The sequence below is a fragment of the Metopolophium dirhodum genome, chromosome 9 (genome assembly GCF_019925205.1).
Source record: "Metopolophium dirhodum isolate CAU chromosome 9, ASM1992520v1, whole genome shotgun sequence".
In the NCBI taxonomy this organism is placed as follows: domain Eukaryota; kingdom Metazoa; phylum Arthropoda; class Insecta; order Hemiptera; family Aphididae; genus Metopolophium; species Metopolophium dirhodum.
The window spans coordinates 30,114,735-30,173,613 of record NC_083568.1 but is presented as its reverse complement, the minus strand read 5'-3'; the positions used below and the strand labels follow the sequence as shown (position 1 = coordinate 30,173,613).

Here is a 58,879-nt window from a genome sequence, read left to right as displayed (position 1 = left end):
CCACTCACTATCAAAGTAACAGATGCCAAAGGATTGCAATCTCCTAAGACTCCAACAATATCGTCGATAAAATCTCAAACATTGACCAAGTCCCCATTGGCGACTAAGCCTGTATCAGTTTCTAAATCAACTTCGGTTCCAACTGGAATAGTTAGATCACCATCAATTACTAAATCTGTTACTTCGCCAATGACTAAATCTCCTCAAATAAAATCAACTTTAACAGTAAAATCAACTTCTCCAGTTGCTAAATCTCCAACTTCGGTAATGTCTAAAACGTCAGCAACAAATTCTGCCGTCCCAAAATCGCCAATGGGACTCACCAATCATTCAGCTCTCGCAGCAAAGTCTGCAGCGTCTACAACAGTTAAAGTGAGCGCTACATCATTAAAATCAAAAGAACAAGCAACTGTTGCAAAAACTATCACTCCAGTTAAAAAAGCAGCTATATTATCTGTTAAGAGTGTTGCAGGTGTTAAAAGCCCGACTATACCAACAAACAAACCACCAATGATAGCAAAAAGTCTATCCACAGCGTCTAGCATAAAATCAATTTCTTTGAAGGCACCTACTTCTCCTTCAAAATTATTGACCAAAGAACCACCTAGCACTGCAAAAATATCTTCTTTAAAATCCAGCGTGGTTTCCAAACCAAATCCAACTTCTTCAAAAGCTATTGTTAAAAAAGAATCCAGTTCTTTATCATTGCTATCCGTAAAGTCTTCTTCAACAATAAAGTCTACTGCTACAGCTGTGTCAAAAACTACAACATTGAAAGCCAATGTTACTTCATTGTCATCATCAGTTGCTAAAAATTTGGTTCCAAAGTCGCCAGTAGCCAAAACCAAGCCATTAGCAGTGGTAAAAGCTCCATCATCGCCAATTGTAAAAGCGTCAATGTCTCTAGCCGCAAAAACTAAAACTCCACAATCACCAACAGTGAAAACTAGAACTCCTTCACTATCGTTAGTAAAACCACCTTTGTCACCAGCAGTAAGAAAAATGGTACCAACCAAATTGATTTTAAGCCCTGGACCATCTAAAAGCAGGTCACTTTCATCTTCTAGACTAAATTCAGTTTCAACTGAAAGTTTGGCTTCGAGGACATCCCTGAAATCTCCAATGACTCCTAGACCCACCAAAGTGGTTACAAAAAGTCCATCAAAAATGATTAAGAAAACTGAAGAACCAAAAGCTAAAGGTATTCGTGGCGGACAACCTATTAGGAAGACCATTGAAATTCCAGGAATAACTGAATTACCTACTAGTTTGGTTTCAAACCAACAAGAAACTCTTCAGTTCGATTTTGTATTAGAAAATGCAGTTGAAAATGTTTTGAATGAAGAAATTGAATCCATAATTGCTCAAATACCAGAACAAGATTCGTCAGAACTTGAGAAATTAGAATTTCCCAAAATGGTTGAAAACATTGATGATGGCCCATGTTTGGCTAATGATTTTGTAAATGAAGAAAGTGCACCTTCAAATATCGTAGATGCTCAAAATGTCAGTCTGTCACCAGAGGTCCATGAACATAATTTAGAAACTATCGAAGAGGACTCAATAGAACCTTCAACAATGCCTTCACTCAATGAACAGAACCAAGAAGACGTTTGTATTCTAACAGACTTTGAAATTGTGAAGAAGGATGAATGTGTACCGCATTTAAATAGCATTTCTCTCTCCACTAATAATTGTGGTATTGCTTTTGATGATAACCATTTTAATACGACAAACGAAAATGTTACTATCGAACAATTGGACGAAACGCAATCATGCATCATAGATATAGATGATCATTTTGAACCTATGAATGACAAATTAGTTCTAGGAGACGTGCCATTTGAAACCGATTCAAGTCAAGATGAAATTTCTGATAGTGAACAGACTGTTCCAAGTGTAGTAATCAAAAATAAAAACTGTGATGCAGAACAAAACGAATGTGTTGATGATGTGTTTATATTCACAGACAATTCATCAATTAATAATTTTGACAGTGCTGAAAGTACAGAAAATTTCATTCATCAATTCATGCCAAAATCAATCGAACGATCAGTTGGTTCATTATCTATTAGTACAGATGACGAAAGTCTTCTTAGTCGTAAATCTTATTCGGAAGCTGTTTCGGGATCACCTAAAGATGGTGAATATTATATCGACTATGATTTTGAAATGGTTGATGATTGTTTGGAGTATGATGATGAGGAACGATCAGTATTTGTTGAAGTGACAGAAAAAGAATTTCCAGAACTAAAACCAAAAGATTTATCTGGCAAAAGAAGGAGGAACAAAAAACAAAAAAAAAGGAATTATAGTAACAGATCAGAATCTCTATCAGGTAAATATTATTTTTTTATCACTTATAATATAATTATTTTAATAATAATTTTTGATTTTTAATTTATGTCGTTTTATTATTTATTTTTTAGATTCAAATACCGAAATTAATTACAACCCAGAAGATTTTGATGGAAATGAATTTTGTCGTTACATCAAGATGATGAAGGATTGTTCATTTTATCCAAATGGATTATTTTCATCGGATTCAGTCAAATTATCTACTTCATCGTCCCTATCGTGGTTAGATATATCTGTCCGTACAACTGACGATGACTTAACGCCATCTACAGAATACCTAAGTACCTATGAAGTTTTCCAAGCAAGTAATTTGAATAAAGAATTCTTAACGTCAATAATTGGTTCCAATGAAACCACTACGACAACTGAAACTTCCTGGTTTTGGAAATCTATTGAGGGTAAACATCAATCACACAATAAGGCCAATATAACGCTCAGTCTTCAACCAAGGCCTAAGCATTTAACTACACCTCGTTTCATGGTTCTTTTGGCACTCATTAGCGAGGCCAAAGGTTATGAAATCATACCATCATTGTCAATGAATTTTGTCACTAAAGACTGCATGTCCAGATTTGATGATAAAATTAGGCGGCTCATGGTTCAAGGATTTTGGCTTATTGGTCCTTTAATAAAAGAAAGTTTGTCTGAGGACGAAGAAGTGAATTGTGAAAATCCATTTGATTTTGTTGATGGTGACATTGGCTTATGGTGGGCAGGAATCAATATGTTGGATTGGCAAGAACATTTGAAAGAATGCGGTAGTAAAAACCAAGAACTACCCAACTGTTATCAGTTTGTTGTTGAAAACATAAGTATGACTAGACGCAACACAGCTGAAGCGAAATCAATCATGAATGCTGTACCCGATGATTTTATGAGTGAACTGGATATGGAAAATTTCATTCACACTGTGCGTAATGTCAAATACTACTGTGGCAACTGTTTTGTGGACAGTGAAGAAAATTTAGTAGAAGCACAAAATGAAGTCTTTGAAGATGATGAGGATGATCTTATAGAATGGGAAAAAAACCCTGTTGAAAAAATTCCTGTTGACCAAATTTAAATACTATGGTATTGTTGTTAAGACTTAAAATATATATATATAAATTTACTATTAAGTTTAAAATATTTAGTAAGGTAAATAACAATAACAATTTAATGACAAGAATTCAAACAATTATGTTTTAACGTAAATTAAATAATTTAACATATATTATGTATTTTCTTCATTTAAATTTCTAAGATGGAACTATAGACTAAGTATAATGATAAATTATTGTGATGTATTAATATAGATAATTAATAATATTGTTAATAGTATAATATTTTGCATGTTAAACATATTTTACCAAACAGGTAAATTGTCATACTCTGACTTAATGAGTTAATTTTTAAACACCAAAATATTAAATAGCAATAATTCAAATTGTGTATAAAATAAACTATTTATTATGTTTAATTATATCGTGTTGAAATTTGTTTAACAATCAAAAGCTTAATAGTATATTTACAAGAGAAAAAACAATGAATAGCCAACAAAAACTTGAGTGTTACTATGAGAATCAATAAAAGATATATACACGTATTAAAAATATTTTATAGGCATTAAATAAAATTAATACATAAGTTGTAATAATAACATAACATTGTGTAAGGTATAAAATATCATTAGTGATTAAGTTGGTTTTCAAGTAGTTTTTCCTGCAAAAAAATAGGAAACATTGGTTTTTGTATAACCTAACAAATAAGTAATAACTTATAATTGTATTATAATAAACAAATAGATTATTGATAACAAAATTAAGTATCACAAAACAATTATTGTTACAGTCTGATTTTTAGAAATAATCTTTAACAAGTTTTAGTTTGATATGAATAATTTTAACAAATTTTCTCCATTCGTTAATTTTTACTTCCGCCACAACACTAGTAGTTAGATGGTAAAATAGAATAAAAATGTTTGAGATTAATGTTAACAAAATGCATAATTGTGTTATTTAAGTACCAATACAAATTAAGTACAAATAAATAAAAAAAATCTATACAATTTCTTGGTAAAAAATAAAAATATATACAAAAAGAAGAATTTTTCACTTCATATTAAAATTAATGTATTTCCATGATATCATTATTAACCTAAAAACACCATATTTTCTTATCCGACACCATATTATTTTTAAGTTTTAAACTGAAACTATAATTTTAACAAATATTCTTTAGTATGAACCTGTTTGTTAGACATTTTGTTAGATATTATACTTGAAATATATGCTTCAAAACTCAAGATACAAAAATATAATATTGATTTATCAATTAATATAAACAAAATAATATTAATATTTCAAGTTTAGTTGCAAGATTTTGTAATTTTATAATATGTTAAGTATTGTAAGATATTTGTTTGAATTGAAGTATAGTGGTATAAGAATAAATAAGTTTCTTAGTTATTTCATTATTATAAAATACAAATTATATTTTTGTTGACTGAAGAGTAGATATGAAGCAAATTGAAGATAAAAAAACAATATATTTCTTCTATTATAATATAATATAAAATATTATGATTATAAATGTAAGTGAGTGGGAATTTATTTTGAATAACATACTCATTAGATACTTAATACTGAAGTTTTTAAGTTTGGATAATAATATAATAGTTAAATATTTACTATTAGTTTTTTCCTTGTCGGTTAATTTTAAATGAATTTTTTTAAAAGCAAAATTTAAAAAACCTAAAATAATAAAAAAAAAGAATTAACAAAGTACATAAGTTACTAATATTATGTTTTATGAGGTATTTCAATTAACTCTAATTGTATTATCTAAAATATATTAGGTTTAGTAAATACAACTATACAACATATACATATGTGATGATTAAAATAATTATAGAAAATAAATCAATACAGTTAATAAGCTTTACATTAAACAAGTGCGGTATACAATTTACAAATATTTAAAGTACATACAGCAAATGTAACATACGTATAACATACTATACTCATTTGAGTAATAATAAAATATTTTAACCATTATTTTCTATTTAAAATTCTAAAAGGTTTAATATGTATCAATTTGTTTAGGTATAATTGATAGTTTATAAAATTTAAAGCTACTTTTTACAGTAAACATGTGCAGCGTAAAAAATCAAATATTTTGATTATTATTCTAAAATTGTCAACATATATTGGGTAGAAGTTTATGATAAAATCTAATCAGTTAAAAATAACTAAGAATTATCAGCATCAATAACATTTTGAAGATCTTGAAAGTGGTTTGTATCTTGTGTTTGGACATTTGACGTTTCTGCCTTGTATAAAATATCATGACACAATGGACATCGATCCTAAGCCAAAAAATTAATTAAAATTACATAAAAATAAAATAAATGTTTATACAACTTATTAATCTAGCAATTGCTATAAGAATCAATTTTGTGATGGAGGCTAGACTATTATATTAGCTTCTTGTGAAGTAAAAAATATTAATTTACTTCTTAAATACTCAAATACATTTGAATACTTCCACAAAGTTTCTGTACTTAAAATCAAATACTTCCTATTGTCTGTAAGGATCTAATTTTATTTATTAAACCACAAAGGTTTTTCTAGTGTTCCAATATTTTTCACTTTTAGAGAACCGATGCCTGTTTTTCTAATTTTTAGCAATTCTAGAAAATTTGAATGATACATTATATTTTATTTGCCACCTTAATCTACTGCCCGATATCAATTTTTTTTTTGGAGGGGGGGGGGGGGGTTAATACTGTGTATTATATTAACAAAAAAAAAAATGACTTCAAAGAAATAATCATCAGGCCTTGTAGAATAGTCTTATTTTGATAACTATTTTCTTATCTAAAACAAGAAGACTTCCTACAGGCATTGAACTATGACTTTTTTGTTTTATTTCAAATAATGGTATAATATAATTTGTAAAAAAGGTTAAAATTCTAATATTTTTGAAGACTTTTTAGATTATAATCAGATTAAAATATTGAAAAACTGAGTTCAATGCAATCTGTAGAATATTACCCTCTACTCTATTAGTTACAATTTATCAAATTTGGATTATTCTACAGAACATGATCATTATTCCCGTAGAGTAGGGAGTGGCCAACATTTTTCCATATTGTGCAAAATAAAAAAAAATTGAAAATGTGCAATAAAAAATCAACATGGCGATCATAACATTATTTATGTTATTTTGACACAATAATTATTATATTATTGTGTATATTTACGACTTTTTATGATTTATTTAATATTCAAAAACATAATTTTAGAAAAACTTAAAACTTATATTTTATTTTATTTGACGTGAGTGACTTAGTGTACCATTCAATAACATCAAGTGTGCCGCATTTTACGCAGGCCACAGATTGACCACCCCTGCCGTAGAGCATATTTTTGAGGACAAAATTACATTGGCACAGGGTGCTATAACGTGCCTACCTAATAATCCAAGATAAACTAATTTTATTTTTAGTATAAAAGTATTAAATAATTATTTACCTGTACATAGAGCCATTTACGAAGACATACACCGTGGAAATAATGATTGCATTTAGTAATTTTTGCTGATCCCATATTTTGATAACATATGGCACAGACATCATCTAATTCAGACAATTGAACGCTAGTTGCTTCTGGTAAGGATTCAATTTTTTTCACAGCTGTACGGCGTTTAATAAATACTCTCCATCCATCCCTAGCGTCACACCATATGTTGAAATATGCATGTATACACATCATAGATGCACGGACTGCACCACCAGATACAAAAGCCATAATATAAACACCATTCAGAAAAAGAAATATTCCAAAACAGAATTCCACCTAAAATAAAAAATAGAACTATAATATTATTAAAACAAATGTTAAGGATTTCTAAAATTACCGTATTGCCAAATGATTTGATATAGTATACATAATCATCTAGTTTTTCCCAAAAGGTTGTGCGATAAGCATCAATTAAGAACAATGAATAGACAGCTAATGATACCAACACTTTTATAATGATTTCAATATTGAATGATGAAACTGCCAAAAGCCATGTACTAACTGAATGATGAGACCACAAGTAAGTCAACATAGTGATAGGAAACACTATGAGAAATCCACACACTAAAAGAGCTCTTAAATGTCTAAAAAATAAAATGAAATTAATTTAAAAATATTCTTGATAATGATTAATATATTACCTATTAAGTGAAGGGTTATGAGAAGCACTCAAAGACATTAATAATGGATTAACTACATTATGGATGTAATGCAGTAAGGCAGCACAAAGTAAACAAACATTACGATACAGCCTTATAAAGCGCTTTTCTGGATCTAAACCTGTTAGTCCAGTCTGCAGAGCTAGTATATAAAATAATACTGCAGAAATGGTTCCGATGCTTTTGTCGTCCACATCATCAGTTAACAGCACCTAAATAAAAAATTATGTTAAAAACATCTGGAAATTGAAATAAATATCCAGCATCTTACCCATTGGAAGAATGCTCCTATATAATGACAAAAGTATGATACAAAACTTGTCATTCCTAAAACTGCCGTAAATGTGTCGCATCCTTTAACTAGCAAATATTTCACAGCTCCAAACAAAGTTTCATTTTGTATTTCTATATCAGTTAATAGATATAGAATTTGTTCCAGTACTCGTATAGCCCAAAATATTCGTAGAACACTTGGAATTTTGAGACGAGTCCATTCTACTTCAACCAGAGCAGATATTCCATAATTACTAGAACAAAATATATAGTACCCCCCTTGTAATTGCCGTTTGGTGTATAAATTGTAAAAATAAATAAATTTATAAAAATATCAAATGATAGGTGTACAATATACAATTATAGTTAATATGAATAATATGAATAACTAGTAATAGTAATAATAATGAACAAAATGGGCTTACTTTATAGTTTCTCGTGTACGACTGTATCCATTACGAATTAAATTTGTGATTGTAAATAGATTTAACCACAATGTTTTCAGCATAATAAACAATGGCAACAACGTTGATAGCACCGTTATTGTGTTCAAAAATCCATGTCTCCATGTACCGGGTAAAAATGCAACTAACATAGGAATAGTAAAGCTAAAGCTGAAAATCTGAAATATTTAATACATTATTTTTTATCCATATGAAAGTTAATTAAATGTTATAGGTATTTACTTTATGGATTGATTGATTTGTAGTAAACACTTGTAAAAAGTCAAATACTAGTGATAGAATACACTGTAGGATTAAATTGCGGAATAAAAGGTATAGGAAATGTGCGGCTTGTAATTCTGTAAAAAGATATAAAAATCCGTCTACATTCCATGGTATATCTTTATCAAACGGGTTAGTTTCAAAGTTTTCATATTTTCCGTATACAACTTTCAGTGTTTGTATGTTAGCCCAATAAGAAAGAAGTACAATACAGACAGAAACTAGATGAAAGTACACCATATATAAGTATCTGGCAGGTAGAACAAATAAACATGACGATGAACAAAATACTAGAAAAATAAAAAATAAAATTCAATTACCTAACTGATAATGTTGTATATTATTTTTCTTTGAAAATGTATTTAACTTACTCAAACAGGATACTATTATTTTTATGAAGGATAGAAATATGGCCTTGTAATATTGTGCGGACTCGCCGATCTCAATTTGACTGAGTGTGCTATTTACAAAGTCATTATTTGCTGGGAATATTATATCTGCCAAATCTGGAAACCCAAAACTAGTTTTGAAGAGTTCGTCCATAATGAATATGGGTGGAACCCTCAACAAATTACAGAGACTCATGATAGCTATTGTTTTGAATATTTGATGTCAAACTATTACAAGACCTGAAAACAATCACAACAATTATGAATATATTGGTATTATCAAATCAGACATAATAATATGTAAATGATTACTTGGACTTTGGAGGATACTGAGGACAGATCAACAGCCACAGGTACAGCCAACAATGAGGAGAAATTATTTGTTGTCGAAAACATGTGAATAATTTATAACATCATGTTGATGATACATATCGATCAATCAAGGTGATTTTTTTTTTCTCGCTGACAAATACGTAATACTATTTAATCCTGAAAACATAATGTACAGCAGAAAAAAAGAGGGCAATTACAACGGTGAATATTAACGGTAGAAGACGGGTAGACACTTGTAAGTACGGAACGCGATTTTCTAGGTATTACACGCTACCCAAGTCAAACATAATATTACAAATTGTACACATAAGTTACGCATCGATTCGAAATCGTATGTTATTATTATAGGTATAGTCACTGTCACTGTATACGAATTAGCGATTGTGTAATTTAGCATTTATCATTAGCGATTTGCGATGATATCTGACTCCTTCGCCGCAGCATAATATTCAGACGTGATCGCGGCAGCGGGCAGGATAGACGTCTGCTGCAAGCGAACAGCTGACTGTAATCATAATAATAATATTATCATAAAACCACGGTATAGTGTATAAGGTCCTTATACTAAGTAGAACGATATGGCTAAATATATGGGTATGATCGCACTGAGACGCATTTTCGTCGTGGACTGCGCACGTACAATTATTGCATGTCTTAGCACGGAAAGGCATCTCGGCTGGCAGTGATTTTTGGATTTATTTAGCCAAGAAATTGAAAAAGTGTATGGTTTCGTTGGCAAATAAATCTAAGTGATAAAATCATAGAGTAATAATTACTCTATGGATAAAATTCACTGCCGGTGGCGGCCATGACACCTGCGTATCACAGAGTTGCGATCGTACCTATAATATGTTTAGCCATGCTATGCCGTATAGTCACGAATTAAAATATTTTAACTCGTGGGTATTATAGTACATGAACCATGAACTAAGACAATAGCTCGGATATCTTAGTCCGCGGGTAATAGTAAAGTTGTTCCTTGATAAATTCTGTCTTGAAAAATACGGGTCCCGGCCACGAATTAGGTCAATACTTCTTAAGTCTTAATTCGTGGTCCCGGCAGCATTATATTATGATATACTGCATATTGTTCTATACTAACCATTCTACACACGAAATAAAACACATGATTGAATCTTGCCATCCGACATGACACCCCGACATTAATAATTATGTATCGTGATATTTATTTTTGCATATTATTATAGATTTATCAACTGAGGGTTTAAAATAAAATATAAACATTTCTACTACACAGTGTCGGCATGGCCATGGCCGCTAGGCCACAAACGCGTCCAGGGCCCCCGGCCATATTTTGATTTTTTGTTGAGGGGCCCCGATACTACTATGAATATTGGATATAGAATATTATTATAATATATTATATCAATAAACGTTATAATACTATTATAGTATTATCATTTTAACAACAATTACTGTTAGGTACTTTAAACTCACTGTTAAAATTACTACTAATTACTATAAATAAAATCAATTACACAACTTGAATCGCATTAAAAAATATTAAGTCTTATAACATTATAAGGTATTATTTATATGATTTTTTAGAATTATAAATAATTACTATAGATATGTAGTTAACTTAAATGTGTATTTTAAATAAGGTACCTTTGAAAAAAAATAATATTTTTCACTATATGTTTATTGGCATTTTTTTTTTATCATTTTTTAAATACAATTGTCGGGGGCCCTTCTGTATAAACGCATACGGGGCCCTTTAAGTACCAGACTGACGCTGCAGTACTAAATGATTATGAAATAAGTGTATAAAAATAAAGTTGAAGACTTACTTTTTTTTAGTTTCAAAATATGTGCAATAACAAAGACACCGTTGTCTGTTAAGTTTCCAGAATGTTGCTATAGGTACCAAACTTAATATGTGATAATATAATATTTTACTATTTTTTTTTTTTAAAGACGACGTTATGATAGAACTTGTATGTATTGTATAGATAGGTAGGTACTTAATTTATTTAACTTTTATTTATTTCGTATGTGTCCCGGTGTTTAATATAAAATCGTTTTATATATCTGCAGTGAGTCCCGCCGTCCCGGTAATATTATTATCCCGAGTTTTACGCTGGCCCTCGTAGATCTTATACTCTCTTTGAGCTACTACGACTAGTTTTTGGGTTTCCAGATTTGGCAGATAAAGTAATTCCAGCAAATAATGACTTTGTAAATAGCGCACTCAATCAAATTGAGATCGGCGAGAACTAGCTGGCTAGTAATACACGTCATCGTCTGGAGATTTTCTAATTGATCGGTCTCTGTGTCCGAAGGATTGTATTTAGCTCATAAGCATTTCTCAATTAAATCCGACTATACACGTACCTATATTTTCGCTTAAATAAAAAACAGCAGTCAACTATTATAACATCAACGTTGTATATTACTAGAAATAGTATTCCGCATAATGGATGGCACAACAACGAAGACGACGAAAGCCTCGTACGTTTAGTTACACATCTACACTGTCTGCCATTAATAATATGGATACAACTTCAAGTGGCGACGCGGGGTCGGAACAATCCAATCCGATTCCGGGGGACGCACCTCTATAAAGAGTCGGAGTAAGGAAAGACGACGAAAATGTTGTTCTTATGTCCAGTGATGAATTGTTGAGCTGCGATATGCTGCCTCCTGCAGAGCCGGAGCCTGCTCCGATCCCCGAGGAAGCTCCGTTCGACAATAACGCACGGTCCAGGAAGATGACAATTCTAAAGTTTCAGCAGTTGTAGTCGAAGACGAATCCATTTTGCTGGCGTGCAGTTGTAGGTATTCGACGGCATAGTTGGAGCCTGTCGATACCACTCAGACTCCCAAGGGTGGACCTCTCGGTGACGTGCAGATGCCTGTACCCGGAAAATGCGATCCACCTACGGGGCCAGTAGGAGCAGATTTTTCACCGGGTGGAAACCCGCCAAGCGCACTTTCCGCTGCTGCCGATGAGAAACCGCCCGAAGCTCACACTTGTACAGCCCCTTGGGTCGATTGGGTCGAAGCCTCAGGATGACGGCGACGCAATGGAGGGGAGGATACGAGAAAGAGCACGAAAGTGCGCGGCGGTAAGTGACCCGCGGCGGCGTAGCCCGCTCGGTCGTCGTTGAGTCGCGAGACACTATATATAATATGGCAGTTCAGCGAGCGCCCGGCTGCAGTTAAGGCCTTCCCACACTAAATACGTCGACGTCCGTTGCGATGACGTACGTCTAAAGTATACGTTCAACGCAACGTACACAGGTCCCACACTAAATGCGTTTATTGGTTATCCGTCAGCTAAAAGCTAACTATAAATTATAATTATTTCTATCTAACCAAATCAACTTTTGATTACAAAATGTACAATGTATTACTGGCTTATTACTGCAGTTACCTACTATATTCCTTTATCTGATTGTTTGCTCCATCACCATTGCATGCAAGTCACTACTTTTAGTATTAACACTAAACAGATATTTTTGAATAGGTAAGACGTGTACAGGTGTGTGTCTTAACTTCTTAAGATTTAGTTTATTCAATTACATTTTTAAAGTAAATATAAATAATAAATAATATAAATATGACGTTATGTACGCGATCTAAACGGCTATTGGCATTGTTATTATTAATAAGAAGAAAGAAAAAATATACATTAAAGAAAACTAGACTTTGGGTACATTCTATGAATCGAACACGATCAGAAAACGGAGAATTCAAAAAATTATGTGTTGAACTTGAATTATATCCAGATCGATATTTCAATACCTTCAGAATGAACAAAGATCAATTCGATATATTATACACACTTTTAAAAAACTCGCTTTCTAAAAATGATACAAATTTTAGAAAAAGTATACCCGCTAAAGAACGACTTGTAGTCACATTAAAGTAAGATACGTATTTATTATTTTATTTTTAATTTATTATACATTAGTTGTAGGTATATAGGTACATTATTTTCTTATTCGGCATAAATCGTCCATGGTCATTAGTTATTATTATTATTATTAAATATATTTATATATCAATGAATTAAATATAAGTAGTTAGGTAATAACATTATTATTTTATACATTTGTTTAACTTGTACAATTAAAAATATTATTGACAAACATTCATGTATTCATTATACTTATTGATATGCGGATATGCCATACCAAAAAAAAAAAAAAATGTAAATAGTATAAGTGATTTTTATTATTTTTATTTTTATTTTCATTAAAAATATTAAAAACTTACCGTCATTTTTCAGCTTATTGGCTACTTCCTTCCATACTTCTTCTCTATATGTGGCATTCTTATAAGTTCCCAAACTTTTGTCATACAGTACTGGCCTCTTCTCGACTTCAACTATTAGCTGTTCTTCCATATTTAAAAAAATATTTGTAATAATATCTATTTTTTAAGGAACTACTGGTCCACACTTCTTAAAACTTAAAATGTATATTATGTTCGTATGACACAATATTTTAACTACGTTCAAAGTAACGGACTTAAATAGTTTTGTCCGTAGTCAAAGTATGGGTATCTACTATCTACTGATTATATCATTGGGAATACTGTGTTGATTACAAATTGTGAAGATAAAACTATTTTAAAATATTAATAAAATATGGTTCTATTCGAATGTCGACGCATTCAACTGATAGCAATTTTATATCGTACGTTGACGCGCCGGACGGACGTACCCGACTTTTGACGCGTCGTACCTGGTGTGCGGATTCGTATTTGAATACGTTAAATTCAAAAAGAGTACGTTGACGTACGTCATCGCAACGGACATCGACGTATTTAGTGTGGGAACGCGCGAAGCGACGGAGACCGAAGACGACGACGCGGCGGCTAGTGGAGGTACCGGCGCGGGCAACGATTCCGCCCCGACGGTACCTATGATGGCGACTCGTTACGCCGGAGACTTGGGCACGGAGTGAGTGGTAGAGGTATATTGCGCTAGGAACACGGAGGTCAGCGGCGCCAGGGAGACAATTACCGAGAGTTGAGGATCGCGATGCGTCGTGGTCCGCTGACTCTCACCTTTTCTTCCCGCGGTAATCCCACATCGCGGCCGGGTCGTTTGTCCGGTCGCCGCCGATTCCGCAGCACAAAATCTCCGCCCGTCGTCAGTGTCATCAACGTCAGGCCGTCGCGACATCGCGCAGCAAATCATATCATTTCTTTTATTTTTCGCACTGTCGAGTGTAAAAATCCATTTTTACAGATTTAACGACCTAGTCTGTCGAAGCGGGAGTCCGCGGGACAGCTAGTACAAAATAATATTTAAAATTTTAAAACAAATTGGGAATTGTATATATATTACATAAGGGAATTGAGTATATAGCTGCATGTAGAAAAATAATATTGTTTGAAAATATTTTGGTTGATGTTTGAACCCTTAACCCTCCATGTATACGTGCCTGTACCGATACCATATTAATTTCTGGGCGGTTTGCATTTGGGTGAATTTTTAAAAAAAACATTGTAATGTGTTTGGGCGATCTTTTTTTCATATCCCGGGATGCTGTATTTTGTCAATCCATTTTCTCTCTCATTTTGACGGACTTGGGTTGTCCATGAATTCCACGGATATGATTAAAAGTGGATTGTTTTTTTATGTGTGTAATTAATAATTGAAATGATGTGTCATATTTAGATTAATATATTAGATTCCCTATAGATTTTATATATTATTTTTATCATAATCTTTACAATTTTATCTTTTATATTGTAATATTGTATCAATGTATGATACTCGCTCAAACACATTACAAGAAACTCGCCCAAAGTTCCAAACCCATTACTTTTATTGAGTGGGTAAAAAGTTAATTCGCCCAAACGCACGACACCCTAATTTCTAATTTCTATATAATTATTGACTTGAGCTGTAATATCCTAATCTGAACACACCTTATAACAGGTATCTTATAAGTTATAATATACTCGGAAGTCAGAAATCACTTTTTGACGGTAGGTCTGTGAGTTTTGACCGTAGTACAATAATATAATTATAGGCATAACCACACAAAGTGGTACGACCTTTCACCTTCACCGAGTGGAAAATGTAGGTAATAAATTTGCGTAGCACGTATATAACATAATATGATATGGAAATCGTTCGTCTTACACGTTTAGTAAATAGTTCAAATGACTTAAAATCAATCGTATTAATATTATATATTTTTATTCTACGTAGAAATATTTTTAGATTCTGAGCGAAGCGATGAATGTATTGATTTTACAATGATGTGTGTTTTTTTTTATTTTTTAATTTTTTAATTTTTAATTTTTGTGTCTATCACACCTTTTAGGACAGTAAAAGTGCTTGGATTTTCTTCAACAGTAACTTTTCTGATAGGAAAGTGAATCTAGTTGGTACTTTGGGGGGTCAAAAGTAAAAATTTCCCAGTAGTTTTCAAAAGCGACGTGAAAAACAAAAGAAAAATTAAGGAAAAACGGGAATTTTTACGCAAAATCTGTTTTCGAGAAAATCGATTTTGGTTTTTGGTGTAACTCTAAAACAAATGACCGTAGGGACATGAAATTTTGACTGAATGTTTATATTAGCATTTTCTATACACCATAAAATTTACAAAATATTTTGACTCTTTTTGAGCTGTTTACGGCCATTGTCAGTTTTCAATTTTTTTAGTTTTTTTTTTCTATAAATATCAATAAAATTTTATTTGTTGAGTAAAAAAGCTTGAAAATTTAATAGAAGGCTCCTAGGTTATTGTTTCAAAGGCAGATGAAAAAAATTAAAAATCCTTAGTCACAGTTTTTATTTATAAGCATTTAAAGTTCAAATTTTGACAAAATACGGAAAAATCACGAAAAATAGAAAATTATTTTGAGTTGAGAATTCATAAAAATTTTTCTTTTTAAATCTAAGATTTGAAAATGTAATATAAGATTACTCATAAGTTTGTCTACCTTTATCAAAAAAAAAAATGTCTAGAAGAAACTTAAATTAAATTTTTATGAGCGTCTGAAATTTATATTTTTACAACATTTGATATTTACTCGATTTCTCATGTAACAATTTTCTTATTTTATTGTAATTAAAAAACGAATGACTGTAGATACTTGAAAATTTCACTGAAGGTTTATATTAGCATTTTCTATACACCATAAAATGTTGAAAATATTTTGACTCTTTTTGAGCTGTTTACGGACATTGTCAGTTTTCAATTTTTTGAATTGAATATCAATAAATTTTTATTTGTTGGGTAAAAAAGCGTGAAAATTTAATATAAGGCTCCTGATATATCATTCTAATAGCAGTTGAAAAATATTAAAAATACATAGGCACAATTTTTTTTTATAAGCATTTAAAGTTCAAATTTTGACAACATTTATCAAATTTATAATTTATTAATTATTTTGTGGTTAAAAATTTATAATTTTTTAACTTTTATGGCTAAGGATTGAAAATTTAAAACAAGGCTCCACGTAAATAGGTTATATATAAATTACTTTATTCACAATAATATCATCAAATATACTTGGTAAAATCATAGGCTGACTGACCGTTTTCGCTCAGAATCGTTTTTCTTATACAATGATATTATATCATTGAATTCAAATTTAACACCATCCATTACAGTGACCCACTTGTAACCTACTGTACAGCAGAGCGACATCCACTTATCCACCTTTTTTTTTAATTTCCTTTTACCTTTTCTTATGTTTTTCTGCAGCAAATTTATTTCGTCTTGCAACCTTTTTATAATAATTATTCAATATAAAAACTATAGTTGAGTTTGCTTCAATAATATGTGTGGTCAAAATTATTGGGACCAAATAAAATATTATCGGTAAAATCGCACATAGCTTAATCCGGATTTCACTTTATTTCGCTTAATCCGAACAAAAACGTATCTGCCAGATTTATGTCCGGAATAGTTGCGGCGCCTAATAAACTACGATATTAATAATATTATTATTACCTATGTATTATAATATTTATGTACAAGTCTAAATCATGGTGACTACAATACTAAACATACCTGCAGCTATATGTACACTGTGATAATCAATAATTATTGTGTAAATCAAACTACTTTTACGTGGGCGGCTGCTCTATGACGTCACGCGCCTATTCATCAACTCTCATTATCTCGTTTAATAATTGTTTTCATTTTTTTAACTTCGGATTTTTACCAAAAAGATTTTCATAATTTGAACTACAATAATACACGAATAAACTTAAAACTAAAAAAAAAATGTAGTGTTGTATGTCTTTTAAGATAGATCCTAAATCATGGACTGATGACAGAAATTATTAGAGTAGGCAGATACCAAGGTATTTAAATTTATTAAATCTGGTTCTTAGATATCCGATTCCGAACCGCGTTTATGAAAGTTTGTATTTCTTTTAAAGAAAAATTTATCACAATTTCTCATTTGAAAAGAAATTTAGGTAGGTATTTTAACAAATAACAAACAATTAAATGCTTCAAATTACAAAACTATTAGTTTTATTTTTCAATTTTCAATATGTATACATATAAATTTATATTATTGTACAAAATAAATGATAAATATTGATTGTTATTGCAACATAAAATGGACTTTACAAATTACAAATTACAGTAACATATTAATAATAATCAATAATAGTATTAACAACTAGTAAAATATAAATAATCCAAATATTTATTCAGAATAGGTGTACTAACAAAATACAAAATTATAGACTTCTATGTAATTCTTGTAACAAAAATTGAATTAATTACATATATTATTATAAACTTATAGTTTGCTACTATTTTAGTTTTTTTTAGTATATATTTATTGCATTTAATTTGTGCCCTGTATAAGAATAAGCTCAAACCGTTTTTTGATTTAACATCTATCAAATAATATCATACATTTTAGACAAAATACAATGTTTATTTTTAAGTTATAATAATCATATAAATAGGTTAATAATTTCGGTTCATTGATTAGATAGGTAGGTTGATAATACAATATATTACAAATCAATTATTATAATTGATTTAGATTAATAGTATTTACTAAGTTAAGTTAAAGAAATTAAAAATAACTAAAAATCATAGAACACACATAACTATATAATAATATAATATGTGGTACTAAATGTGTGTAGTGTAATTTTATTTTGTATTAACAATATATATATTTTTTAAATAATTATAATATTATATTATATAACACATTGGAACCTTATAATAATACTACTTACACGTTATTCCAGTATAGAAGATACTTTACAAATTAACTCAATTTAGACTAAGACATTATTAAAATAATAAAAAGTTGAATAATTAAAATAATATATAAAAATAATTTTGTATAACAATATCAATGATAACAGAAATTTAATAGTTGGTATAGGTACATAATTTGATTTGTAGTACCTAGTACTCACTTGCATGTCTTACCACAGACTATTTATTTTTTCATAATATCCACAAATTGTGTTAAAAAATAATTCAAATTTTGTCAACAAAGTTCTTAAATAATATTTGATTTTTTAAAACTAAGGCTGTAAATAGCACCGGGCAAAAGGAATACACAAAGAAACATTCAATATGCAATTATAAAATAATTATTATCTTTGGTTGGGAGGAATGTTGCTGATGAAACTAAGTAGTAAAATAATTGTATCTATTTTATTTTTATAAATATCTAATAATACACAAGAACTTGTTTTCCATCTATAAAGATGTAATTAAAGTTTTGAATTCAATCTTGAACTAAATATATGTAAAAACAGTCTTAGCTATATTAGGTAGATATGAATGACATTTCAATCAAATCAAATTATTCAAGTTTCATTGTTACTTTATACTATAAAATACATTATATTAAGTTGAGCAGTCCAGACAGTAAACAGAATAATTTAAGAACAATAAAAAAATAATACAATTTGTAAATTTATAAATGACTAAATATTAAAATACACTAAATTAATATTTCCAATATATTAAATTTACTTAGAATATACAATCAGTTAGTTTACTTAGATACTTAATTTTATATAATTTAACTATTAATAAAACACATTTAAATATTTATTATGGAAGGAATGTATATATATAGAATTTTATTGCAATCAAAACGTAAAAGGTAAATGGAATATTTTTATGGAATATAACACAATTCTTTATAAAAAATATATGTTTAATTGATAAAAATTGTTGAAAAGAATCTTTAAATGTATTCTATTGGTAATATTATTAAATCTATGTACCTATTAATAAATACTATCTCAGAAAAAGTAAAAGGCATATAAAATAAATGTAAATATATTATGCTACAAAATAGTCATTACTCTTTAGTAACTTAAAAACACCATTAACTAATATATCATTCACATTATTTATAATTAAATATCTGTATATCTAAGTATTGCTCATGACATTTTAATTAACATAATATTGAGACAAATTATTTATGGCATTATTCGTTATTATGTTTGATTTTTAATTGTGTGCTTTTTTACCTATTTATAAATTCACAAAGCTGTGACAGCAGAGCTTTTTTTTGATGAGTTATTATTTTTAGCAAATCTTTTCTCCAAGTCCACTCTAAAATCAAAAAAAAAAAAAATACATTTTAAATAAAATATAAGTAGACAATGTACAACGAATCAACAAATTAGATTGATTTAAATATTGTTTAAGTTGAAAATATTATTAAAAAATGTATTATGCATGATTTAATTCGTAGAATATACTACTAACAGATATTTAATTTTTAAAATATTAGATTTTGGAACGGTTTTGCTTTTTTTTTTTTTATTATTAAGAAAGACAATTTACAATCTTTACACAATAACTACAACAAGCTAATTAGATACAGAAAAAAAAAACAGAATAAAAAGGTTTTGATATAAATAAGTATTTTTTTAAGTTTATAAACTTTGTACATGCATTTTAACTTTTAAGTTAATGAAAATAAAATTAAAAGTAATAAAACAATTTAGAATCTATAATTTGTGTACAATGGCACAAACACTCTATTTAATACAATTTTCCTCGCTATTTTCTATGACTACATACTACATAGTACATATTTAATAGTAAAACAACAAATAGTATGAAGTGAGTAATATTTATCGGTTATATTATTTTACCTTTTTGATTTGTCACTGGATTTTTCCAATTTTTCTAGACGCTCATTTATTAATGACAATTGAGAACTATCATTCTGTAAAAAAATTGTAGTTAGTTAAAATTGTTCACAGCAAAATAGATTTTTGTAGAAATTGCTTACAGTAATTTCGTTTTTATTAGTATTAAATGAATTTAACTTTGACTCTAATGTTTGTTCCATTAATTTATGAGCTGCTCTTATTTCTTGAACAATATCTAAACAAAAATAACACATTATTATTTATGTACCTCACTGAAAATTACATAAAGTAGTGTTGACTGCATACGTCTAGTCTATAAAGGTAGGTGAAGTTATATAATTTAGTAGGGGTAAAAGGAGTTTTTAGATGTTTAAAACATTTATGAATTCATGATAGAAATTATTAGAAGTAGGATGGATGGTATTATTGCTGGAACAATTATTAACTACTTTAAGTACATTTAAATAACTGTGATAAAGTGGTATGTAACATACAGCTGGTGTTATGAATCAGTGTGGGTACAGAAATTAATTTTGTGTATTAAGGTTTAAAACTAATGTTATTCATACCACTGGGACTAAGAAACCTATAACTGCGAATCAAACCAGTTTTGATGGAGCTGCATTTACAAACATCCATTATTATCACAAATTGTAGTCAATAATTATATCAAACAAGTGAAAGCTGAGAAAATTACCTATATGAAACTATAAAAGACTAAATTCAGTGCCTCTGCATATATATACATATTTAATACTTTGAAAATTACTTGTAATAGATCCTGGATCTGTACAACCACATTTGTCATTATTTTTACTTGATATATCCAATTTCAAATTTCTTAATTCAATTTTCACTAATTCTAATTCATTAGCTAGTCTCTGATTATCTTTTTTCAATTCGGCCACTTCATTAGCATAATAAGTATCATATGATCCTTGGTCTGATTCACTGCTAAGTAGTTCAAATTTATCATCTTGGTTATTTAAACCTGGATCACTATGTGTACGTTTAATTTCAGATTCGTTATCCGCAATATTAATAGGAGGTAAACTAGTAAATTGATCTCTGGATGACATATGTTGACTGGGTTCTAGATATTCTCTGCCAATACCGACTGGCACATACGGTTGATATATGGGATACAAAGTATGAAAGCGTGGGTCGACAGGTATATTAACTGGAACAGGATAACCACATACAGCAGAGTCTGACATTGTAGGATACAATCGTTGATTGGAGACATTGGAGTGATTCCACTGGTGTGGAGAGAATTCAGATATTTGTTCATTACAACTTGGTGGCCGATTATCAACCTTTGAATATCTTGATCTTGAAGGTTTGGGTTTTTTTGTAACGTTATAATGGTTTCTATTATTAACAGAAGCTCTTTCAAGATTATGGTCAGAAAAAGTGGTTCTGAAATTAAAAGAAAACAAACATAGTGAATAGTGATGTATAATAAATACATACATAAATTTAATTTAAGTTAGTTTTATTGCATTATAATTGTTACCTGTTAGAGTTGTACATTTTATAGGTATTTATGTTGAAATAATAAAATCCAAATTTGTTAACTAAGACCTAAAAATAAAAAAATTATAAATTCTAATGAATCATTTTATTTTTATAATATTATATAAAATGAACTGATAGTGTATGATGATAAATGATAATAATTATGATAACACAGTTGATGGCCATGATGAAGAAAATAATAATAATAATAATAATTGTGGTCAAAATACAAGATACAAATAAAATATACATACCATAGAAAAAATTATACAGCCATAATGTCAATAGTCAGTTAAAAAACCTTCACGGTAGTTAGTACTTAGTAAGCATAGGAAATACATTAATTTAAAGAACAATGAAAAAGTTAATAGAAAATGTGATTAATGTACTATAATTCATCCTAATTTATGAGTGATAATGTGTGAAGTAAAGATATATTATTTTATTTTTACTTTTTGCAGAAAAAACGTTAATGCTTATTGAATTATTAAATTTAATTAAAACAACGTTCTAGTAAAAGAAATAATTATTGATTTGACATGAATAAAAAAATAGTAATATAATATGATAAGTGATAGGTAACTAGATATTATTTATTAAAAATATACAATTTATTATATTCTCAATTTTTATTTAAACAAGGTAGATAAATAATAAATCAAAGGATTTCATAAATTATGATTGATTATAAAATGTATTCTGTAAGAACTAGGGGAAAAACTTAAAGAACAATATACCTATATATTGAAAATAGAAACAAGTATCTATAGCAACATATCTTACACAAGCCCCAATTATTTTATGTGCAGCATAAATTGGTTACTTATCTTTCATGGAAAATCTAAAACTTTAATAATGGATTCTTTCATTTTTTTTTTTTTGATAAGTTGATTTATAGATGATAAAGCAAACAAAATATTTCTATGTTGAGTTATATATAAAATAAATATACTTTGTAATCTCATTCAATTTATAATAGGTTTTATTTATTTATAGGTATACGTACATTAAATTAATATGTAACATAAAATCATTTTAATTTGAGCAACTATTATAATATGGAATATAATGTTATATTGAAAAAAAAAAAAAAAAATGCTGAAAAAATTAAACAAATTTAAAATAATGACAATTATATCTATTATTTTTTTGGTAGGTAACAAAAACATTATGGCTAAATATGTTTGATGAGATCAAAAATCAATAAGAATTATAAAATTAAAAATAATTATACAATAAATGACATTATAAATTTAGTTTCCTATGGTGTTTAAATTGTTTTGATTGATAATGTTACACTGTTACTGTATTGTATATTATAATTATACAGTGAGTACTGAGTACCGCTTAATGTGATCACATTGGTTCACGCCATTTTGATTTTATTAACCAGTTGATTCCATAAAGCAGTGATCACATTAAGCGATTATTATCATAGTTCAGAGATTATCATAATTCAAAACATGACTCAAACACCTTAGGATACTCTGTATTAAAACATAATAATACAATAAGACTAAATTTTTCTATGCCTGAATATTAAGTCAACTTTTAAAGCTAATAACACAACACAATATTTATGTATTTACAATTAATTATTATATATTTATAATCTAGTATAACAATTTGTAAAACAATAATAGAAGAGCAAATTCAATCAACAATAACATAATAAATAAATTTAAAATTAATATTTTGTAGCTGACTCTTATGAACACAATTTATTATAAGGCTTATTTTCTAGGGGCTAAATCTTACTAGTTTAAGGTCTTAAGGACGGATTTACATAATTGCTGAACATTGTTAACTTTTTTTTCTATTTATCCATTAGTAATTTTTTTTAAGTACCTACCAATATATATAAAAAAAAACATTCGGTTTGACCGATAATAAATTGTTTAGATTCATATTTCAATACTTCATGAATTGTTCTAATTGTGAAATCAAATATCAATACAATAGGTATTTAGTGAATATTCAACAATGATATTCTCAAAAAAATCTGCCAATATATGCATTAGCCAATATGCTAAGTATAACCTATATAGTCATCTAAAAATAAATTTGAATAAATAAAGGCAAATAGTTTAGTTGAAGCCTATAAAACCGAATTAGAATCTGCATTTGTAATGAGTTTTTAATCTTTAAGAGCTTTCGTGAAACTAGAATGGTTGTTAATGAAATGCTAATGGTAACAAGTTTTCCAAATGTAAACGTTGCTTTCAGAATACATTTATCAATTTTTGGTACTTCGCGAGAAGGGGAAAGATCTTTTTAAATTTTATAGAGGGTTAAGAATTGGCAGTGATCAACTATTGGGCAAGATAAATTATCTTCTTTATCATTAGGTATATGCAATTGAACAATATTGTTATTTTTTTGTTACAATTATCTTTTGTATTATACTTAATAAAGAAATATGCAAAATAAGTTGTTTTTTTTTATGGTTTTTGACAATTTAATTTTATATATATTTGGAGTAAAATTAATTGTTTTTAAGATCTGTTAAAATTGTTATTGAAGTACTGGAGTATCTATTTCAATGTATTTCCTTATCACCAAATAGTGGTCATGTTCAGTGCATATTAAATGTGTTAAGTTAAAGGGAGCTAAAAATATTTAATTTTATCAAACCGATAATAATTAATATAGTAAGCCATTTCATAATGAGTTTCTTTATTTACATTTGTTTTTATATAATATGGTAGTTTTTATGTATACTATACAGTGTGATCACGATAAGTGGAAACACTCAATAACTATGTGCAGGCTTCTTATATTCCAGTTCTGTTTTTTTGGCTACCTAATAAACATTATTATACACAATTTTTGGGACAGTTAATTCGCGTGCGCATAGTAATTTTTTTTTTTAAATGGCATGACTTTTTTTTTTGTATTTTTTAATGAATTTTAGTGGTTGAATTCTTTTCTAGGGTTAAAAAATGGCTGGGTTATAGTAATTTGATTTTATGTTATTTGCATGAGTATAACAGATTATAAAATAAGTAGTTAATAAAAATAAATACCTAAAATAAAAAAAAAAACATTGATTTTTTTTATTCCTAAAAGTTTCATTTTTCTAACAAATTGTTCAAACTGTGCACCGTGGTGCTGTAAACAACATTAAATACAAATTAAAAATTCTCGGTTAATAGCAGAAATAATTTGATTACATGCTGCAATTATTTTGTTTTTCAAATCAAGAAGATACATAGGTAGATTGGCATACACTACCGTTTTCAAGTGACCTCATAAGAAGTAATCTAGTGGTGTAAGATCTGGTGACCTTGGTGGCCACTAAACTGCTCCATAAGTCCCTATTCACCGATTTGAAAAATATGTATTTTATTTAAGCTATGTATTTTATAATCTGTTATTTATACCCATGCAAATAACATAAAATCAGATTACTATAACTCGGCCATTTTTAACTTAGAAAAGAAATTCATTAAAAATACAAAAAAAATTATTGTGTGCATGTGCAAAGTTAACTATCACAGTAATAGTCTAATTATTTGAAAATGTGTATTATTATGTTTATTAGTTAGTCAAAAAAGTAGAATTGAAATATATGAAGCCTGCACATAGTGATGGAGTGTTTCCACTTATCGTGATCACTCTGTATAATATGCAAGTTTAACTAACTCAGATTCAATATTGTTTACCAAAGTAATAAATGTAAGTTTTAATGAGTTTTTGTGAAATTTTGTATTTAAAGTTATAAAATATAAATTTGTACTATCTGAGCAATATCAACATTATGATAAAATTCACTGCTATAAAATTTAATATTAAACTCAACCTAATTTGTTGTATCTTAAATATAATATTTTACTTGCCTTTTTTTAAATTTTTTGTATTTTTTACACCATACTCTGAACATAAGCACCACGGGGTTAAAGTCTTATTACATTTTAATTCTATATCCAACACTAGTGTAGGAACACCATCTATGAGCAATTCATGTTTCTTTTTTACAAAATAGTTTACATTATGTAATCCAGTGTGTCTATCACGTTTTCTTGTTACTTCACGTTGGTTATAGCATTTTGTCATATCACGTTTTCTAACAGTTCGATCATGGTTGTGCCTGAAAAATACAAATTAAACATACATGTTACCAACAATTTCTTGTTAAAAATATGTATGATCATACAAATTGATTCTCCCACCTGAATGTATTTGATGTGCTTGTTGTTAAATTTCCTGGTCTATGAATACCTATCTTTGCTTCCTTAAGACGTAAATAGAACTCATCATCTTCAAGTCCCCAACCCCAATAATTATTGCTTAAGCCATCAATTTGTATAAAGTCTTCTCTATTCATATTATAAAGATGCCAAATTAACCAACATATTATTTAAAATTAAAATGTAAAAACATACTTGGTAATAAGTAGAATGCCACCTACAAATGAAGCATAATGGTAACGTGGATGTAAATGAGGTGCAGCTATGTGGTTAACATGGCCAGTTGGAGGATAATGATAATCAAGTGCAGGGTTAAGAGGAAATAAATCAACATCATGCATAGCTATATAATCAATCATGCTGTATGACGACATTATTTCTTTAAACCCAGCATTGATCAATGAACCCCTGTTAAAACGGTACTGATCAACCTGAATGGTGAATAAAAAAGAATATTTTTAAACTCACTTTAATCATATTTGAATATGACAGTATAATTACTTGGTTGATAACAAATATCTCGTGGAGTACATCTTGGTTTTTCAGGAATGAATGAATATGTGGCACAAATTCTAGGAGCTCATCAAACCTTTCTCTAAATGGTATTATGATGCCCAGTTTATTACCCTTAAACATGGTAGAAGCCTGTTCTCGTAACCGTATATTTCCGCCATTCTCAAGTTCTCCTAAGAAAAAATTCAAGTAAGTAACTATTAAAACTAAAAATAATAACCAAATATTTAACATTTCATACACGCTTTTCAAATAATAATAGTTAATATGTAATACAGGTACTTACGCACATACAACAGCGACAATAATAGAGTAATTACCAAAGTGAGTATGATTCCAATTAATAAAATTTTTGCTTTAAACATCATGATTATGAAATGTGTATTGATTATTGAGTTTCTAAAGATTTTGTTACAACATTTATAATTCAGTTAGAAGACCAGGAACATTGGAATTGATACACGACAAATGAGAAAGTATTTACGAGTTTTGAAGATTTTTTACTTATTTGATTGCAATTACCAGTTTAATTTAAACTATTCCAATTTCAATTTTACTGAAAGTACATTTAACCCGATCGAAACATTCAGAAATTAATTGTAAATTAATCATTGTATATTAAAAATGTTTTCTTTTCCTAATAAAATTAAGGAAATTAAATCATTTAGAGCGAGTTTCTGTGTGATTCGTGATGTAAAACTCCACAACTCCAAGACATTCAAATATTTCAAACATTCATAAATAAATTAAATATTAATAATAAGAAAATTGAAAATAGATGATAAAAGATAATTTGTTATCTACCTGTTTAACTCTAGTCGTGGTTTAAGATGGTTACTAAACTCTGGTAACCCTTCGTAAAATAAGAAATTATCTTCCATGAAATAAAATAAATCCATCCAATAAGACGTTGTACCTAAGTCTAACCTTTAAAATAATTTGGTTATTTATTATTTAATATTTAGTTGTTAACGTTTTTGGCGGCAAAAGAATTATTGCATTGTTGTTGGTTGTTCCTTAGCAGTAATCCACAAATTCAGTATTACAGTTTGCTGTTTACGTCTATCGTTTCCGTTTGTTCTGATTTTCGTTTAGTTGTAAATGGTTCAGGTTAGTATTTTCATTTGTACTTTCTACGCGGTGTGAGTTTTGCGATCTTACAGTTTTTCCGCGTTGTCCAGAAAATAAATAGTTCTACAAACGTAAGTACAGATTTGTTGATTTAATTTACGACTCAAACAGTATGATATACCTAATATAAAAGTTCTCAATTATGTATATTAAAATTTTTAATTTTATAACGATGCATGTTAAAATGTGAAACTATGTGTCGTGTGAAAGAGTATTAGCATTGCTATATGGTCCGCTAAAAGCTTTACCAAAATGCCTGCCATCTTTATTTGGTAGGTAATATTTAATCTATTCTGTGGTAATAGTTACAAACTATAGGTTGATTGGGTTGAATCATTCGAATATCTTATAATATAGACGGCACTCGGTGTATCCTTATGGAAGTGAACTCCATCATTACAATGATTAGGTAATAACAAATGAATAATACTTTTTTATTAGTAGGTATGTTCAATCAGTTGTAACTGTGGTGAGGGTCGGTTACTAAATTAATTTAGATATATTTTTGATTTATCATCAATCAATTATCCTTTTTTTCATAAATGCCTTAACTATAACCTATAGTATTTACTTAATGAAATTTATTCTGCTTACTTACGATTACGTATTTCAAACATCTATATTTCATAGATCTTCCTATATATTCTATCGATTCATTAAACTGTATAATATGTACACATTTTAAATAGATAGATTTATTTATATTTGAATGTCAATACTAAATTCATAGTACCTACCACTTCATATTAAAAAAATAAAAGTTTGAAATTGAAATGTGAGAGAAAAACTATTTGAGACTTAAAATTAATGAGGCCATATTATAAAAGTCATTTTTTTCTTAAGTAAACAACTGTTCTATCTAATACTTACTATTGCTTTGTGTTATTGGCTTGGAATAATGGAATACCTTAAATGTTTTCTTCAAATGAAGTTGTTCATAGTCGATAAGGACAAATATAGTTGAGGAATACCCATCCAATTAATACTCATCCCAGACTTCTTAAGAAATGTTAAAAATACCTAGACATTTTGTAATTACCTAGGTATTATTAATTTTTTTTTTATAAGTCTTTACTTTTTTGGTATATTTTTTCTTATACATATTACAAATAGGGATATAATTACTACCTAATACAATAACAATAATTAAAAACCAACATATTATTTAGAATCCAATAAGTATTATTTCAAAGCTATTTTTCTTGTTTTTGCACAATATTTATCTAAAATTAATCATTCTAAAGTTATTCGTAATATTTTGTTATTTTTTTTAAATAGATAAATAAATAAACTTCTGAGGTTCTAACTTCTAACATACTAATTGTCCTCCAATTTTTGGTTAGCTGCATCCTTGAAAAACTGCAGAATTATGACAGTTATTAGTGGCGTATTGAGTCTACAAAACTCAAGGAGCAAGCTTCATGAGCTACCCGCACACCCACCAACTAAATTTACTAGGGTCAATGCAATATTTTTAGGTTTAATTTTTCATGTAATTTTACAATTAATGAGTTGCATTAATTAAGTTGTACTTTTAACTTGAATGATCTTCTATTATGATAAAACCTGTTAAACCATTTTCAAAAAAAAAATGTATGATATTATTATGTAAGTAATTAGGGCCTGGATTTGAACGCAAAATACATTATTATTTGGGAAATCAAGTAAAACATTGTTTTAAATTTACTATTATTTAATTGAATATAAATTGAACACATCATAAAAAATTACATTTATAAATTGATAAATAGTTAAAAATTTGTCTCTTAGATTAGAGTATTCAGAACTAAAAATTTTATTTTGTATTTTAAGCTGTTTAGGCGTTTTTAGAGAATTTTTTGGTCATTTGATAATTTTTAATTTATACACTAAATCGATTTCTAGATTAAACTTCATTGGTAATTCAAAATATTAGTTAAAGAAATTTTGTTACGACCATTTATCATTTGTCAATCGTAATACTTATGATTTTTATATGTTGATAATGTCTATCTATTTACAGTCCAGGACTCATACCTGTAATAACTAATAGGTCATTTAGTGTTACATCATAATCGAGTTTATTTCCTGAAGTTCTGTGGTAATTTTTATTATCAAACCATTTCACAAGTGTTCTAATATTTCAAAACTAATGAATTTGAACAATCGGGAAACACAATATTTATTAAAACTGAATAGGCATCTATATAAAAATTAAATATTAGGTATGATTTTTGGGTATGCTAAGATTTCTAGCACCCCACTATTTGTGCTTATGAAGCTAATACAAATACAGACTAACTATGCTGTTATTTAATTATTAGTTATATAAATGCTGTTGTAGATTTTATTTTACGAGTATTTTTGTATTTTATATGTATTTAAACTATTAAGTAGCAATATTATCCAAGAGTAAATTTATTAGTGCACTTAGTTTACAATTTATATAGATTTTCATATCCTATTGTGTAGTGCTGAAAAAAATTGACTTAAACTTCTTCTACTGGATCAATAAAGATACATACCTACAATAAAAAATTATGTAAGGCTCCTTTAACCTATTATAAATATTAATAAGACTTATTTCCTGTTTTTATATTTTTTTTTTAGTTTTGAAAATGATGGAGGATGACATTGAACAAAGACTTAGAGATATCCAGAAGGAATATCTGAGTTTTCTAGATGATGAAGAAAATCAAAATGTATACCACAAAAAGGTGAAATTAATGATTGATGAAAACGGCCAAAGACTACTAATAGACATCAATGATTTACGTAAAAAAAATCCTAATAGAACCCATGAATTATTAACAAATACTTTTGAAGAACAATTTGCTTTGGAGCGTGCACTTAAAGAATATGTTGCAAATATTGATTCTACTTATGCCAATAAATATGATGAATTTTTTGTTGCATTTGAAGGTAGTTTTGGAAGTCGCCATGTCACACCCAGGACTATGAATAGTAAGTTTTTAGGAAATTTGGTGTGTTTAGAAGGCATTGTTACAAAGTGTTCTTTGGTTCGTCCCAAAATTGTAAGAAGTGTACATTTTTGTCCGGCTACTAAAAAAACAATAGAGCGCCGTTACACAGATTTAACATCAACATCTGCTTATCCATCTAGTTCTGTATATCCAACAAAAGATGATGATGGTAATCCTTTAGAAACTGAATATGGTCTTTCTGTGTATAAAGATCATCAAACATTAACAATTCAAGAAATGCCCGAAAAAGCACCAGCTGGACAATTGCCACGCTTTGTTGATATTGTATGTGATAATGATTTAGTTGATTGTTGTAAGCCAGGCGACCGAGTACAAGTGGTTGGTAGTTATCGTTGTCTTCCTAATAAACAAGGAGGTTATACAACTGGAAATTTTAGAACTATTGTCATTGCTAACAATATATCACAGTTAAGTAAAGATGCAACATATTCTGTTAGTAGAGATGATGTTTTCAACTGTAGAAAATTATCAAGAAGAAAGGGTGATATATTCAACTTATTGGCTCGATCATTAGCACCTTCTATTCATGGCCATACTTTTATTAAAAAAGCCATTCTTTGTCTATTGTTGGGTGGAATTGAAAAAATTTTACCCAATGGAACACGTCTCCGTGGAGATATAAATCTGTTATTAATTGGTGATCCGAGTGTTGCTAAATCACAATTACTGAGATACGTATTATGTGCTGCTCCAAGAGCTGTAGCCACTACAGGCAGAGGAAGTTCAGGAGTTGGTTTGACTGCTGCTGTCACTACAGATCAAGAGACTGGCGATCGGCGATTAGAAGCTGGGGCTATGGTACTTGCTGACAGAGGTGTTGTGTGTATTGATGAATTTGATAAAATGTCTGATATTGATAGAACAGCTATTCACGAAGTTATGGAACAAGGCAGAGTATCTATTTCAAAAGCTGGTATACATGCAAGGCTTAATGCCAGGTGCTCTGTTTTAGCTGCTGCTAACCCTGTATATGGTAGATATGATCAATATAAAACTCCAATGGAAAACATAGGTCTGCAAGATTCATTACTATCACGGTTTGATTTATTGTTTGTCATGTTAGATGTACCTGATAGTGAAAATGATCGTTTGATATCAGAGCATGTTGTTCGCATTCACAGATACAGAGATCCTAAAGAGCAAGATGGTGAAGCGTTACCAATGGGTTCAGGTGTGGATATTTTGAGCACTAGAAATTTGGAAATTGATGAGAATGATCCATCTAAAACTAGAATGTTTGAAAAATATGAACCGTTGCTTCATGGACCGCAAAACCATAAATCAGACCAAACATTAAGCAGTCAATTCATGAGAAAATATATACATATTGCTAAGTGTGTTAAGCCTGTATTGACCGAAGAAGCGTCTAATGAGATATCCGAAGAATATTCTAGACTTCGTTCTCAGGAAGCTGTTGAATCTGATGCTGCAAGGACTCAGCCTGTTACTGTCAGAACACTAGAGACATTAATTCGTCTTTCTACTGCTCATGCTAAAGCTCGTTTGTCCAAAAATGTTGAACAACAAGACGCTCAAGCAGCAATTGAGCTGGTTCAGTTTGCTTACTTTAAAAAAGTATTAGAGAAACCTAAAAGAAAACGGCAAATCAGTGATGAAGAATCTGGAGATGAACAAGATTCACAAAGTAAACCTCCAAAAAGAAAATCAAAAAAAAATGATGACGATCCTTACTCATTTGAAGACGGGGAAGAGGAGGAGATTGATGCTGCTGAACCAGAAGCTATGGAAGTAGATACAGATAATTCAGGAACACTGAGAGGAGGTCCACCCGCAGTATCACAAACATCAATCACTCCTGATAGGTATAAAGTATTTAAGTCAACTTTGAGTAAAGTTTTTCAAAAACATAGATCACAATCATTGGGTTTTAAACGAATGCTCACTATGATCAATGAAGAACATGTGGCAGAAACTTTTACTGAAAATGAAGCTTATGCTGCTATTTATAAAATGATGGATGCTAACTTCATAATGTTTTCAGATGGAATTATATTTTTAATATAGGTCTTTATTGAGTATTTTTCAAAATAATTTATTCACTTTCAATTTATACAAGACATAATTTAATAAAATAATAAGTTTATAATTAATTTCCAAAGTTAAGTTAATTTTTTTTTTAATGACTAATTAATTTTTTCAAAAAATTGTTTTGTTAAACTGTAAAAAAATAAATAAATGCATACTTATGTTTAATTTTACATTTAGTGATTATTCATATTAATTACTTAAGTTATTACCACTTACTATACTAGACATAATATAAATGTTTATTGTATATAGATTATAGATGAAGTATAATATTATAAAAGTACCAACAGAAAACGATTGTGGATATTTTCTTAATTGTTAAAATCTGAAAAATGTCAGAGAATAATAGTTGGTATGTAACGAATATATACCTATTATTAAAATATTTGTAATATTAGTATTTAATACACGGGACAATAGTATATTTTATATTTTTTTTTATTTACAATTGTAAACTTCAGCATTAAAATACATTTTTTAAAATATTTTGATATTTTGTACTGATTTATTATCTATTTATTCATTACTTACTTATACATTGATATTTGATATGCAATGTTTTGTTTGACTTTTATATTGGTATTTTCTACTGTTTATTTAGACATTATGTATGCTTAATTTGTATTGAATAATACATTATGTGACTTACGTTTTCATTATTTCAAAGCACGTTCTAATTAACAATTATTTTTGTTGATTATGTTAGGATAAAAATGTAATACATGAAAACAAAAAAATGTGCTGTTTGTATTGTTAACATCATGACATGTAATCGGTTTTATAGTAATTTGTACTATAAGTAGTTATGTAGTTTGAGGAGTTAACCATGGCAATTGGTTTTACTTGGTTTATTTCGCTGTTTATGTAAGTAGACAATATATTTTATTTATTTTTGAAGGCATAGAAACTAATGATTAAAATATATATCTATACCACCATCCCCCAATCGCATATTAGTTTCTTGTAATCATTGTATTGATTTCAACCATTCTTTAGTGGTGTTCTTAGACAAATTTCTAAAGGTTCAGAGTAAACCAATGTCCAATATGCTCTTACAGAATCCGTTATACCTACATAATACTGTAACAAAAAAATATCTACCTATAATTCTTGCTTCTTGCCCAATTCGTTGACATTGCACTAACTCTAAATGATGGCTAAGTATACTAGGAAGCAATATTGCTACATTTAATAAGTAGACTGTATACTTTCTGTCTTCTGAGCCCTCAAAGCTACGTCTCTATTTGCGTCTATTTTACAACTGAATATATTCACACACAATAATAAAGTATAAACTATAGAGCCACACATAGTTGGTGAAAACTATAGGTTGCAATCATGGATCCAGAGTAAATATCGGAGAGTGGTCATTTTTATAATTACTCGCATAGATATTGTTCTCATATTTTAGATTTACGAGTATCACATTTTAGCATGCTGGATGCATTTTTTTATCGAGGACATTAATTATTTTATCTCAACGTTTTGTAAAATATTTCTTAATATTTAATTTTTTGAATGACAGCATATATTTTTATTTTTATTCCAAAGTAGGATATTTTTCGGAGTACTTCGATACATAAAAATTGAACTTTAGATGGGTAGTTTATAAATAGAGTGGAGTAGATGTACCCCGCTCAATGTTGGTCCACTACTCCGCTCATTCATACTTAGAATTATATACTCATATTATACTACTCATCCAAAATTCGATTTTTATACATAGAAGTTCTCTGAAAAGTATTCTGCTTTGGAATTAGAAATTAAAAATATATTTGTCATTCAAAAAATAAAAATGCGAAAAACTTAATACAATTATACGCATTAATAGTTAATAATAATGTAATTTTTAAAAAACGTTTTATGACAAACATGTAAAAATAATTTTTTAAAACGTTGACTAAACGGTAGTTATTAAAATAATAAACTTGTGTTTTTCGATAAAAAAAAATCATAATATTATACTCTGTAGCCATTAGCCCCGCATAGATAACATTTATTTGTAATTTTCTGAAGGTATCCAATAGTAATGAGTATCAAGATTTTTCGCCATGTGTACGTTAAAATAATATGTTTATAACAACCACAGCGTGCAGGTGTCTTGTCGCCGTTGGTATTATTATTCGCACTATTGATTTGACTTTTGTCGACGCAAAACTGGCGGTTAAAAAAAATATTATATTGGTAGGTATGTATAATATTAATATTCAGGTATAATATGAAAATACACGTTCGTTGTGTTCATAATATTAAATGTATGAAAATGGGATTACGTAACGTATATACTTCGCGATATTGGCGACGATGATTTATTTCGAATGCGAACTGCAGTGTTACGCCGTGCGCGTTTTTTATTTTGTATTTTATTCGATTTCGGGTTTGACTCGACCGCGTCGGTTTCTTTGTACTGTAGTTGGTGTTTGTTATTCCCGCGGTGGTCGACAGTAGCAGTTTCTCGTCGAATACCACAGAATATATCTGACGGTTCTCATCAGTCATCAGTTTCATCGGTTGTCATCGATAGCGCTCGGTTATGTCGCGCGTCACACCTCCGACTAAACTCCGCTTTCCATTCGAATATAACACCCCATCTACGCAAGTTATTAAGTTTAACTAAATAATATTATTATTGGACAAAAACTGACTGTCGGTCAGTCGAAAAAATAAATATATTTTCGTGCCGGTGCGGCTTAGTTGAGTGTAATTTGTGAATTGTTTAAGGAACGATAACCCCGCGTATGAATTTACCCAAGTAAGTACCAGCAACAAATATACTCGTGTCTAATCACTTCTTACATTAGGGCGCCCGGATTTAAATAACAGTACAAATTCCATAAAACAATGCCCTTAAACACGACTTAAAATTTATCTTTCACAATAAATCAATTTCATGGTACTTTAATAATTAACGAAGCTTAATTTCGGAGATTAAACAATAATAATGATAATATTGAAAATTACTTAACAGTTATCGGTGAAGACTAGGACGGCAAAACAACACCATCTTGGGGCTGTAATGCTGTATTATTCATTCTAAATACACAAAATTAAGAACAAATTTAAAAACATAAATTAAAATTAAAAAAAGTGGGTAAGTGCATGTCGTTCTGCTGTATAGTAGGTTACAAGTGGGTCACTGTAATGGATGGTGTTAAATTTGAATTTAATGATATAATATCACTGTATACGAAAAACGATTCTGAGCGAAAATGGTCAGTCAGCCTATGATATCACTACGTATATATTTGATGATATTATTGTGAATAAAGTAATTTATAGGTAATTTAGTTATTTACGTAGTGGAACCTTATTTAAAAATTTTCAATTCTTAGCTATAAAAGTTGAACATTTTATAAATTTTTAACTACAAAATAATTTTTAAATTTTAAATTTGATCAATTTTGTCAAAATTCGAACTTTAAATGCTTGTAAAAAAATTGTGTCAATGTATTTTTAATATTTTTAAACTGCAATTGTAACAATATATCAGAAGCCTTGCATTAAATTTTCACGCTTTTTTACCCAACAAATAAAATTTTATTGATATTTATAGACAAAAAAATTGAAAAAATTAAAAACTGACAATGTCCATAAACAGCCCAAAAAGAGTCAAAATATTTTCAAAATTTTATGGTGCATAGAAAATAAAAATATAAACATTCAGTAAAATGTTCATGTTTCTACAGTAATTCGTTTTTGAATAACAATAAAATTGCAAAACCGCTACATGAGAAATCGAGTGATCCAATATTGTATCCTGCAATATTGTAAAAATGTGAATTTTAAACGCTCATAAAAATTTAATTTGATTTGCTTGTAGACATTTTTTTTGATAAAGGTAGACAAGCTTATGAGAAATCTTGTATTACATAGAAAAATCTTTATGAATTCTCAACTCAAAATAATTTGCTAATTTTCGTGATTTTTCCGTATTTTGTCAAGATTTGAACTTTAAATGCTTATAAATAAAATCTGTGACCAAGGATTTTTTATATTTTTCAAATGTCATTGTAACAATATAGTAGGAGCCTTGTATTAAATTTTCAAGCTTTTTTACCCTACAAATACAGTTTTATTGACATTTATAGAAAAAAAAGTCTAATAAAATTGGGAACTGAAAATGTTCCTAATTAGTTCAAAACAGATCAAAATATTTTGAAAATTTCATCGTGTGCAGAAAATGCTAATATAAATGACCAGTGAAAATTTCATGTCTATACGTTCATTTGTTTTAGAGTTACACCAAAAACCAAAATCGATTTTGTGGAAAACCGATTTTGCATAAAAATTCCTGTTTTTTTAAATTTTTATGTTCTTTTTCCCGGCGCTTTTGAAAACTATTGGGAATTTTAAATTTTGACCTCCCCAATAATGCACTAACAATATTCACTTTCCCATCGAACAAGATACTGAAGTTGCAAATCGAAGAATTATTTCAACTACTTATCGTGTACACAGACACATACACAAAAAAAAAACACATTGTAAAATCAACACGTTCATTGTTTCACTCAGAATCTAAAATTATGTTAATTTCTGTATTCAACTATTTTATACCTGCTTAAATGTGAGAATTTCATTGAACCTAACAACATTTTTTGAGAAAAAATTTGTAATCACTTAATTATTATTTTACACTAAAAACTCAAAAAAAGTATAAATACCTGCAGTGTACCCCTGCACTTACACTATGATAAAATGACTTATATACATTTTATATAAAAGTTTAAGTTTCACTTTTAAAGCATCTATTGAAATATTACATGAATTTAATTATGTATTTGGAAGTTGAAAGTTGGAACGTACCTGTTATTCTAAAGCGCTCCCTCCCAAAAAAATAAGATGAAATGCACTGTATTTAAATCCTGGCTCTAATTATCAGAAACAGTCGGGACTTAAAACTTAAATTATCATTTTGGGGTAACAGCCATGCAGACAGTAGGCACATATTAAGGGGGTATTTGGCTTCCCCAGGTTTCAAAAAACACACTATAGGTTTGGTTTATGAATTTGTTTTGATATTTATGTTTACTCGCTTTATTTATATATAATAAAAAATAAATACATTTTTATTAATTTATCTAATCTATTAATTCATTACAATTAGTTTTTAATTTGAATGATCAATGAGCATATAGTATAATGGTAGTATCTACCTATGTATTGAGAGGACTTTGTCTTCGAAACAGGTTTGTGAAATATACATTATTTTAGCACTCCAACTATATACACTTAAATGTGCGCCTATAATATGGTACAATCGTTTTAATAGTTTCAATCTAGAATCGTTTTTAAATGCATTAGTTTATTATTTTTATTGTTTGTAATTGCATCCGAATTAATTATGATTAGTCATTAAACAAATATAATACTATAGTTGTTGGTGTATTTGGTCCAATTCGACCACTCCCATATTTCAGCTGATTTTCTTGTTTTTGTTTTGGTACTCGGAAGCTACTGCCTACTACAGCTTTAATATTTATAGTATATATATTATATTATTTATGATTAACTTGAGGTTTAACGTTGAACTGAAGTCGACTTCCTATATATTATTATAATTTATTTGATGAATTCATTTTTACCACATTAAAATTCAAGTTTATACCTCCGTGTACGTAGAATTTACAACTGTTTCGAACTTGTTACATGTGTTTTTATGATTTGCATTTTCTAAATGACATTGCAACTTAACTCTGACTGTATTGTATTTATAGATAGACGCATTATAATATTTGTTCAAACAGAAACGTTATGAATATTAAATTGTATTTCTTACTAAAAATAAAATGTATTACTTGTAATTTTTCGTTATTCGATGTTCGTATTTTTTTTAAATGTAATATTAATTTAATTTGGCCGTTTAATTTTTGGATTAGCGTGAGTTGTGTTTATTGTTAATTGTTACAAAGTTAAATTTTAAAAAAGTAGGTAGGTAGGTACACCAATATTTAAGAGAAATCAAATTTCTTTAAAGCTAGCAAAACTGTGTTAAGGTCATTTTACTTGCCACTTAGGGTTTACGAAGGTTTAGTCTACTGTTTTTACTTTATAATTCAGACAAACCTGTATAGGCACACAGTAATACATGATAAATTAATAATACTATACTAATAACAATAAACCGTTTTTAAAATGTACATTTTTTATTCTTAGTGAAATAGTAGGTAATTTCTATAGGTATCCCTGTACAATGGCCGTACAATGGCGTACATCTATATATTTTTTATAATAAAGTTAAATTATAGCGTGTTTGCATATATGATTTGCTTGATATTTTTAATAGCACTGCTACTTCTAAATACAAATTGTCATACCTATACATACATATTTTGTTATTATCCCCTACCACCCCGCATCAAATTTTGGGCCCCTGTTCTTAGTTTTTTTTTCGGGCCCTTTACTAAACTTCTAATAAAATACAATCCTATACAATCCTGGTACTATATTTAATTAACTGTGTAATAAACAATTAAAATATTAAATTAACATAGGTAATGTTAATCAAAACTGTTAATTGCGTGGATAATTACATTACAATTAGAAACTAATAAAATAAAGATTAGAGTAGTAAGTATAATAGTATATACTATTATACTGAGTGTTAATAATTTTAGGAAGTAGCATTTAATAAAATAATAGGTAAAACAAATAATAATTACCCGTTGTATTATATAAATTATTTTATTGCCTACGGATATTATTTAGATGTAAAATGTAAACGTACTAATGTTATTCATGTTTATATAATTATATGTAATAATAATATACATAGCTATTTTTTTATCGTTATATTTATTTTATGATCAAATTGTATTAGGTACTTTACTTAATACAATGTAAATATATAGATACGAGGTATACGTAGGTATATATCATTATTCATTATATACATATATATATTAACATTTTTTAATTAGAGGAGAAAGTGTAATAGCGGTCCACGGTTGGCTTAAAATAATCCTAAAATTTAAAATAGCGTCTTTTAAAGGTACACTTTCCAAACAATTAACACATATTTTACAATTATATATTATGAAATGTGTGAAAACTTAGCTCGGAGCAAACTAAAATTTTTTTCCTTACTGATACAGTTAACTTTTTGTTGATTTAATTCTTTAGATATTAAAAAAAATTTAATTTTTCCATAATTTTTTTATATTTATAAACCTTTTTATAAACGTACACAATTTTGCACGTTGAATGCATTTTTAAAAGGTAATTTTTTATAATTTTAGCCTTTAGGGCATTTTTTAGAGGTTTTAAGTCATAAATACATTTTTTTGATATTTTGGGGATATAAATCCGAGCCCTAGTTTTAACTAATTCATTATACTCGTTTGAAATTCTATTTTTATGCATGTATTACAATTCTCAGAAAAATATTCTGTTCTGGAATATGAAGTTAAAAATGTATGCTGTCATTCAAAATTAAAAAACTTAAAAATGATTTAAAATTATGCAAATAAAATATTTCTTAAACGTTTTGACATAATGCAGAGTGTGTATACTCTCGTATATAGTATTATGGTTTTCTTAAAAATACTATTTTTCCTGACTTTTACAATATAGAACCAAAATGTTGTTCCACCGCGGTCGCAAATTAAACATTTAGAATGGCTGAGTAAATTTGTGCGTGTATAAATGTGTACTTAAAATTAGATTAAATTGGAAGAGGTATAACCATGATCGTTTGGCGTATAAACCGGTCATTACTTTCTCTTTAGTTGACATATTGGGTATCGTGTGTCATGGTATTCAACACTAAAATGGAGTTTGCTTATATTAGGGTAATATAGTATCTATAATACATGTCTACATGGTTACTTGTTCCTATTATAGGACTTGGATTTATATGTAATAATAAATGATAAAAATGCAAAAACATGTTTTTAGATTATATCGAACTTACTAATTTGGACATAAATTGCTTACAATTATATAGATATTAATCAAAATATTATGCAAAAAATTGAAATTTTTAATTGAGAATCAATTAAATCGTGGACATATAATATATAGTTGATAACCATTCAATTTGGATTCAAGGAAAAACGCATGCGAACATACATATTATATATATATAATTTATATACAATATACATAATATATATATATCCTAGCACTCCTCGAATAAAATAAATTATGCAGTTTTAATGGCGTGTGATAAATTAAAATATATTTTGTATTGTGTCTTGAGTCAAACGCTGTATTTTAGATTTATATATAATAATATTAGCTATTAAGTACCTACATACCCATATGTACTATATATATTATAAGTAATACTTCGCAACTCACACAAAAAGAGTAGATACGCCGCTAAGTTTACTTTTAATTCCACTTGGACAACTATAGGACCTGATAGTTCACTCTCTCAATTCACAAAAACGGCATGATCCTCGATATTCGCATTAAGACGGCAGTCATCTAAACTTAAAATGTTTACTTATTATTTTTAAAAGATATTTGTAATCTTTAGCCCTGTTCGGAAGAATCTTTTATAAAAAGTTACTGCTTCTTCATGTGAGCCATTGGTGATTTTCGAAGAATAATATTTCGGAAAGGTTGAATTTTACTTATAGCATTTGATTATTTAGTATTAACCAAGAGACAAGAGTTGAATGATAATATAGCATTGACACAGTGAAATATTTGTACATAATATGGTGTTATGTGTATAAGTTGGTGTGTTTGTTATTTATAAGTTATAACTAGTGTAATAATCATACAGATGAGACAGATGAGAAAATTCACTGTCTACGGGTACTAGACGAGGCACATTATCAGGAGAGACTTAAAGTTGAAATTATTATAAATGTTTTTTAGTCGATCACTGTAGAGGGTCATCGGTTATGACTTATAGTGTTATGTATGTTTGCAAGTTAATATAAAATACAGTACATAAATTATCAAATCGTGTTCTTCTATTACATTTACATCAAAAATCAAAATCATCGCGGGGGAAGATTGTAAGAACAATACTGTGATTAGGAATAAAGAACTATTCTAAATGCTAACACGTTATACCAGTGGTCTCTAAAATGTTTAGCCGGTGGTGGTGGTGGTCTGTTTTGGATTAAATTCTGCTGCGGTGCCCTGTTATAAATATACTATACGAGGAACATGAATACAAAATTACCATTAGTTCTCATTGATAACCAATTGAAGCTCGTTCTGAACCAGTCGTCCATTTCACTTTTCGGTAAATGATACAAACAGTTACACAAAAAGACCGGACACAATTTTTATTTTTTAATTGTTAAATATTTGTCCATAGTATAAAATTAGTATTAAGGTCGCAGCGGTGGCGGTAAAATTGTGTCCGGCTTAATTTTGCCGTAACCGCTACTGCTGTAGTGTTTGGGGACCTTTACTCTTTTTTTTTTTATTAATAAAAAATTCTCTCGTCGACAGGCCATTGGAATACAAGTATCTATTATTTACATCGAGAATTTATTTCTAATGGTATTAAGACAATTAGTATACATATTTATAGAAGTTATTTATAGTTTGTTTTTAAGGTTTGCTTTTATGATGAATTTGAAGGTGGCTGTAAGTGAGGATCTGTTGTGATCGAGTGATTCTATAAAAGGTGTTCCGGAAGTTTTGCGAACAATTTTGGTTCGGAGTATGAACGACATTCCGTCATTATGTGTTTGATTGTAGTATTACTCTTATTAATACATAAATAGACAAAAATTATTTTTGTAAAATTCAGATTGAAATATTATAATACATTTTTATCTTTGCATGGGTCATAGTGCTCTTGGAATGAGCTCACGACGTACGGTTTAGAAACTGCTGTGTTATACCATTGTACCAATAAACCAATTAATAATGGATGTTTTTATGTCTTAATTAAAATTTTATCTACAAATTAATTAATTATGTACATTTAAATTAGTTATAAAATGTTTTAGATCCATAGATCGCGTATAATTAAATGTTTTGCTTTTGTCGTTTTCTAATACATCGAGGAGATAATCTTATATTTAAAAAACTGCTATAATCAATGACTAATGAAAAAATTGTATTAAACTCTTATTTTATTTACTTTTAATTCATTTTTAATATGTAATTTAATTGCAATATGTAATGTTTGATGAATTTTCATAATTATTTTCAGCCACTAGTGACATTTTGTGTGATAGTACTTATATGTCGCTGCCATAAAACTATCTTATTTTATTTTGTATTTAATGATATAATATAATATATCATAATATTCCACATATTCATAATATAATAGCAATTTATTATTTTGTCCAATACTTATAATAGTCAACGGCCATTGTTATTATCATAATATTATAATACATTACTTTTATTAAACTACAGTGGGATTACATTTATAATATACACGTCACTGTAGTAAACACTGATAAGTATAATGATTGATATGACACTAGACACATTATATAAATTACAGTATAATAATATAATCGTTTCTAAAAACTAAATTATATAAAACGTGGAGCTTACTAAAATATATTATACGCTGCAGCGGTCGCGGTCTCGTAAGTTATTACAATTATGTATGCATATAAAATATCATGCATTATGCACTCTGCACATACTAACGTATTATAATATTAATTAAATTTGTTTAGTACTCATGTAATACTCATACACGCCGAACCAGTGTTGTATTCGAGTAGCTAACGGTATTAAAAAAGGTTTATTGAACACTTGACTATTTTTATACATGTCGTCTATGATTTAGATACCTTTAAATTTATCCTTATAAGGGCGTCGGAGCCCGTGCGTTTTTTGGTACCAAAAACACGTCTTACAGGAAAACCTCTCATGCCCTGTAGAACAGTCGGACTTCGTTCTTATTTGTTCTTTTCCAAACGTATTTTTCTACTTTTATTCAAAGTAAAATGAAATTCGGCCTTGAATCCGACCTGAACAATAACTCCTTTATACTAAAAAAAATTAACGAAATCTGACTATTCTACAGGGCTTGAGAGTTTTTCCTTTGAAGTCATTTTCGTTAATACAGTTAACACAGTATCAACCCCCCTCCCCCTAAATAGGAATCGAGCTGTAGATTAGTGGAAAAGTATTATAATTAAGGTAGTAACTAAAATATAAAATATAATTTTCAAATTGTTTAGAATTAAGGAAAATTGGAAAAACCCGGCACCGACACCCTTAAAAATAATATATTTTTTCCGTGACAAATGTTGGTTAAATATTAGAAAGCAATGATAATTGTAATTTTTATTTATAGCAGTTATTGAAAGTATACTAAAAACCTGCAGTGTTTTTACAACATTGGTTCCCGAGTGGGATATTCAAGTCGAACGTCGAATTGTTATACCTATCACAATCACAGTGTACCGGCAACTATACAAGCATAATGGTCGGTGTCGGGTGATCGAAGAGTAATTTTTTTATTTTAATATTCGTATAGCGTTATTCGCACTGTTTATATTATTTTTAAATTTTTATTAGTTATTACTTTCACCGGTTTCGCGGGTTACTCGTTTCGTGGGACAGACAGTCTCGTTGGCGGTGGCAGGTAATCAACAACTAAAACGTTATCTTTAAATCATCCTGATTAATCTAGCCTTCGCGCGTCGATCATTAAAGCTGCAGCGGAGCATCTAATAAAATTATATACATTATGGAGTTTTTATTGACCGTCAAACCGCAGCAGCAGTCGCGACGCTGATATCGTATTAAGTGGACGTTACAATAACGTCGTCTGTTTGAGTACAATATTAATACACCTTAATAACGTTTATTGAGTATTTTATCATGGAAAAATATATGATTAACAATGTGTAATCCGATCGTCTACCGAGTAATATAATATTCTAACTGTGTCGTTTTAGTTTGTGGTTATTTTTTATTTGTAATTATGTCATAATTCCCGAAGAAGGACGCAAATAATCTGTTTTTTTTTGTTTTTATTATTATGAGGTAACAAATTGTTATTGCACTAAGTTTTGCATGGTTTTTCTCATCTGTACCTATATTATTACGCTATTAATGCATGGCAGGTAATAGAACGATTTTTAAAACTTAGAGTTTCTTCAGATTTTCGATTAGTCCTCGTGCATTCTCAACGTCGAGTAAAATGTAAATAAAGTCTCATAAATATAATCGCTTATTTGAAAAAAGAAAAACCAAAAATATTTTATAAATGTTTTTGCATTACTTTTTTGTATTGAATAAAGTCTGCGCGTTTATTTCATATTATATAGTATGTCAGTATATCGCGAAGATATAATAATATTGAAGAAGCATTTTAATTACTGATAGCCATTTATACAGTAAGTGTGAATATATGAATTATACACCGTATACATAATATTTATAGAGTATAGACACTATAACTGTTATATTTTATCTATAGCTTCGTAATTTTTAACATTAACATTTAACATTATCGCTATTACGATGACGTTTAAATTGTGATATTCGAAACATGTATAAATATAGTAACCTTAAAAAAGTATTTATTTCAAGATTTAAAATCAACAGAATTGTTTCAGTAAAGAAAATAATATTATAATAATATAATATAGCTAATAAGAATATATTATGTAGACCAGATATCTCCAGATCTACGTCAATTATAAATTATAATTATCGGTGTGTTTTTTCTTCGTGCTAAATCCAAATAATTTGTGAATAATCACGTTTACTCGTTAACCTGTACGTAACCTAACCAATATTATCTACTCGTTTGTCGTAGATACAACACCATTAATAATTTTGGGAGTAATACTACAAAATCACGTGATTTTTCGTCTTTGTCTGACACGCGCAACAAGTAAATATTATATACGTTCAACGATTGATTCGCCGTTAAGCGACGAGAATTGTGAAAACAATTTTCATCAATATTGTCGTCGGGTCTCTCGTGAGATCAATCATTCCCGCGATTTAAAATTTTCTTAATCCCTCTCAAACGCTAAAAAAATTTTATGAAAAAAGTAGAAATTGTCGTATTTTGATTTTTGAAGAGACGTCGAAATCAAAAACTCGCGGAAAAGTCGATCTTGCAGAGTAGACTAGCTAACGGGCAACGACATATTATGCCTATCATTCAAATCCGTTTCAGAATTATTATTGTCGCTTCACTATATAGATTGAACTACTTTCAGACGAAAACGTGTCTGTAGTGATTTCCCGTTGTCGCCGCGCGGACGTGTGACATATCATAATATTATAGCTGACAAACAAAGACGGAAAATCACCGTTTCCTGCAATTCCCCCCCCCCCCTCCCCCCCATCGGCCACAACAATTTGCGTAATTTATTACAGAGCTGTAAATATCAAATAAACCCAATATATACCCCATAATATACCTGCAGTAGTGTCGAATTGAACCCATATGTGTAAAAGGAAACTGTGTATAATTTCGATACCGTAAAACGAAAAAATAAGTCGCCGTTCGCGCGCGTGCCTGCATAGTTCATTGAACCATAATAATAATGTACCTGCTATAACAACACTCGTAATAACGTACTCGCGGTAACGTATACGCACACAACGTGCACACCACCACGGAGTAGCGCGGTGGCAATATTTTCAAACACTACTTTTAGATTTTCATTGCCCGTCGGCGGCGGTCGCGCATTCGTGACGGCGTGTCGTCGTCGTGTACATCGTCGCCGCCGCCGCGCCGCTCTGGCAAATGTCCAACTAAGATTGTTTTTCGTGTACCTATACGGCTATACCTACTTCCCCAGGCTTATCGCCGTCGATTATCGTTGTTTACATAATATTGCGTTTTCTGTTTTCTCCACACAAGATCCGACGAGATGGTGGAATCGCTGGCCACCGGTTTTCAAAATCTCTACAACAAGTACACCAGATCGGAAAACGGGCCGCAGGACGACGGCAGACGCGATGTGTACATTGTGCCGGTCAACAACAACACGGCCGTCGCCACTGACGACGCTCAGAGTCAGTTCCTCTCGCAGCGTTACCGCCCGAAGGCTCGCAGGTCGTTCGTGTTCGACGCCAAACACCTGTGTCAGGCTAAAACTCTGAAATGGCACATAATGAGACAGAGCAGACTGCGGGCGTCCTCGGGACAGTGTTGTCCGGTCTGCATACCCGTGAGTATAAAATATCCTATGGTGGTGCTCTTTGGCTTTTTATTTGTTTCACATCATAATATCACGTGCGTCCGACAAACCTCGAGCAAAATATATCTAAGAAAGACTTTCTTTATTATTTGCATTCAAGTTCTAAAAAAATTAAACAAATTATTGGTTACTTTACAAAGACATGATGGTATCTTGTCTACAAAAGTTGTGCGGTCTTATATCACAGTCGTCTATATAGCGTAGGCACAGACCCTTCACGCTGTATGAGATAAATTCAGCCACTTTTCCAATAATAGTATGGGTATAAGTCTATTTTACCGGACACCCTTTTTTTCAATTTTTCTCCACCAAAATACGTGTACTATACTTTAGGTACTGAATTAAAAAGTGTTACAAAAAATTTGCGGAAAATTATAGGTAGGTAGATACTGTTCAAAAGTTACAGAAAATCAAAGTTGTCCATGTCACAGTGCTTATCGGTCAAATCAGGTTGACTATTTCTACTCCCGGCCCCCGGGAGGTCGAGTAAAGTCACGGAATAGATAAAGATAAAGTAGACTTGTTCTGAAGTTTGTCCTTACCTATAGAGACCTACCCAAGGTTGTTTTACATAACAAATCCAGGGATGTTTTAGATTTTAATTGTTGAGTGACCACGCTATCCATTACATTCGCTGTTATGGCTTTTTGCAAAATACTATTTTCTGTTTCTGTCGCTCATCGTTATGTCCACAAACCACCATAGATAAATCTACTTGCTATTACATATTTTCCGCAATCCGACGCGTATTATAGTATTTTTGAAAAATTGCAAACAATTGCAAATTCACTGCGCACGAGGGTTGAGGGTAATGACTAATGAGTATTTAAACCGTATTCTGTAGTCGTGGGAATATCTACAACTTTGAGTTGCCGTAAGTTTTGAACAGTAAGTTTCCGTAAATTCTTCCAAACATTTTCGAATTCAACATACTAAAACACGTATTTCGGGTGAAAAAAGTTGAAAAAATAAAAGATAAAGAAGGGTTGTTCCGAAAATTCAAAATTGATATAAAATAAGCTTTAAAAGCAACTAGTTAATTATTTAGACAAAAAAAAATTTTTAAGTGAAAAATTTATATTTCATCATTTATTTTTTATCATATTTTGTTCGATTTAAATTACCATTTTAAAATAGTTATTTTAAGAAACGGGAAAACTCCCGAATTCTCGGTGGCTCAATCCGCCCTTGATGAAAGTGTTCATTATTGTATATATTTTTTATATTCAAGTAAAGTAACTGAAAGTTGTACTGAATATAATAAATAATATTTTTATACATTTAAGGTAGGTACCTATATGGCTATATAAATTGCCAACGGTTATTATTTAGTGCAATTTATTGGTCCATCAACCCAAAAATGACCGAGCGCAACTGGTTCATCGACTTTAAATGTTTTGAGCGCAATTGGTATATGAAAAGGTAATTTTGAGCGCAGTTGGTAGACTCCCATTTCTAGTTATTAAATAAATTATCAAAACATAAAAAGTCTCTGGGATGGTATTTAAAATTCCTATTATTAAATATAAACTCAATATCACTGTTGTGCTGCCATTATTTACGTAGGTACCTATAATTTATATTATATTTGTATTGCAATAAATCGATGCAGTTTGTATTATAATATGTGATTTTATTTTCTAGAACATGCCGTGGGGTAATGCAAAAGTCGTGTCAAATTTAAAGAACTTATTGGACATATACAACATCGGTACCATTCAAAAGTCAATGTTCGGTTGTTTCGTCGACGATTTAAAGTTTTTCTACCAGCTCAAAAGCCAAGAGTACAAATATATATACGACGAAGTAGGTACACATGACAGCGTTGTACTTATGTTGTACTTACGTTGTACTTATGTTGTACTTATGTACATGTGCATTGTGCGTGGTAATTAATTTATTGAGTTATTACTCGTTAAGGTTCTGGAAGACGAAGTTGTAAAGAAAGCAATTACTGCGGCTGCACGTAATGCGTGTGCTGAAGATGCGGTAGTTGGGGATAGCCGTTTTGACGAGGAGATGAAAACACAGCAAGCAAACACGAGGCGCATACTAACGGTCATAAGTGCGAATGTTAAAAACTGGGTCTACAAGTAAATTTGTTTGTTTTCCATTTTACTGTAATGCACGTGCATTATTATTGACTGTGTTTTGTAGGGTTATCGGTTGGTTCACATACCGTATGATCTCGTTGTTGGCCACTAGCCTAGTGGTCCAGCCCACTCAAATCGACAGGGTCAGGGAAGCCGAACAGAGTGGCCTACCCGTTATTTATTTACCGTTGCATAAAAGTCATATGGACTATATACTTTTGGGATTGGTGTTGACAGTAAATAACATCAAACCGCCTCTGGTAGCAGCCGGAGAGAACCTCAGAGTTTTCTTCATTAGGTACATGGTTCTTATTCAACAATTGTTCTTATAACAAATAATGTAATGATGAAATGCTAATTGATTTTATTTTTTATTTCAGTAAACTGTTGAGTTTCTTGGGAGCATTTTACATCAAGAGACACATAGACACAAAAAGAGATCAACTCTACTGGTCAGTTTTGAGCAGTTATATTAAAAACAGTATGAAAAGTGGACACCATATAGAATTCTTTTTAGAAGGTGCCAGAACTCGAAGTGGAAAGTGTTGCGTTCCTAAAGGTATGTTAATCAAATATAAAAATATGTAGGCATTGCATAAGTTATGTATAATTTTTTAATTTCTACAAATAGCTGGATTATTGAGTATCATAGTGGATGCTTATCGTGAAAAAGTTATTGAAGATGCGTGGATTATACCCGTGTCTATGAATTACGACCGAATATTGGAAGGGAATTTTGTCAGAGAACAACTTGGCCAACCAAAAAAGAAGGAAACTTTCTTCGCAGCAATTTCGACATTCATTAAAGCTATTTGTTCACACTATGGAATAATGAGGATGGATTTTAATAAGCCATACAGATTACGAGTATGTTTAAAATAATATATTAATTCTTAAAATTATTATTTGAATCAAATATGATGGTTATTAATTATAAAATCAATTATAACCTAAATAGTTATAACAAAATAAATTGTTGCGTTCATGCAAAAAGTGATCAAGTGAAAATGATGATGATTTTATTTTGAAATTTGAAATTTGTAGTACCTATTTCATAATTGTTTTAATATTCCACTTAATCAATTTTTGTATGTCTAAATCTCAACATATTTACCAACAGAAAAAATGATCAGGTAAAAAAAAACCAAATTAAGATGTCATATTATAAAGTTTAAATTTAAAAAAAATTATAATAATTTTCACTTGATCATTTTTTGCATGACGGCGACAAAATGCATATTGCATTTGAGGTTAGCCATTAAAAATAAAAACATTTTGGTTTAATTACATTTATTGTATTGTTGTGTACTATAGTTTTATAGTTTTACTTAATTTTTAAATAATTATTAACAGTAGGTAGGTACATTTGATATTTTTCTTAAATATCAGATATTTCGATTTCTCCAAATATCTTTTGAAATAAATTTAGTCCCTTGAGTTTCATTATAAGTGTTTTTGATATAAGTACATTATATTTAAACCTATATTTGTATATTATTGATTTAACTTAGTAACATATTGTTTTTATATCATATTTTAGGATTTGTATGAATCGATTGATAAATTGACAAAATTAGAAAACGAATCATTAAATAAGAATGGTATGGAAATGATGTCTGCAACTATTTGCTATAAAACTACAGTTGACAGAATGGCAAAACATATAGTTTATGGTAATATTACTATTTTTTTTTTGAAAACTATTGATGATGCCGATTAAGTTACGTTTAAAAATCTAATGTTTGTTGTATTATATTTTTGGTTCTTGTTCCAATATTTTGTTATATTAATGTATGTTTCAGTTTACCATTCCAATTCTCAATTTAAATTTTTTGACAAAACCTTTCTTTGAGTTGGTATTTGAGCTTCTGGTATTTCTTTAACCTTAATTAAATTCAGTTAAATTAAATTTTAAACTAAATTATATTATATTCAGGCACAAAAAATACACCAATAAAACATTTTTATGGTTTATAAGTTTCAGAACAAATTTAAATTGTATGCATGTATAATATAATTGATTAAATATAGTATATTTAATCAATGATAATATGTATATACTTTTATAGTTTTATACATAATTGAATCCATGATAAAAATAATTTAAAAGTTATCCTTTTTTCATATTAAAGACATGTAATATTTTATAGATTGTTGGAAATCAACTCCTATAATGTCAACGCATGCAGTGTGCTTTTTACTTTTGAATAAGCATAGAAATGGTACTACTTTAGAACAGTTGGCCAAGGATTTATCAATGATGCGTGATAAACTTTCTCAAGCTGATAGGGATATCGGTTTCAGTGGAAAGTCCATAGAAGTAATCAAACACGCAGTAAGTGTTAGATGAAAACTATAAAATTAAATATTTTACAAATTTGTTATTGTTTCAGCTTGATCTCTTAGGGCCAAATTTAGTTGTGTATGAAAATACTGATTCTGGCCGTATTGTTAAACCGATTCTTGATGTACCAGTCTTAATAGAACTCTCATATTATGGAAATAATCTTATTTCCCATTTTATGCATCAATCATTAGTGGGTCAGTATTAAGTATAATACATATTAATGTAATATTGTAAGATTTTTCTTTAATATTTCTTTATGATTTTATTTGTGAATTAATCATAATTAATTTTTACAGCTCTTACAATATGTAAACTAGTCAATCAGGACTTTTGGAACAACGCTATAACAGAAACGAAAATCTCAAGAAATGACTTGGTTGGAGATGTAACATTTCTTACCAATTTATTGCAATTTGATTTTGTTTTTATTAAACCTTGTGATACTCTGGATAATATCGTGGATAATGTGATTAGACATTTTGAGGAAGAAGAAATTATTTTGATGGATATGGTATTTTAGAAAATAATAATAATTTCTATTTTATCGTAGTATAATTTATGTATTATAATATATAAGCATTTATTTTATTTTATAGATGCTCGAGGAAGAGAGGCGTAGCCAAAATATGGCGAAAATGTTAGATAGTGATTCCGATGATGATTATCAACAGCCATATGTTGAAATTGATGTTAAATACCGTGTATGTATTTTTTTTATGGACTATTTTGTATAAACTACAACATTTTTCCAACATTAACTCCTATATTAATTGTGTGTTTTTAGTGTGTTTAATAATTGTTTTAATGTTTAGGTTAATACAAATGAAAATAGCTTAAATAAATTAAAGTTTTATCGATCAGTTATGATGCCATACTTAGAATGCATGGCTGAAAGTGCTGGAAGTTTTCTTGCTTTGTCAGAAAATTCAGTGATAGAACGTGAACACGTACAAACAATTTTAAACCAAATGCACGAAAATTTGGAAGAGGGAATCCTGTCTTATGGTAAATTTTGTTTGTCAAATTTAGATAAACTCGGTATTACAAAAATAGGAATACCCATTTGTTTCCCATTATTAATTCATGTGTATGTAAAAAATGTCTATAGGTGAAAGTATATCTCTGGATACCATTAAACATTCATTTTTGGCGTTTGAAAAGTTTGACTGTCTACAAATCACAACAAAAGACAATATCAAGACATTGCAGATTATTAATAATCAACCCAGTGAGTTAAATCCAAGTATGCAGGCCATGTCAGAATACATTGAGGAATTTGTTAAACAAATAAATTAAACTGTAAATTATTGTGTGTTTAATAATGTTTACACAATTTAAAACTAAATTGTACAGTTGTTCAATTACAATAAATTGGATTAACTGGTTAGTGGATTTATCTTAAAAAGTTATGTAGGTATTATGTACATTTTTAAGTATTTATTAAAAGACATTAAAAGCAGCAAAATATTTATGAACTGAATCAAATTGTTGTTTTAATTTTAAAAAATACATTTAATTATAAATAGTTTTCAAAAACATGCTCAAACTATGATATTCAAAATAATTTTTTGATAAACATTTTTTTTTTGTTTATCTTTAAATATTAAATTTAAGATAATATTATGTGTGTAAATATTTGTTATTTTTAATGTTATACAGTTGGGATATTATATTTTTAAAGTACTGTAATTGTATTTAAAATTGTATAAGTAGCTTAACCTTCAAAATTTATCAATGTACTCCATCAAAATCTTTATTACCTTGTACATTTACAATCAATTTTTTTTCTCAAAATAATTTTTTTAAAAGTTGTATGACTATTTTAAAATGAATTACTTATTTTCAATGGAAATATACCTAGTATACTTAATATGAGCAATGTAAAATATTTTCTTTTTGCTTAAACACGACATTTTTGATCTGACGTTTATGTTTATATGTTTTTATGTTGTGATATAAAGTTGTATTCATACACTTTTAACTAGAATAAAATATGTAACTACAATAAGTTGTGTCTGTATATATTTTTTTTTTATTCAGATAGGTACCTACCATATGTGAGATAAAAATTGATTGTTGTATGATGGTCAAATTTACTTAATGGTTTGATAGATTCGTATGCCAATTGTACCATATATTTTAGATATAACTTCTTAACACACATTTGAATTTTTCAGGAAGACTACTTGAGAATGACTAACTTTTTTGAAATTAAACTCTTCAACCCTTCGACATTTTTAATATTAAGAACTTTAAAATGTTAATACATAATATCAAACTAAAAAACATAATCAAAAATCTATGAAAGTCAATTAGTTCTAGAAAACTTTAAATTTAATGCAGCTTCAAATCTATTTTACAATACGGTTATGAATCCATTTATAATTATTCCATTTTTTGATTTATTATTAATATCATCTTTAGGGTCGGATGATAATGGTAGTGCTCTCTGTCGACGTGTTTTTAAAGTAGGCATGAATGGTGAGTGAGATGAACCGTAAGCGACCACTACTCAATTTCGAGGATAGATGACGCTGCCATTTTCGTATTTTATTCGATTTTCATAAGATTTTAAACTGCCGTCTTTATTTTTCTTGTCAACCGGCCACAACGCTATTTAAGGTAGGAGGTTGACGTTAAAATCTTACGATTTAAAACCTACAAATTATAAATGTGTATATAGTTATAATATATCGATCGACTATTCAAATCTGTTGCATCGAATCTTGTTTTGAAAGATGAGTGCTCACTGCTCAGACAAATGTATGGACCAAACCTAGAAGACATGTGCTGAATGATAACAAATAAAGAAGTCCAGCAAGACTACCCAAAACCCGGTATAAGAACCCAGGTACCAGTTGTTGCTTACCATTTCCATGTATATTTTACTTGTTTTTAAATTTTGTGGTGGAATGATTGCTGAGCGAATTCTAAAACCAAACTATAAGGTTTACGGGACAGGTAAGTTATATTTTTGCAAAAAAAAATTTCGAAAATGTTAGTTTTTACGAGGAAAGGGATAGGAAATTGTGTTTCAAGCGCACTTTTTACAAGTTGAATTTTAAAGGAGACGGAGCGTTTTGTGATCTTCCAAATTGGGTTTGACTGTTCAGGTTTGATAATACCAATTATACGATGTGAATTTCCCACAATAATTTACCCCAAGTTACGGCAACGACTATTGTATATATTCGAAAATAAAAACTTAAATAAAAACCACAATATTGACTGTTGTAACTTGTAGAACCAATATTTAGTATTTTCATACTTCGTTCAGAAACCTGTATTTGTACACCATGTTTTAAGTTTAAACGATTACGAACATGATGCGGGTATCACGACTGATATTTTATTACAAGTCCCTAATAAATCATAATGTTTATTTTGTTTGTGTGACTGGCCCGAGTTACCAGTGCCGGATCTTGAACTCTGAGGAGGGCAGACCTGGGTGGTGCAAAAGAAAATTTAGGGGTCCCCTTGAAAAACAATTTACAGTGTAGTATTATACAATTATATTTTTACTACAAATCAAATAGCATTATAAATGAATAAGTTATAACCATGTTTTAACATATTATAGGTAATATAATATTTAAGAGTAATCTTAAATAATAAATAATTTATTTAACATAATTATTACATAAATATCTAATGTATTCTATATTTCTATTATAAAAATATCTTTTCTTGATTTTGCGTTGGCAAAATTGTCAATTATTTTCTCAATATTAAGATTTTTAGTTCGTTCTTTTTCTATATTTGAAATTGCTATATACTAGATAAACGCACTCGTCTACATGCGTTTCTTAAGTAATTTTTTATAAGTTTTAGTTTGAAAAATGATTGTTCTGCTTCTGCCACAGTGATTGCTGACATTATAAGAAAAATTATGCAAGCTCTTAAAACGTATGGTAAACTACGTAGGTAGTCAATAAATCGTTATTTATACTAAAGCTGTCTACTCAAATATTTTATTATTTTTAGTTTTCATATTTTATAACTGTGTTTTAAGTTAAAATTTGTCGTGGAAAGTCCGAATTAATAACATCATTAATTCTTTCAATATAATTTATGTTGAACCCAAATCGCATGATGCTTTAATACCAAATTTTATATTTTGATTCGAAAATCATTTCGATGGGTCAGCGCAGTACTTACCTAGTATTACGAAAAAACAATGTGGTGTTCATACAACAACAATAACAAAAACTATAGGTAGGTAGGTAGTTATTATTATTATTATTGTTATAAATTCTGAGCCGAGCGTTGAATAGATTGATTTTATAATAATGAGATTGCGTGTTTTCCTAAATTCATTTTTCTTCTTTTATCGCATTTTGGGACAGAAAAAATATTTAATAAAATGGTAAACTATATAAATACTTTCAATGTATTTCATTGAGATTTGGTAAGTAACAAAAAAATTTTGGTTAATATTCTTTGTGGGTCCCACGTGAACACGAACACATTCAGTGGGGCCAATATTTTGTTGAAATAGATAAAATCGTACTCTTTTGTACGAAAAAAAATGAACAACCTTTTACTGTGTATAGAAGAAATAATTTTATTACATAATATCATAAAAAATAGAAAATTAATGCTTAGTGCTTTAAAATTTTGAACGCTGAAATTTATTATGTAATACAAAAAAGTAGCAAAAAGCAAAAAACAAGAAATAATAATTTAAATGAAAAAAAAGGCATCGGACAAGACGAGGCGAGGTGGGGGGTACGTGATGGCGAGTTGGTGGTGCTGATGATGTTGGTAACTGGTATATGGCCACTGGTCACCTCTACACCGTTCTCACGGGCGGTCCTGCGGGGCGGACGAGAGTCGCGGGCGCGTTTGCTCGAGACGCCAAGACGACCATGGCAGCGGGCGTAGCCCGGCCACGACGGCTGCGAGAGCGACGACGGATGGCGACGAGAGGCTAGTGCGCGATGTCGTGCGCTGCTTGACGGTGCTGCAGGTGCTGAAGACGACTGTTGTGCCGGCGACGACGGTGACCTGCAAAGCTCGGAGCGAGCCGACGAAGACTATAATCTCGGTGCAGCTGTGGAATCGGCGGCATTGCGACTCGGCCGGCGCGGGAGGACCACTGGGCGAAAAGGGGAGAGAATCTGCGGACAACATCGCAACGCGCCCGCCGTCCTGATACTCTCCGTGGTTTTCGCCCTGGCGTCTCCACCGGCACCGCGGTGTCCGCCGCAGCCGATGGCCACCGAGTCGCGCACCGCCGAACCCCACGAAACGTTTCGTTTCCTCGAGCCCGGCGCTGCTGACATCCGTGGCCGTTCCTAGCTGTAATCATATAGTCATCCGTCACTCACCCGCCGTGAGCTCTGAGGTCTCCGTCGCCGCCGTCACGAGTCGTCTTCGTGCAGCACAGCATTCGTCACTGCATGAGGTACCGTCGGGGACGGCGTCGTTGTCCACGCGGGTACCGCTAGCCTCCGTCGTCGTGTCGTCGTCGTCGCTCCCGGACCGAAGCAGCCGGACGCCGGCCGCGCCGCCAGAGGGTCTCGCGTGTCTCGGCGACCTCGAGCGCGCAACGTCCGCGATCCCGTCGCGCTACCGCAGGATGGCCGGAGAACGTGTATCGGTGACTTACCGCCGATCACCGCCTAAATGTGCACTGTCACGTACCTATTACCTCGACCCCACGTCGCCTCGCCTTGTCCGCTGCCCTCGGCCAGGGGGAAACTTTCGGACGGTTTCACTTCGGGGGACAACAACACAACGCGCGTACGGCTCTCGTTATGCCTCTCCACGCAGAGGAGACAACTGTCGCCGTTCCCCTCCGCGGAGCTGCGCGCATTTCTGTTTTGACCCCCGGGTCCAGCCAACCGATCAAGTTTCCAAAACTGTTCCTGACTTCTAGTCCTCTGGCCGGTGTGGCGCCCACCGCCTCGCCACCTAGCTCCTTTTCCGCGGTTTCCTGCGCAGTCGGCGCGACCGCCACCACGTCGTCTCCGATAGTTTCAACCGGTCGTGCAGCTGTGCAGGATTCGTCGGCCGGTTGAATGACGTTGGACGGGACGTAGTCGTCGCCCGCAAACCGTGTCGCATAGAACAAAAGTCCCTCTATATCCCCGATGGTCGGTTCCTGGTCGACGTCGTCGAATCTGCCAAGTTCTTCTTCCATCATTTCGTATTCGACGTTGCTGATGATCTTGCTCAAGATGTGCTTGATGGTCGTTTCCATTTCCATTTCGTTGATATGCGATGCAGCCATTTTTTACAGGTTTTTTTTGTCCGCGTATAGGTGTCAGAATTGCAAATGTGCAGATTCCGAATTTCTTCCCGGGCCGTCGACGATGATTTAAAACAAACATCGTTTATTAGTAGCCAGCGAGTACTCATCTCCATCACATTATTAATCGACCGGCGTCAGCTGGATTTCGGGCCCGTTTATTTTTCCAAACGCCGTTATTATTATTATTATTATTATTATTATTGGTATACCAACTCTTACTGTATACTTATACGCAGAGGAATACTATAGTTGTATTAAAATATTTTAACGAGGATTTATACATCGATCTGCATTATATTACACTGTCGTATATATTCGTTTTATACTTTTATAGGTAAGGTTTTTGGATTCCAACCAATGTGTATTGCGATTTTACAATTATTGTTTTTTGTGTATGTGTTGCGGTGTATAATATTGCATTTTATTGTAGAAAAAATGCTTTGATCTTCAACATTGGGGATTATTTCTGATCAAGTTGGATCTAATTGGTGCTATTTTGCGAAATTGCAGAAAAAGAAGAGAAAAAAAAAGTTCTTTTCTTAATAACATTAGGAAAAACGACAAAAAATGAGGGAAAATCTTTTTATGAGCATCTTCCATATTATATTGTATAATTTCCAAATTGCTATTTTAGAGGTTTTTAATTTTCTATTTGAGGCTCTGAGCGAGCGATGCAGTGGCGCAACTTGATAATAATGGGCCCATGTGAACATTTCTAGACCGGGGCCCTTACCTGCTTGCAAGTATAAAATACAGTCATACCTTATTATAACACTAAAAAATATTGTTTTCTCACATATTGTAATAGTTAATAATTTATAATTATTAGTTATAGTATAATATACCTAATTTTACACAGATTTCTCGCATGGGTACACGTGATTCGAATTCTCAAAACTTAAAAGAGTTAAATCATTATTACTTAGTGTTAGTATTTGTATTATATTATAGTAATATATTTGTAAAAAATGTATACATATACCATATTTCATCTAATTATAATATTAATATAATATGTAACAAATTGCAACCATTTAGACATATAGACAACCATATTGCAACAATACAGATATAGATTGTTATTATTTTCAGTCCCCCCCTCCCCCAATTAATTTCACCAAGGACAATAATTATACATTAAAACCATCCCCGTGACTTGACCGATCTATTAGTGGAAACAGTATTAAGTTAGAGTAGAGTTTTTTTTCTAGATATGCTCGTACGACGTATATACAATAAAGGGACTTCTATTTTAAAATATATTATATAGATTATATAATATTA

At 30.0% G+C, this 58,879-nt stretch overlaps 5 protein-coding genes across 9 annotated transcripts in view; 3 read left to right on the top strand and 2 right to left on the bottom strand.

Moving 5' to 3' along the window:
• Positions 1-3,915, top strand: part of LOC132951849 (uncharacterized) — an 8,323-nt gene extending 4,408 nt beyond the window's left edge. Inside the window, exons 2-3 of the mRNA XM_061023851.1 lie at positions 1-2,338; positions 2,430-3,915. The exon at positions 1-2,338 is cut by the window's left edge and continues 342 nt beyond it. Of these exons, the coding sequence (XP_060879834.1) occupies positions 1-2,338; positions 2,430-3,421 (3,330 nt within the window). The 3' untranslated portion in view covers positions 3,422-3,915. The remainder of the gene's footprint in view (positions 2,339-2,429) is intronic.
• Positions 3,916-5,146: 1,231 nt separating this feature from the next.
• On the bottom strand, positions 5,147-9,784 carry LOC132951853 (protein TRC8 homolog). The gene is made up of 9 exons (XM_061023858.1): positions 9,279-9,784; positions 8,949-9,206; positions 8,539-8,867; positions 8,278-8,474; positions 7,851-8,106; positions 7,562-7,791; positions 7,258-7,504; positions 6,873-7,196; positions 5,147-5,704 (listed from the first exon to the last, which is right to left on the bottom strand). The coding sequence occupies exons 2-9, from the start codon at positions 9,160-9,162 to the stop codon at positions 5,588-5,590; spliced, it is 1,914 nt and encodes a 637-aa protein (XP_060879841.1). The 5' UTR covers positions 9,163-9,206; positions 9,279-9,784; the 3' UTR covers positions 5,147-5,587.
• Positions 9,785-18,053: 8,269 nt separating this feature from the next.
• LOC132951854 (uncharacterized) lies at positions 18,054-27,423 on the bottom strand. Its single transcript, XM_061023860.1, has 7 exons — positions 26,908-27,423; positions 26,577-26,794; positions 21,917-21,984; positions 21,170-21,819; positions 20,541-20,635; positions 20,401-20,474; positions 18,054-19,852 (listed from the first exon to the last, which is right to left on the bottom strand). Exons 1-7 carry the CDS (start codon positions 26,987-26,989, stop codon positions 19,780-19,782), a joined length of 1,260 nt encoding a protein of 419 aa, XP_060879843.1. The 5' UTR covers positions 26,990-27,423; the 3' UTR covers positions 18,054-19,779.
• Positions 27,424-27,585: 162 nt separating this feature from the next.
• Positions 27,586-33,270, top strand: LOC132951852 (DNA replication licensing factor MCM3). Of its 2 annotated transcripts, none has more exons than XM_061023856.1 (2): positions 27,586-27,823; positions 30,342-33,270. In XM_061023856.1, exon 2 carries the CDS (start codon positions 30,350-30,352, stop codon positions 32,759-32,761), a length of 2,412 nt encoding a protein of 803 aa, XP_060879839.1. In that variant the 5' UTR covers positions 27,586-27,823; positions 30,342-30,349; the 3' UTR covers positions 32,762-33,270. The 2 variants fall into 2 exon arrangements, with proteins under 2 accessions (XP_060879839.1, XP_060879840.1); XM_061023857.1 differs by lacking the exon at positions 27,586-27,823 and adding an exon at positions 30,167-30,273.
• A 2,008-nt stretch (positions 33,271-35,278) lies between these two features.
• Positions 35,279-53,330, top strand: LOC132951850 (glycerol-3-phosphate acyltransferase 1, mitochondrial). Of its 4 annotated transcripts, none has more exons than XM_061023852.1 (14): positions 35,279-35,537; positions 46,560-46,869; positions 48,544-48,705; positions 48,820-48,992; positions 49,057-49,290; positions 49,373-49,551; positions 49,624-49,859; positions 50,533-50,665; positions 51,143-51,327; positions 51,386-51,533; positions 51,636-51,850; positions 51,936-52,040; positions 52,152-52,344; positions 52,448-53,330. In XM_061023852.1, exons 1-14 carry the CDS (start codon positions 35,524-35,526, stop codon positions 52,633-52,635), a joined length of 2,475 nt encoding a protein of 824 aa, XP_060879835.1. In that variant the 5' UTR covers positions 35,279-35,523; the 3' UTR covers positions 52,636-53,330. The 4 variants fall into 4 exon arrangements, with proteins under 4 accessions (XP_060879835.1, XP_060879837.1, XP_060879836.1 ...); XM_061023854.1 differs by lacking the exon at positions 35,279-35,537 and adding an exon at positions 44,125-44,315; XM_061023853.1 differs by lacking the exon at positions 35,279-35,537 and adding an exon at positions 44,340-44,719.
• Positions 53,331-58,879: the final 5,549 nt, after the last annotated feature.

What these genes read in the sequence shown, in the direction of transcription:
- LOC132951854 (XM_061023860.1), bottom strand. Translation starts at nt 26,989, where the DNA reads ATGATGTTTAAAGCAAAAATTTTATTAATTGGAATCATACTCACTTTG. An exon ending in ATTGTCGCTGTTGTATGTGC is followed by an intron (nt 26,795 to 26,907) that starts GTAAGTACCTGT and finishes ATTTTTTCTTAG; the next exon opens with GAGAACTTGAGAATGGCGGA. An exon ending in TCCAGTGACAAATCAAAAAG is followed by an intron (nt 19,853 to 20,400) that starts GTAAAATAATAT and finishes TTTTGATTTTAG; the next exon opens with AGTGGACTTGGAGAAAAGAT.
- LOC132951850 (XM_061023852.1), top strand. An exon ending in GTTAAAAACTGGGTCTACAA is followed by an intron (nt 48,993 to 49,056) that starts GTAAATTTGTTT and finishes TGTGTTTTGTAG; the next exon opens with GGTTATCGGTTGGTTCACAT. An exon ending in AAATTGATGTTAAATACCGT is followed by an intron (nt 52,041 to 52,151) that starts GTATGTATTTTT and finishes TTTAATGTTTAG; the next exon opens with GTTAATACAAATGAAAATAG.
- LOC132951853 (XM_061023858.1), bottom strand. Translation starts at nt 9,162, where the DNA reads ATGAGTCTCTGTAATTTGTTGAGGGTTCCACCCATATTCATTATGGAC. An exon ending in CAAATCAATCAATCCATAAA is followed by an intron (nt 8,475 to 8,538) that starts GTAAATACCTAT and finishes TAAATATTTCAG; the next exon opens with ATTTTCAGCTTTAGCTTTAC. An exon ending in GTAAATGGCTCTATGTACAG is followed by an intron (nt 5,705 to 6,872) that starts GTAAATAATTAT and finishes TTTTTGGCTTAG; the next exon opens with GATCGATGTCCATTGTGTCA.
- LOC132951852 (XM_061023856.1), top strand. Translation starts at nt 30,350, where the DNA reads ATGATGGAGGATGACATTGAACAAAGACTTAGAGATATCCAGAAGGAA.